General features: G+C 40.0%; 1 protein-coding gene and 1 long non-coding RNA gene across 3 annotated transcripts; one reads left to right on the top strand and one right to left on the bottom strand.

Annotated features, from left to right (window-relative positions):
• Positions 1-10,277: 10,277 nt before the first annotated feature.
• Positions 10,278-28,334, bottom strand: LOC131992675 (uncharacterized). The gene is made up of 2 exons (XR_009396235.1): positions 28,068-28,334; positions 10,278-11,289 (listed from the first exon to the last, which is right to left on the bottom strand). It is a non-coding gene; the product is annotated as an uncharacterized LOC131992675 (long non-coding RNA).
• olfm1b (olfactomedin 1b) lies at positions 22,842-50,804 on the top strand. Of its 2 annotated transcripts, none has more exons than XM_059358312.1 (6): positions 22,842-23,405; positions 30,338-30,487; positions 31,764-31,919; positions 34,812-35,031; positions 40,491-40,597; positions 48,627-50,804. In XM_059358312.1, exons 1-6 carry the CDS (start codon positions 23,340-23,342, stop codon positions 49,299-49,301), a joined length of 1,374 nt encoding a protein of 457 aa, XP_059214295.1. In that variant the 5' UTR covers positions 22,842-23,339; the 3' UTR covers positions 49,302-50,804. The 2 variants fall into 2 exon arrangements, with proteins under 2 accessions (XP_059214295.1, XP_059214294.1); XM_059358311.1 differs by lacking the exon at positions 22,842-23,405 and adding an exon at positions 28,419-28,926.
• Positions 50,805-70,715: the final 19,911 nt, after the last annotated feature.

The raw sequence follows: 70,715 nt of genomic DNA, 5'->3' as shown, positions 1-70,715 counted from the left end.
CCTTCTCTGGCTCCTATTCTGTCTTTCAGTGAACATTTATTGCTCTGCTGAATTTAAATCCCCCCTCTCCCCCTTGCACTGCATATTCTCCTCTTCCCTTGGGCTCTTTGTTTACCTTTCCTATCTAGTCTTTTACACCAACCGCCAATTTTCTTTTACTCCATCTTTTACTATTCCATCACTCCCTGTGATTTTCTTTCTCATCCTCTGTGGATATCATTGTTGTCCTTTCCTCTCCCTTTATGTAGGCAAGGAGCTGAGGTAGGTTTTTAATGTCTCAGGGGGGCTAGATGTTCATTATACTTTAATAAGTCATTACTGTACACATTTAGATTTAAAGAGATGGAGGGGAAAGAGTCATTGCAAGTTTGGTTTTTTATCTTCTTCTGAACTGACTGGACGATTGTTAGACATTTTAAATAAAAGGGGGAAACAGCTGAGTTACAATGAATTGCATTTCTGTGACCTGGAAAAGCATGGCTGCTACAAAAGAAGCTACTTTGTCAGTTTCAGAAGTTAACTTGCCCAAGCTGCTGATGTTGTGAGGAGACTTTGCTGAGCCCGGAGAATAGACTGGGGGATAGTAAATGGACTAATGAAGGCTTTTTGAGGTGTTACTTTAGCATCTCTCTCTCCGAACACGTGTCCTCTGTCTCTCCACGGGACAAATTGGAGCACACTCACTTCCGGACAAATCCTTTTCAAACCCTGGCTGATGCCCAGTGTCAAGAGTTATAAAAGTTTTATTGCACTATGAAGGGAGTGATCTCTAATTGGCTCGGCATGCTTTGCAGTAAAAGCACTCCCAATGACTTTTATGACTTATGGACTGCAACAGGAAACACAGATCAGGGATGTCAAAAGGTAAAAGTTTGGCGGGCGAAGAGGTGCTCTCAAGGCCGTATCCAATAAACCAAAAGGGTATTTTTCTATCATCTCTGTTTATTTCTTTCCCCATATCCTGGCTTTCACCTCACCCCCCAGTTCTCCAAGACTGACACCATTTGTTTATTATTTTTAGCTGTTGATGGAGTCGATGGAAAGCCAGACAGGCCCAGAGGGTGGTGTTGTCAGACTTATCATCCTCTACTGATACACTGCACCACGACTTTACCGACTGAAGGTTCAGCAGTTCAATAATATACACCAATTGGACGGAAAAGAGTGATCCAACATGTTTTTATTCATGAAGTATCTTCTAGATCACAGTTGTACCAATGGCAGGCAGCATTCTGTGTAAACTCTTTGCCAGTGTAATGTAGCATGCCTATATTAGCCAGCTGAGAGCAGCATTAGCAGACAATAGGCCTTAATGAATGCAACGTATCCTCCTGTGGGGGAACGTAGCTTCCCAGAGTACTTGGATGAAAGTTGCATCATCTACAGCAAAGGGAAAGTTATCCCGAGCCTGTCCACTCTCACTCCTCTCCTCCTCTCACCAAGTGCCCTATTCTCTGGCTGAAAAAGAAGTGTTAATGTCTCTTTTTCTCTCTCTCTCTCTCTCTGTGCGTGTGTGTGTGTGTGTGTGTGTGTGTGTGTGTGTGTGTGTGTGTATGTGTGTGTGATGGGGGAAGTGTTGTAAACTAGGGGGATGAATGGGAGGCGTGTTAAATATTTAGCATGAAACACTCCTGTTATTTTGTGTTTTTTAACAAGGGATTTTTGTCTGCATATACATAATAACATACAGCTGACCATTTGCAAAAGCCTGCTTTCAAAAAGCAATTGTCCAAACACAGCTTTACAACCATAACTAGGTACAGCAGGCCTGTCAAGCTTAGGACTTGTGGACATAATGATTTTTAGCTTTTCCAGAACACAAAAATGCAATTGTAAGGAAGGAATTAAACAACGGGTTTATGTTGCAGCTGTGTTCTCTCTCCTGCATTGTGAGATAAATGAGTCACAAACCAGCATTTTTGGCTTCAACCAGCCGTTTGTTCTGGTAACAACAAAATAATATAAGGTCTCCTGCGGCCTGCTTTGTGGTACAGTATCAAGCTCCAGAAAACACAAAGGGGGCAGGAACCAGCCAGGTTGTAAAGGCTGCCAAACAGGTGGAGCCAATCTTGCAATGTCAAATGGAAATAATGCTCAAAAAGTAGTTTGGCCATTCAATTTTTCTGACCATATGTATGATGTATGTCAAGTGTATGGAGTTGAAGAAACAGTAACCAATGCATGTCTCTGGTTACCATTCTGCACACTAAAGGGAAGTTAAAACCATATGAACAGATCAGTGCCCAGATCAAAGCCAGCGTGTCTTTCTTGTCACTATTCAACCTGAAACCTGATTTGGTTTAAAACCTTTCCTACCTAAAAAAATAAATAAATAAAATAATCCACTTATTTGCAGACATCTTTTTCCCAATGTAAGTCTATTGAAAAAACTCTTTTGGGGCTCGACAGCATTATGTGATGGACCTAGAAGTTGTAATTACACAATTTTGCCACTATGTCCGATTAATTGGCTTCAAAGCTTGGCACTGTATCTGTTGGCTTGGTTAGAGAAGAGCCCCAGCTAACTGCTAGCTGCTTGTCATTTCACCCGACAAAATCGGCAGTGGGCTACACGGTGGTGTCTTACAGTACAGTGAGGGGGTTTGAATATGGCTTCTGTGTGGAGTTTGAATGTTCTCCCGATGTCAGCGCGGGTTCTCTCTGGGTCCTCAGGCTTCCTCCAACAGTCCAAAGACATGAAGCTTAGGTTTAATTGGTTTAAATAGACTCTAAATTGCCCGTAAGAGTAAATGGCAGCTTGAAAGATCGTTTTTAGTCCCTATGTGTCTGCCCTGCAATAGCCTGGCACCTCCTGCCCAGTGTCAGCTGAGATCGGCTTCAGCCCCCAGTGAAACGAGTTTGGATAAGTGGTTAAGGATAATGAATGAATGAATGAAAATGGATGGTAGCTAGTTGAGGTATTTCTCTACCTCTGCCTGAAATCAGGGAACTATTATTTTGAAAAATGACTAAGAATTCCAAGTGGTAAATCTGATACGTACAATGTTGTCCAGTAGGCTGTTAGTCCCCCTCCAGATATGTTTTAAAGTATGTCAAAATACTTTTTGATTCATATTTTGTTAAAGATGGTTTTTCCACACATAAAAAAACATAAAAAGTATTTCAAAGCATATCTACTCCTTCATTTGGAAAATCTGGATCTGCCTTGTGGCCAACCAGCCACTGCTGCTTGTGCTAGGTTGACTTGTGAAACAGCAGTGCACATTTACATGGCTAGCATAGAGGAAACGTCAGAGGGATTCAGTCATACATGTTTGATCCTCCAGACTCAGATGAGGAGTCTGTTGTGCACCAAAATCAGCGACTAGCAGATGTATCAGAACACTAAGTGTAGGTAGCAACGTTTAGCATTACGTTAGCAACGTTTAAGTCATTACTAGCAGTGGCTGACACAGCATTAGTTGTCGGGAAATAAACAATATCTGCTGCAATGCCACAGTAGTCTATGTTTTTGCTCTCTGTACTTACAAGTCCACTCTGCAGTGGAGCACATTCCCACCCAAGTTTTTCCATATTAGACAGCAACTGGTTTTTGAGGTTGTGACATTTCAGATCTAGCTCCCCCAGAGCACATTTGAATCTCAGATTTATTGGAACTGCACATCAGCCCCTTCAGTACAGGACTGTGAAAACACCTCTCTAGTGACAAACTTTGCACAGATGCAAGTCAGTATAATTCAGACATCTTAGGGGACATAAACATAAGAAAAATAGCCTACATTTTTGAGTGGAGGCATAGCAACAGTAGCTAAGGGAGGTTTGACTGAGCTAATGGCCCATTACATCACTTAACATTAGTATTTACTGTATTTATGACCGTAATTAATTATTCAGACGCCGAAATTAGATCTTGAGAAAAGCCATCGTATTTGTCATAGAAGTTATTGCATCTTTTCCTGCCTTCAGAGTTTGAGGGTGAACGACAGTTTTTGTCATCAGAAAAAATGAGCAACACTCACTGTCTAAAGATTCGTAAGGGCTGCTAATGATGCCCAATGTGATGCAAATTACTCATTCATAGCTGCTGCCTGGCTTCGCCTAGAATAGATGGGGGGAAACTCAGACCTAATGATGTTTGGATGGAATCTCTGTTCTACATTAGGGCTCAAATTCATTTGCAAACACAATATCTTTTCTTATACCATTGCAACTAAATCAAACACCGAAAGAAATCCTGATGAAGCCTTGCAGATGCTTGTTCAAATTACATTAGAAATTCTATTTCAAAATGAGCAGTCTACAGTGCCCGACCTGCTCATCATCACACTGACAATTTGCCTCCTCTGCCTTTTTGAAGGAGCTGAAGAAGCTGAGCGTATGGTGTCAGATTCATTCAGAGAAGTGTTGGTGTGGTTTAATATTACATGCTTTGGGAATCAAGTTAGAGTTGGGTTGTGTACGCACATCAAAACTGCAATCAAAATCAATTCTTCATTGCCTTGTTCTCACACACATCAAATAAACAATCACAAGCGAAAGAGAATAGTGAGTGTTTTTGGCAAGATGGAGTAGAATGCATTTACTCAGTGTCCAGTTGGAGCAATGGATATTAAAATCATCTATCTGTTCCCTGCCAGCCGCACATCAACACACTCTTACATGATGTGGATCTGTCACTGCAAATCTGACTCAGGCAGGCACTCTGTTCACAGGCAGCACTGATATATGAAGATGTCAGTAAGAGACCCACAACTTCCTCCTGTAAAAATGAAAAAAATATGTCTTGTCAAAAGGCTTTGCAGGGTTATGTTGATTTACTCTGTTCACTGTGCAGCCTCCTGAAATAATAGAGAGGCGAGGGCTTTACAGAGTAATCGTAACAGTTTGACGCCTCAAGCTAGATGAGAGTATATCTGCTGGCATGCTGCATTAATGCTGAATATATTTTTTAAATTCATTTTTTCTTAACAAACAACCCCTACTGGTCTATGTAGCACTAACTGAGAAAGCATTTTGCAATCAACTGATTCACTTAAGTACAGGGTGATTCAGAGTTGGGGTATGTGTACCCCCGGGTGGAGGCTACTTCTGCAGTTGCCAGGGGGTATGTGGAAAGATTGTAGAGTAGCTCAACTAATTTTGAAAAAAAAAAAAAAAAAAAAAATATATATATATATATATATATATATATATATATATAATTTGATTGAACTTCTGTACTCGTTTGCTAAATTGTTTTCAAGCACTTAACATGTGGCCGTATTCTTCCAAACAGGTGAACTGTAGTTGTTGAAATAGTTTTCCTAAAAGCTAATTATTTAAACTGTTTAGACAAGTCATTTACAAACCATTGAAATAGTTACCTTGAAGTACTGACTAAACAGTTCAAACAACTAGATAAAAAGTAATAGAAGATGTTTGAAATAGTTAAAAGCAATGGATGACTAATGGTGAAGCCAATGGGTAACTACTTGAGATAGTTAGCATAAAGTAATGGGTAAACATTTGACATATAGCTAGCTAAAAGCAATGGACAAAACTGTTTAAATATTTAGCTTAAAGTAATGGATACACAGTTTTAATAGTTTACTTAGTTAGCTAAAAAGAAGCATAATGGAGTAACAGTTAAAATAGTTAGCTGAAAATAATTATTGATAGCTTGAAATTGTTAGCTAAAAGTAATGGAGTAAATAGATACTTCAAGTGGACTGTAGTAGCCTAGCACAATTACTGACCAAATCATATATTGAATTGTATGAAAAAAAAAACTTTCATGCAATGAATTGTGTGCACATTTGGATGATTCATTGGGAATCGATAAAGTGGTAATTACATGAGCTCATCAGGCTCTCAGGGCATCTCAGATCAAAAAGGTTGGTGCAGGATATTAGAAGTAGCTGTGCAACAAGCCGGAAAATGTGTTAGTAAAAGTTTATTAAGACTCAACAAATATCCATATTTGACTAAACAAATGTAAGACTGCTGGAAATCTCCATTGCTGTATTGATTGTATGGTATCGTTTTCAATGCCAATATAAATCCAACAATAATTTTAAATAAGATTACCTGCACAATGCAGAAATGTATCAATGAAATGAAACATTTCTGGAACAGTGTTGCTACAACATGTTCTAGGTTGCGTACTGTATACATACAGTGAATAAAAAGATTGCAGTGCCACTGTGGTCTTTATTAAACGTCACCTGTTTGTAATTCTGTAGAGGACAGCTGCAGGACTGTGGTCGCCCGCAGGACTGTGGGAGGGGTGGATGACACTGATTGTGTCTCAAGCACTGGGGTCTCTCCCTCTCTCCTCCATCACAGTGTTTGTGTTAGATTTTGTGAAGGGGTTAATGCTCCTGTGTGCATGCCAACAAGCAAGATGGATGCTCGCTGCTGCGCAGGTATAATTGGATCATGCACCTGCCTCTGGTGTGGTCATTGATCTCTTCCCCTGCAGGGCCCAATATTTAGGGAGGCAGAGCTGTGAGACTTAGCTCCTATTGATTTTACCCTCAAACTGATCATGAGTCTTTGGACACATGTGATCAACATTAATCTGCAGTGCTGCATGACGGACTGGGTAACAAGGGTTTAGCCATTCCTTTTCAATGTTGATACAACCGTTAATTCATAACTGCGATGACGCTGCTGCCCTGTTCAAATAAAATCGATGAAATTGTATGTTGACATTTTGCTTGATTAATGGAGCTACGACACGTCAAGGCTGATGATCGATGATGCAACACAAACACTGAGAAAAATGGGCCAGAATATGGAATCATGAGGGGTTATTACTTCAGAAATGTTGTTGTAGTCTTAATTTAACATTTAGAGAACCACCAAACCACAGTTTATTTAATTCACATTCAAAATTCCTCATTTAAGATATATGTAGGTGTGCCAGACGAAAGCACTCCACAAAGCATCACTTGACAGCCAGACAATTCATACTGATATATGATATCTTCTGAAATCTAATGTAACATGGTTTGTTTGATACCTAAGAAGTAACATTCACTGTTTTAAACACATTGATCGCTGTTTCAAATATGGTGTTTGTGACCAGGACTTACTCGGTTCGGATCAGGCTTATAATAAATTCATCCAAACAGAACTCATGGATACAGTTATGTCAGTTTATTGGATATTGTTTCGAAGCCTCAAGTATGACATTTTGCTCACCAGCACCTTAGTTTTTTGGAGCCAGAAGTGACTAGATTTGAACGATAGGATGGTTACATGCCTGGCGGTATGCGAGACAATTGAAAAGCGAGATGGTTCACTGGCGACTCAGTTCCTGTATCTGAGTTGTGACGTTGAACATGAGTAAAGAAGTTTCCCACAGGACACAAACCAGTCTCCTGTGCACTGGGTTTGCCATTCACCTCTCCTCCTGTCAGTCCCTAATTCCTCAACAGTGTGTATGCTACATAAATGGACACATTTTTATGGGATATCTAGGAAATTCGTAGTCATTCCTACAAAGGCAAAGCTCCAAACTATCTATGTGAACGACCTGAATTACAACAACACACAGAAAATACTGCTTTTCTCTAAGATATCATTCATAGTAGCTATAACATACCCTACTCTGTTTATATATAATGTTGCTACAAACCTCACACAGCACATAGGAAAATAAGGAAACTCCCAAGGATTTAATTTGCAATATCAGAGAACCAATTGCACATTCCACATTTTGACACAAAAAGAAGAAGAAAGAAACACAGTCGAGCAGCTTTTTGAAACCAAGGGTATTTTATCCCCCTAGATGACATTTACGTGGCTTTAATGGCACCCACACAAACCCATGGGACTGCATTGCTTGGGGGGGCATCGGCAAAGCAAACAGTTAAACAGCATCATTATCATCCATAGAGCCGGGGAAACTCATTCCATTTTTAATGCATATAGGTGTGTCTCTGTTTGTGTGTGGCACAAAGGCTATAAACAAGTCAAAGGAAATTAGATTTAGATAGGCAAGCTGCTGGCTTTTTATGCAACTGTGTGTGGCCGTATTCCATTTGTGTGCACAGTTGCATTATGTGCTTTGGAATTTGTGCGATGAAGATGTAGGTGGCGTGGTACAAAATTAATATGTAAGACATTCAATCTTGATCATAATATGAACACATGAATACATCTGTGGTACCCTGAAGAAATTAATTGTTTGCAGTAAGGTTGTGTGTTTTCTGACAGTAGATAAATGAACATTCATGCTTATGCATACACTCTATTTGAGTACAGTCTGTTCATAGTAGCTGGATAATTGCTGGAATCATTTTACCGCACATTGATTTAGTTGTAATGTGCCTGCATTAATTTTTTAAATGCTTGTAAAATGGTTAAAAAAATCTTCACACATTATATTCCTTGGCTGCTATGTGCATGTGTTGGATCTCTCCTCCAGCAAAAACAGTGTTCCTCAATAGCCATCTCTTTCATATCTGGGAGTTCCACCAGATATTGCTTGATTTCACTCTTTTCAATGATGCTCTTTGACCGGCTGCAGAAGTTGCCTTAGGCACCCAAAGCAGAAATATTACAACCGTGATGAATATCGAAAAAATGCAGTGTGGGGTTTTTAACAAGTGCTTATACACGGCGCATTAGGATGATGAATTCCCCTGCCTTGGCACCCTCCAGATACAGCACAAAAAGATGAAAATTGTGTCACACACAGAGAAAAGACAGAGGGGAGACATAGATATAGAAACCAGGGAAAATACCAGGGTGTCTGAACTTGATTGAAGACGTACTTTCAGGAGAGGTGGACAAAAATATTATTGGCAGTTTATAACACACTGAAATCCATTATTATACCACCAACTGCCTCAAAAATTACAATAGTCACATCAAATTCTCTTTAAACATCTTTAAACCATAGACTGTATAACAAAAGTGCAAGTAGCATCACCCATTGGTTTATGTACTATTGTTCTGAAGCCTCAAGTTTTGGACGTCACCATCTTTGTTTTTTGGAGCCAGAAGCGACCATATTTGGATGAGAGTGTGGTTACACGCCTGGCAGGACCCGAGACAGTTGAGAAGCGAGATGGTTCACTGTACCTTGATCTATTCACATGGGTTTTACCGCCACACAGCCTTTTAGGAGACTAGTGGCCTGTGTTGTGTCTATTAACTCCAATGGATAAGTGAAAATTAGCACAGATTATTACCAGGGTTACAAAATTCCTGGAATTTTCAAGGTTGGAAACTTTCCATGGGAATTTATGGGAATTAACCAAGAATTTACAAAATCCAAGGTTGGCCCCTAACAGGGAACTTAAATATAGTTGGGGAAAATATATTTCTTGAGCACAATCTTGACTAAAACAACCAGATTTCATGCAAGTACACTTGAATATCTCTGCTATACATGCACATAGCCCACTGCTTATTGTAGGTCTACTGAGGCCACGCCCCCTACATGCACTTTGCATTACTCCATCACATGTTCAATTCAACATTTACATGTTGAATGGGGCTTCTGGGGGATTTTTTGAGAGTGGGGATGAGTAATATTTAATTCAACATTCATGTTTTTGTTGTTCAATGAAATAATTTTTTGTATTATAAAATAATTAAAACTTGATAACATTCCACTTACAAATAAATCTGTTGAAATGTCATGGGGTTTTTTGTTTGTTTTTTTGTATTTCCAAAGTTCCCCAGCTTAACTTCCAGTGGAAAGTTTCTGGAAATTTACCTGAAATTTTCCAACCCTTTGCAACCCTAATTATTAGTGATTTCTTTGCTCCAGAGTCCCCAAAGAAAAAATTGGAACAATTTTAATTCAAAATTAACTTTGTTCATGACCTGTCTGTCCCAGCAACACACTCTTGCAAGATCTGGCAATAGAAAGCGTTTTTGCTAGCCAAACTCTTGGCAAAAGAAATTTCCTAGCAGTGGCGAAGCTTGTAATGAGGAATCTTCCTTTTATCTAGTATACTTGGCATTACCGCGTACCAAATGTTATGTCATGAGGTGCATCTGTAATTCATATTAACAGTTAGATTAAAGGAGATGCTAATTTTGGCTTGCCAAAATGAGGCTTAAAACAAAATGTACTTGCATGATTTAATTCTGAAAAACATGGATAACACACTGTGAATATTGTTCCCGATGCTGCGTTCATCGGTGTGTGAATAAATTCCCAATGGTGGCAGGTGGCACCAGTGTGCCCTGGTAGCCTCGGCCACCAGTATGAATGTATGTGTGAATGGGTGAATGAGCGTAGTGTGTAGTGTAAAGCGCTTTGGATAAAAGCGCTGTTGTAGAAGATCTTTAAAGAAAAACACTTGACGACCAGGTAGATTCGAATTACAGTCTTTGTGCGGGATTTATTTTGCAAGTATCAAAAACAGATACAGATTTCAAAGGTGACAGACAAATCCAAATGGTAGAACAACTCTGTGCGAGACAACACCCTGTGTCTCTTTTTATTTTGCAGGTTCGTGCCTCATTATTTCTGTGTCACTAAAGTTTAATGTCCTGTCATTTCCTGTTATGTTCCACTTTTGATATCAGAGCACACTTGGGATTTCCTAAATCAGAGCTGCTCTGACCTTAATCAAGCAGAAGTTTCCTGTAAAGAGACTGTGACTGTTGGTCAGATTTCTGTGTTTATCAAAACATGTTTGATGCATATTTAAACTGCTATATGTCAGATATTTTAATACATCTTCAAATTAATTCACAACATAATCCTTATCATGAGATACACAGGTGGATTATAAACAATGATAAAACACTTCTATATGTTCTGTTTGTAAGATGCGGCTCAGTGTACAGTTCGTGAAAACCTCATACAGGCTGTCATGTTTATGAGGAAAGTCGAACTGCGGTCCCACCCGCCTGGCGGCCATACACTGATACATGTCACCACATCACTGAACAGGATTACCAAACCAATACAATGTTACATGTAAGACACAACACAAGTCAAATTAATTGAGTATTCTAGACAAATCAAGTAACATAACTATGGAGGATATTAGATGTATAAAATGTGTACTGCTGAACATTACTGTGGAACTGTGTTACAATGTATTTAAGTTAAGTTAATCAAAGTTAATATACGGTAGTGTCCTGTAAACAAAAACAAAAAAAAACAGTTTGTGTGGTGCACTTCCGTTCCTTCAGGCGTCCCTCGATGTCCTCTGCTCAGTCCAAGTTCCTTCATTGTGATGCTGCTAAATGTCCCATTACTTTTTTCCTGGATTGTCCATTTGCCATGTTTTTAAAGCCCTTCACACTCTGCCATATAGTCTGAAATGTCTCTGTCATCATGTAGGCAGGCGGTGGAAACAGGTCCGTTTGTCTCTTCAGCATGGATACGATGCAACATGTCAAAGGAAACCAGAATTAAACTGATTAATGCCTTAGCCAAAACTGCTCTTCATTACTCTAAAATTTGGTTCACCCAATCCCATGACAGACTGCCCCCTATGCAAAATGTAAATGAATGTACAACAATATTTCTGAAACTACAGCTAACTACATACTAAACACCTGTCTGTTCTGTCATGCCATGGTAGCATGCAGCTGCTCACTGAACACCTTCAGGATTTCACTTGTGTGAAAGTTACCAGTTAACATTTTATTATTTATGATCAAAAGAAGTATGGACCTCAGCCCGGCCCTGGACTCATCCTCAGCCTTAAATGTAGTGGGGATAGTTTCAGGTTTAAGGATATTTTAGCATTTGGTGTGAGTGGTTGTTTCTCCAAAGCTCTCCACACATTCCTCTAATGTTGAGAGTCTCACTTCCTCCTTCATACACCACCACCCATCTCCTGAGAGCTCATTGTTTACTGTGTCATTCCTACACATCCTGTCTGTGCAGAATTATTAATTAATTTTCGCTGGTCATATTCAAATCATGGCAACTTTGATTTACTGTAATGTGATTTTCAAACCATACTAGTATATTTATGAAAGGTAAAGTCATTTGACATGTGAGAACTATGATCATAACTCAAGTCACTTTACAGTTTACAGTAATATCACATCCTTCAACATTCAGAAATCCAAGTGTTTTTCTTTGAAGATTTTCTACAACAGCGCTATATAAATGCACCCCATTTACTATTTACAAAACGCCCATTTAAAATGTACACAGTACCATGGATACCCTTTGCAATGCCTTTATCCTGATTGATAGGATGCCATTATATAAACGTGTAAATCAGAAGTTATCTACACCCGAAAACATACCCTGGTTGATCATCTATTTTACTCTTAATGGGACCATCATTTACAAAATGAATATCATACTGTATTGATAGAGACTTGAAACAAGTGATTGAGACAAAAAAAAGTTAGTAAAATGTTAATGGAGGTAATAAATCAAGTAAGAAGTAGGGTCGTTTTCTCATAGACTTACTATACAATCAGACTTCTTTCAGCAACCAGTGGAGTTGCTCACTACTGGCCCCCATGTTAAAAAAAACTCCCAAATCACACATTATAAGCCTCACAGAGGTGCGTTAAGATCAAACAGGTGTTCATGAGAATGTAACAAGGTACTACTGACTTCAAATGTCAAAACAGCCTGTAAATAGGAAAGAGTATTCTGATAAAAGCCAGAGCTCCTTTTGGATGTTAGAAAGGTTATCCTCATACAACACTTTAAAAGATGTTCAGCTCCATCTGATTCACGGGGCCGTCTTTCTTTCCACACAGAGGGATTTTTTTCTTCTGGTTTCTATGGCACCCTAGTGTTCGAGCCAATGGAACTTGCAGTCGCCACTTTGAAGTTGTAACACTCACACTGTGATGTCTCAGAGTAGCAAATACATCACTATAATCCGAATGCTCCCTTTGATGGGCTTTGAAATAGTGTTTAACTGAACTCCACAGTGCCAGTGTATAATGTTCATGTAGGAATCCTGAGACGCATTCAAATCGCTATTAAACTGAGAGGGCAGTTTTTTGCTCTCAAGAACAAATCACACATATTCAGCCTCATAAATCACTGCAAGCAGTTTGGCGAAGTTTCCCCTGGACCAACTTTGAATACTAAATAACTTTTCTTGTCTACTCATCTCGGCATTCATTTTCTTGTGGCGCGTGTGCTGTTCAACCAATTTGACTCGTGATGTATAATTGAACAATTTATGTATGAAACAGTTACACAGTGTCAGACTTGCAAATCCAATTTCCAGACAATTATAACTTGTGAGATATAATTTGCTGAGAGAGATCAACCAAATGTTGTGTACTGATTGAGGCTCCAGCAAAGAGAACAAATAACTCTTGTGTTCTATACTGTTGGGGATATATTACACGAACTGGCAAGAATAAATTCAGCTTTTTGGTACAACTGGTAGTACCTGATTTGTTGGAATAGTAAAACAAGCTGCACGGACACATTACCATCTTTTATCTTGGCTTGCATATTAGCAAACAGTTGCCTATTTACACATTCAATCCAGATATGAAGCTCATTTACATTTCTGGGCATCTGATAAATGCCGCAGTGGAATGTAACTAAAGTACTGCCCATTGGAGTACTGCTCATAGGTAAAAATGAGAGCTGCTTGTACTTTATTAGAGTATTTCTATTTTATGAAACTTAAAACTTCTACTCCATGACATCTCAGAGGCAAGTATGGTACCTTTTACTCAACTACAACTTTAAACCTTTTAATACCTTTTACAGGTGCATCTCAATAAATTAGAATATCATAGAAAAGTTTATTATGTCAGTAATTCAATTCGAAAAGTGGAAATAACACATTATATAGGCCCATTACACACATAATGAAACATTTCATGTCTTAATTTATTTATTTTTCTAATTATAATGATTATAATTACCTAAAATTCAGTGTCTCAAAAATGTTGAATGTTACGAAAGACCAATTTAAAAAAGTATGTTTATTATGGAAATGTTGGCCTTTGAAAAGTATGTCCATCCATGCACTCAATACTTGGGTACTGTTGGGGCTATTTGACTTGAACTACTGGAAATAGACTTTTCCATGATATTCTAATTTAATCCTTCCTAAGATGAATAAATTATTTAAATATTTATTTATTTATTTATTTATTTAAAATCCCTCTTGGATCAGATGGAAAATGCATCACCACAAAGTAAAAAACAGCTGTTTCTCCATAAAAAGTTGACATTTTTAGACGTTTATGGTTTTCTCCGGACATTGATGCTACAATCATATGATTATCTTGTAGAATTTGATGCATTGCTGCTAATAAAACTACCCAACAGTATAGAAAGGGGTCAAAAAATGTATTGTTTTTACCAACAAAATGCCACTCAAAGATACATACAAGCCAGGAAGTCTCAAAATGACCACAAATAATGTAATGACTACCCCCAAAAGACTACAAAGAGTTGCAAAATAGCTGCAAACACACACTATATGACTAACAAGAAATAAGACCACTAAAAAACAGGCCTAAAGTCTGTGTCTTGCTCCTATGTAGAAAGATGGTGCGGCCTTTTGCATGCATATATAATAGTCAAACACTGACAGGGACTATATTTCTGCATAATGATTACTTTAACTTTTCATGCTTTTATGTAAATTTTCTGCTGATAATACTTACTTACTCTTAAGTAAGGTTCTGAATGCAGGACTTTTACTTATAGTAGAGTATGCTCTTCTTTTACCCGAGTTTTGCTTTTCGCCAACTCCTGAAGGACATATCTCAATGTTTGGCTGCTAAATGTTTCACTATGTTCACCAGCTAAACACTAACTTGGACTGTCTGCTGTTTGGTGCAGCAGGCAGGTAGCATATAGTTTATCTGCCCATGAGTCAAGTAATGATCCTGATTAGAGCAGAAAAATAAACCAAAACAATGGAGTAAAAAATGCTTAAACAGTCAGTAGAAGAGAGGGGAAGTGCAGAGTCAGGGGATAATTATCTCTTAGTTTGACACTCCAAGCGACCTTTCAAATATATGTAATAATTTGATCCATTGTTGATCTAAAAATATTGATTAGAGCAATTATAATCACCACATCACTAGTCATGACATTTACAGTGATTGTAAACGACAGAGTGTTGATTGCACTGCTGTATTTTACACAACTACAGTAACAAGCCTTTAAATGACTGATAAAACATACTGCATTGACCTTCAAGGCAAACGTGCTGAAGAAATCTGTAGCCTAGCGACGCTATTATTCGAGGACACGCAGAAGGTGAGGCATTGCTGCGAGCTTATACGGCATAATTAAGACACTCACAAATCTGGCAACCCAGTAGGGTGGAAAGCACATTGCTGAGACGCAGCTCCGTCCTCTAACTACTGATCTGGCAACTGGCTGCATCGTCCTGTAATTAGCTCTGACATGAATACAAGAATCACGCAGAGATGCTGAGTGTGATGAGCAAACAAAGGATGGTACCGTATGACAGAAATACTAACATCAAGAACGACTGAGCTCTCCCCGTCCTTCTCCTCCAATCTAGTCGCCTCACTGTCTTGTTTTTCTCGCCCATCAGTCCGTCTCCTGCTGCATTTCCTCTGACTGTTTTTTTTTTTGTTGGTTTCTGTTTATCCATGATGGCCTCCAGGCTGTTCAGCTTCTCCCCGCGTCCTGTTGTCTGTCAGTGTCCCTCTGTGCATGTCTGCTGCATCATTCTGGCCTGACCTACATAACCTCTGGTCATCAATTTTGTATATAGCTGATGCATTATGATGCATGGACCTCTGTGGCAGAGAGGTCCCTCCAGGGTCTGTGAGCAGTGGCATGTCACTAAAACACATACGCGCACGCACACGCTCACACACGCTCACACACGCATAAATCAGAGCCATAGCAGTCGTTCTCTGACATGAGCCCCCCAGCAACAACAACAAACGAATTGCACTGCAGCCATTCAGGGGCAGACAAACATGGAGAAAGACAGTGCGGTCTGAGTGGAGATGATAATATCTCCGCACAGAACACTGGATGTAGTGAATAAAGAAATAAATGGAACGGATGATTAAGAAATGAAGGGAGAAATACACAAACCTCAGTTTAAATAGAGGATTGAATGAGCTGAATGGACACAGTGGAAAACAAATTGGCTAATATAGACACTTTGAAACCTTCTAAACCCAGACAGTCACTCAACTGTAAAGATGTTTGACTATGTGGTTGTGAGCAGCACATACCATCAGTTTACCAGACTGGAAGTGCTAAATAAAAGAGCAAGAGCGTCGCACATTGAGTGTGTCTGGATCTTATTGGAGTCGCTGCAATTATGGTTGAAGTTGTACACGTGATATGCATATTATTTGCCTCTACAGTTTTTATGCTGTTGTTGTAAATGTCTGCATTAGTCAAATCACAGTGCTTAGACAGTGAATCAAAGGCAGGGCCTGAGGGCTGGCCTGTAGGCTCCTCCACCCCAGGGCCTTGAGTTGCCTCTGTTTACCGCAGCAAACTGTGTGTGGGTTCAGCAACACTGACAGCAGCCTACGCCACCTACAGAATAATCAGCTCACGTAAATGTCTCCATTATTTGTACATCTGCATGCTTTTAAGCAGATGATGGAGTCAGGGGCAGGAGGAGGGGAAACTGACCTTTTCTACAAGACGCCTACCTTAATAACTGTCAAGTTTTCTGTTCTTGCATGACACATATGCAGTATATATTAATATAAGGCAGATTTACCACTCTTCTTTGTAATTTATGGAAGGATGATTTCACACAGAGGTAGGCATAAGCAGGCTGTTAATTCTGCTGTTCAGCAAATGTCAGTTTTGCCACCTGTCACTGGTATCGGGTCATTCCTATGTTTCCTATGCTCCCCAGATATATATGGCACATAACAAGAACATGACAAAGGGTCTAATCTTCCCAGGGTCTCCTGTTCTCCAAGGCTGCACTCACTTAATATGAGCTGATCTAGGGTTAGGATTAGGTTAAGAGACTAAAATTGCTTACAAATGGCTTAAAAAAAGAAGTAAATATGCTTTATTGTTTTTATTTTCATGTTGCAAGAGAAAACTATCTGAAGATTAGGACTAACTGATGTGTTATGTATTTAACATAAAACTATCTCAGCAAATGCCTGGGCTACAGATCAGTACAGAGATGTTAACATTACAGTGAACTCTGACCAGAGGCTCATAGTTTATATTGTCATAGCATCCAGAGCATACTGGATAGTAACCTTAAGTTTACTGCTGTGCTGCTAATTAACATGCTAATGTTTGCAGCTTACAGTGGGGCAGACAAACTCACTGGTTTATTCCAATTCTCACACTGTTTCTCTTGTATTTTTCTTTTGTAAAGACTAAGAAAAAGACACCAGACTCTTTGAATATCTCGTATCACTCTTGTGGAGGAGCATGCAAAGCGCTTCCTGTGCACCCGATTTGGATGTTTTCCAACGTTTGGATGGCCGTTTGTCATCCCATAGGTATGGGCAAGTAGGGGCCTGCTCCACCAGCTGGTAGGGCGAGTAGGGTGTTATCAGCCCATTGAATGGCCCATTCGAACAAACCCAGGTCTTCAACTCGGGACATCGGAGTTATTGTCCCAAGTGAAAACAAAAGTCAGTGTTGTTATTCAAAGTAACGTCACTAAACTTATGTGCATCACATCTTTAGGTGGCCTAAATTACTTCTGGTACTCACATCTTAACAACTTCACCTCCAGCATTTAAGTGCATTTATTTAACTATTCTAACCAACTTTCATAAAGCCAATTCCATAATAAGGCACTTTTTTTTACTCACCTTAGAGAAGTAGTTTTGTAGCCTAATCGTAATGAACCTGGAGCGAACCGCCAATTGCAGAAATGTCTAAAACTGTTTTGTGTTCTGTTAATAAAGTCTGCAGCTGTATTTAGTGTGTTATAAGTCCATCCTTACAGAAGGAAAGCCTCCAATTCTTTGATGAACGAGGTTAGGTCATGGACGTTAGATGTTAACGATGTAATTCATCTCTGTGATTCCGAACTTCCCATAAAGCTTTAATGATTTTTGGATGTGATGATTGGAGAGGCCGTTATAATGTGTTTGACTTCATCTCGACATCGATTTAAATCGCTCTTGAATTGCTCCAGCAGTGTGTCTAGTGACATTACCATCCAGCAGTATGGGAGCACCATGAGGGAGAGGTATTTGCCTCCGTGTGTGCACCTGATGCTATAAACACAGTCTAATATCCCTCAGCTGGTATACAATCGTGTAGAGCAATCATCTGAACTAATGTTTTGCAGTAGAGGGGCTGTCTCTATCACTCCAGACCGAAAACCATCCTTAACATCGGGCAACAAATCGGGTGTTTTTTGGATTCCACACAAATATGTCCGAGTGGAGATAAATGAATGAAAAATGATTAATCAGACCACTTTATTCAATAGGAGGAATTTAGAATTTGTGCTCTGTATGCCAGAATATTTGTGTTTGTCTGATGGCCTTAAATGTCTCCAGTTTCTGAAAGGCAGCGTGTCATAAATGCCAGATACATAAAACTCAATAACTGCAGAGGCGTTGGTTCTATTCAGAGGAAAAATGGTAATTGTTCATTCTTTTTTAAATGATAGATGGATGGATGGATAGATCTTTTTGTCCTTGTTCCTTTTACTTTACTTCACTTTTCTTTCACCTTCTTTTTTCCTTCCTCCTCCTCTCCTCTTTTCTTTCTTGTTCTCTGAACAGCTCTGGGGCATTTTTATCCTCCCAAGGTCTGAAGGCTGAATGCAGATAGTGCGATTATCCAATGCATTAATACTGATGCAAGATCAACACTTAGAGGGCTGTTAATTCATACCTATTTGCAGCTCCCTCTTTCAGTGCATAGCTGATCAAGGTCCTGGACCCATACAGACCTGGTCTGCCACACACTGAATGATCGCAGCATGACTGAGATACAATAGACGTGTGAAACATATCTTTGATAGCTATCTGTAGCATCAACCCTGCAGAGAGCAGAGGGAGAGAAAGTGATGAAAGGGGGAGGTAATGGCAGCGTGCCTGAGAGGAAAGACACAAATGCTACTGGGACCTAAATTTAAACTGGAGCTTTTTTACTCACTTTCTCTTGCTCCCTCTCTCTCGCTCTCTCTCTCACACACATACACACACACACACACACACACACACACACTCTCTGTACGCTCGCAAAAAAACAAACTGGGAAGGAGAAAAGAACTCAACTGGTAAAAAAGAACTGGGCCTCTTTCAAATGAGAAGACATTTTTGGAAGGTTAATCCATTTTTCTGTGAAACTTGGATGCGAAATCACAGCTTTTTAGTGAATTCTGGAAGCGCAAAATGAAGCAAAGAGAGTGAGAGAAAGTGTGAGAGAAAGTGTGTGTGGATGGGGGTGTTCAATCAGTCTCAATCACCTCACAAATTCAATGCAACTTCTCAGAGCGCTAATGCAGCACATGCATTTTACTCAGAGTGATTTCCCCTTCGATGCACCTGTAATGAAGACATTTTACATACATCTGCATGCAAACAAGACAATCTGGCAATTTGCATTTTCAGCTCAACCGGTTGGAAATAAATTTTGAGGAGAAATATCCATATAGGCGACCACATTAAATCAACATACCCATTCAGCATTTCTGTGTTTGAACAGCTTTTTCACTGATTTTTTTCCTATTCACAGTGGTGCTCAAACGTATTCTCAACAACAGGATTTTGAATGATTTCTTATGAAAACTTTTGCTGCATGATTTGTATGATATCATACAAAATATGATGCATGATGACCACTGTGCGAACACAAAACAGCTGCAACATGTTTTAAACATTTTGACTGCTGTTTTAAACACTTGGTTATAGTTCGGCACCAAAACCACTTGGTTAAGGTTAGGTTAAAAGAACAAGATTAGGCTTTAAAAACACTATTTCTGCCATAACTTCCAACAACAAAACACAAACAGGTTGAAAATCCCTGGTTGTTGTGCCATCCACCAGCACTCCTATCCGCCCTATGGGGGACCCTTGTGGCTCATATCGTCCCATTGCTTCGTTTGTTTCAAGCAAGTAATTCATGTGTATCTCTTTTTGTAGGAATAACTACAAACCATTCATGAGATGCTCGATCCGCTCCTATTGCCTGTTTTGATCACTTGTTCACCACTGTCTACTAGCATCAAAATACAAAGAAGTGTGGAGACACATTATCTTGTCCTCACTTCACACTAACTAGCAAAATAATCAAACCTGTCACCATAATTGGATTCTTATTTTTGCAAAAGGTAAAAAAATATGCCAGAGACGGCTATGTGTTAATTAACGGAGCCGGGTGTCTTCTCTCTGTAAACACCCGAAGACAAACAAACACGCATGCACAGTGCCGTTCCTGTTACTTCCTTGCGTCTCTTTTATACCCAAACATCTCATCAAGCATGATCAAAGGGTCGGCTGTGCTCGTTGGTGGTATCCACTGTGGCTTTATGCTACAGGGACAAACTTTAAAATTGGCCAAAGTGCCAGTGAGAGGTGTCTCCTGCTGTCCAGTGTGTGGGCTGTGTACCACCACGCTGGGAAGGACTCCTGCCGACAAACAAATGTTCCTCTTCGTGTCGGTAGCATTCCACTTTCATTACTCGCACTATCTCATTCCCCTGCCCCGTAATCAAATCCTCATTGAGTGAGCTCAAACTACTGCTCTGAGCACTGCCAGTAGCACGCAAACACACATGCATTAGTGCACGCATGCACACGCCTGATGGAAAGCATCATGGAAGTTGCAAGTGCAATCAGCTGCAAAAGAAGCAGGTGCACTGCACTTTAACTCACTATCCTGAGAATCATTATCCTATGCTTAGAGCTCTTCTCCTTCTGACCTTGTGCTTACTGTGTTCAGGTGCAGAGACCAGCCAAAATCTGCTAATAGACAAATGAGTGGCCACACTAGAGAATACAGATATGAACTTGCCCTGGTTCCATTACTGACGTGATTTATGCATCTTAGTGCCACCAAAAGAGAATTCTTTTCAGCTGAGAGTCTATCTACATGCCACTGAGCTATTAGTGTATAATGTGGTTCAGACAGTTGCAGACAGGCAGAAGCAGAGCAGCTTCAGACTCACATGACCACCCAATTAAGAGGCTATTGTTGACATTCACAATGGTCCTGGGCTGCACTCACAGCGAGTTTCAAAGTAGTATTCTGCATAGCTCCAGGCTTAAAGCATACTGATGACCTGACAAACACACACACAGTCTAGATCTCTGAAGGGGCCAGAAATTGATATGAACATATTTCCAATTATATTTAACATGAACAATTTGAATAAAAAGACCCCCAACATATTCTCATGAACAGGTTCCAACTCAGTCACCTGAATAAATGTTTGCATTTTTATATTTCTGCAAACCACAGATGCATTAAATGTCTACATTTTAAATAACAAACATGTTGAATTTGAACATTTCTCAACTGCTACAACCCATTGTCATTGTGATACTTGCCAGCAACATGTGGTGACCATAACATGTTGTGAACACATGACGATCGCCGTTTTAAACTTCAAGAGCAGGGTTAGGCTTAAAAAGCACTGAGCCCCTGCTTCAAAGTCCTCTGTTGGCTGGTGTCATTGCCCACCCAATAGCAGCCCCCAGTCAAAAAGAAAAAAAATGTTTCAGATACATGTTTCTGTGGTTTGCTGAAGATGCATACATTTTTGGCTGGCAGCATGAGCTGTGGGTTTAAATGACTTCTTACGAGAAAGTAAGTGATACATTTTTCCGATAATATCCTACAAAATAACGGAAAGATGTTGGTATACATATTGGTAACATTATGGCATGGCACTACTTGGTAAGGTTTAGGCAATAAACAACTTATTAAGGCATAAAATAACTACTACATAACTACTGGGCACAGTTACAGAACGTGAGTAAAGAGGTTTACAACAGGACACAAACACTGATCTGCTAAATTAAAGTCCTGGGTTTGTTCGTGCCATCCACTTCCAATCCCACTGCCCACCCTTATGGGTTTGTGATCTCTATGCTACATTAATACACATAATTTTGTGTCATAGCCTGGTTTTAAAGGTGCTGTTGTTTAAGATAACAACTCATACAAAAATAATTCCTCTTGTTCATCACATATGACCCACTAGAAGTGTGTAGCAGCGTCAGTATCTGCAGAGACCCTGCCCTCTGCCTGTATTTTCTTTCTGCCGTTTCTTCTCATTCTGCTTTCTGGGCGTGGTCATAAAGCTCTGAAAATAGCAATCACAGTGACCAAAAAAACTCCATGCTTATAGCAAGGCGTAACTGTAAATCGTGTTCAGAACAGGAGTGAATCCAGAGTTTGACTTATTGTTCACTGAGTCAGTGGAGGAGGGGCAAAGTTTGAATGTTGTGTTTACAAACAGTAAGCGAGAATTCCTGCATAACGTGCCTTTAAGTGAAAACATGAATGCAATACTCTTAGCTATCTGGAATGGAGTGTTTTTTAAAGTGTCAAATCGCTACTTTTACTTAAAGAAGTTCAACATACTTATTACACTGCTGCCCGATTTCAACACTAACTGTACTACATCCCTCAAAAGACATTGGACCCCCCAAAAAATGTCTTTTGCAGGGTTGTTACTGAAAACATTGCCTTTTTTAATGCATATTTTATTATTGAGAGCACTCCATAAATTCTTAAAGAAAATGTAACATGTAGCAGCATTGTTTATATAGGTCTACAGTAATTAAGATCTATGTTGGGTTTATGCATTGTTGCTTTATCTTGTATTTCCATGCAGCCAGGACTATAAAGTAGCCTTTTTTTTATTATGAAATAAGATAAAGAAAAAATATCACTTAAGACTTAAGAAATAACACTTAATCAAAATCAATGAAGAATAAAATGTTGATTGGGCAACCGTATTTTAATAATGCCATAACTAACAGTAAATGCCTTTCTAAAGTCATTTCCCTCTTGTTCGCTTGCCAATTTAAATCTCCCTCTCATAGCGATGCAACTTCCGTTTTCAGCACCATGTACAGCGCCGTCACTCTCATTTTTTCATCGACAGCTTATACGGCAGCTTGAGGCGGGGAGGTAAACTTTTGGCAATATCAGAGTGAAGGTTTATAGCCGTGTATAGCTACGACACTGTTTGCGCGTCTCCAGCCCAATGTTCATCACAGTCCGTCGCAGCGATAAATAAGTGCGGCCACGAAGAGCGAAGGGGAGAGGCTCCGGAGATAGGCTCCCGATATGAAATGAATATGCACAGAAACGATTCCGTGAAACAGATCTGTCGCTTTCTGCTACAGGGTTGCTGAGGGATAAATAAATAGTAAGAGCAAAAAGAGAGAATCGAGCGACTTGCAACGCGAAAGAGAGCCGGGAGGAAAGGACTGCTGTGCGGGGGGACGCAAAGGGACTCGATCTGCATGTGAGACCGCTGGTCCACACACACCGGAGGCAAGAGATGCAGCCTGCGAGCAAGCTCCTGACTCTGATTCTCCTCATCTTCATGGGCACAGAACTCACCCAAGTAGGTTTTTTTAACGCCATTTTCCACATCCTGTATCAAAAAGCTAAAACCGGCGGTTAATTGACTTCAGATCCACCGAGAGATTACCCGGTTACCTCGCATAAAGAGCCCCCGTGAATTAGCCCTCTACCCCCGCTTAAACAGATTAACGGGTGGGATTACATGATGTGAATACATTGTGCTTGACGGGCGCGGATAGATCCAGCAAAAGCCCAGCTCAGTCTCTCCACCGCCGGGGATGACACACCGGCCAGATAGAGAGGGGAATTATTGCATGATGTGTCCAATTTGCTCATTAGCAAATGGTCAGATTAATCAACTGCACGGCTGTTCTGAGACAATATGTTGCCTGTATCTGTCTCTTAAAAAGGCCATTGTTGAATTATGGGATGCTGCTCTTAAATCAGGGCTCCACAATCAAATGCAGTGTCTCAAAGAAGGTGTTTTGAGCATGCTCAATGACCACAATGTGACTTACTGAGAGGGGAGAAAAGAACATTCAGTCCAACAGTGTAAAGCCACCCAACTCAGCTGTAGTAAACAAATTTACCGGTCAATAAAATGCATCTCTGTGATCCTTTACTGGAACTAGTAATTACTTCCTCCTATCTGAAAAGCCAATTTGCAGCAATACACGTAATAGTTACTGTTGCATTAAAGTGTTGGCTTTATAAATTCTCACAGACAGTGTGGCTGGGGGAGAGAGTGAGGGAGTGGATGTATTTATTATCAGGCCCTGCCACCATTGGATTGGACAATTTGATGTTTTAATTGCCCTTGCTTGAACAGAGAGTCATATTTCATGGGCTTCACTCTTGTGTGAATCCAATTGTGGTTGGTAATTGGAGACTAAGGGGAAAAAAAAAAACGTGCCACAGAGGTACTATCAATAAATTAATCTCTGTTCCCAGTGTATCTGTAATATACTCCAAGTGACAAACTCAATAAAATGAGTTGGAAGTAGGTTGCTGCAGACCCTGCTGGCCCTGATAACCAATGTGTTGGAGCAATATTGATGTAATATTGCATTGACACAAATATGCCAGCGATTGATTTCAGCAAATTTATGAGAAATGACAGTGTGCTGTGCGTGGAACATTTTTTATCCACAGAGCAGCAGCATTCATGTCGGATTACACACAGTTATTACTGGTGCAATTTTATCTCCCTACCTTGTAATGTGAACTGGACATAGAGTGCAGCAGCAGAGTGCACACAAAATGCTGACACAATGGAACAATGGGGCTATTTGCACTGATTGATGAAAGCCATCAGTCAGACGAGGGAGGAAAAGAGAGCCTGTTTCACTTCAGGTTTAATGACAGTCGGGTTCTGGTCCTGTTCGGTGCGGGTCAGAGGCCCCGCGTTACAGTGACAGTGTTTCTGTGATGGCCTGAGAGTGCGTGTCATCTGTTTGAAGGTAAGTCGATATAAGTCCACACAGCCTCGCCTGTCCGCTCGCTTCCTGGAGAACAGAAGCACAAGAGACACTGACAGGCTCTATTTATACAGCCTCTGCTATAGAAACCTACATTCCACTGTAGGAAGGCCAGGCCTCTCCACATCTCTGTTTGAAGAAAAAAAAAGTGAGAGGTGTTTTCAGAGACGGAGAGATAGAGAGCCTTCTGATTGCTCATGAGAGAGAAATCAGTTCAGTATGGCCTCGACCTTTTGAAGCTGAACAATGCTGCTCTCTTAATGACCACATTAACCACCTTGCTTCAAAAGTCTCACACTGTTTCAGACAGTGTGGGGGCAGCTGTGGCTGCTTTCTTAACATCTGGCTGAGGGAGCAAGGAGGCGAGCTGATTAGTAGCACGCTTTCCTCTTTAATTCTGCCCGCGTTTATTCACCTCTATCCCCTCTCCGCTGAAGGATTTGGCTACTGCTTGGCGTTCACACAGAGAAGAATAGTAAGCAGCCAGAGCGGCATCTGTTCCTCACCTAGTGGCTCCCCCATGGCTTCAGGCCCACATCCTAAAGCATCTCACAGACACCTGACAACACAGATGGCACTCCTTTGACACCATGCAACCCACATACCAAAGCTCATCCTCCAAACAATCATTCAGCACAGGATTACTTTAAAACACCTGCACATGTTCAGATTTTAAATGGGCAGACACGATGAAGAATGAATAAAATTAAAAAAAAGAGCTAAAGACAACTCTCTCTACTCTGCCAGCACGTCCACATTTCAGGCTGAAAGTATAAGGGCGCCAGCAAGGGAACGTTTTCGAAACAGTTTAGGATTTTTAATGTGTGAAAGCAGAGGAATCAATCCGGTTTTATGTGAGAAACTGAGACGGAGTTGAGCTGAATTGCAATACGCGTGGTGTGATTGGCAGCTGGGGTTGAAGCTATTTATTATTCAGTATGGTTGGTGGAGCGACCGAGCGAGTGGGGAGAGAGAAAGAGAAGGCGAGCAGAAGAGGAGTAGGTGGAGATACGGTGCATTTTGTAGTTCACTTGCAGGCTGGAAATGTGATTTTTTGCTGCTTTATGAACATTTATTATAGTGGATAGTGAGTGTGTCAATGTGGTTAACCTACTGTATTTATACAGTGGAACACCTGCTCGTTCTGATGCAATATAGTACAATAACCCAGTCAGAATACTACACAAAGGAAGCTTTCTTTTTGATATTGGGTTATATTATAAGATGCTCCTGCTTGTTTGTCCTCCCAGGCACATCTACACCTATTTGTCCTATTTTGCAAAGTGAACATAACTGTGAAGGCATTCTCTTAAAGTTACCGTATAATTTGATCATCACCTCTCTTGCACAGTCTAATTTATGCAGACTGCATATCCAATCATTGTGCAAGTGTTTGTTTTTATTATGTTTGCACATCTGAGATGTTATGAATCAACCCTTTTGCAAAAAGTGTCATAGTTCAATGGTTTTAATTGACAAATCTCTCTACAAATCACTTTGGATTAATAGTCTCTGTTGATTGATTGCTATATTGATTTTTTTTTTTATTGAGTCTGTCTTTTTTAGTGAGGTGTCTTTTTTAGTGCAGCTGTAGCTTTCCACCTGATGCTGCTGTGTTTAATACTGACTTTATGCTTAACTTTCCATCATTTGTTTCACCTCTATTAAAACCGAATTTGATCCACACCTGTGAAGCTTTGAAAACTAACAGTACCCTTTTGAAAGCTATGCCATTAGAGGTCACTGCGCTGAACTGAACTGCACCGTCTTAGACAATTCCAGACTGGACTCAGGACAGCAGAGCACAGCGGTGAGCTGACCCCTGTCGATACTTCACAGTAATCTGTAGAGCCATCACTACAGAGCTCTCACCTCAAAGGTCATAAAGAAGTGGGGGAGATAAGAGAGGCAGTAGAGAGAGGGGGAGAGAGTTTTGGAGGGGCACTGAGTGCAAACTTTGACTCCATCTTTCAGTTTACCAGAAAAATGCATTATGGAGCTGACAGAAATAGCTGTGGACACAGAGCCACTCATGCTATTCTGGGGACCTCATGTATCATGCATCGCTGCAATTTAGGCCATCGTCTGGAGCATTAAGGCTATAGGTCTGCTAATGACTTTGAAATGAATTATTTGTCATTTCTGAGAGATATCATTCTAAACAAAGTCATGCACCATTTAACTGCACTTGCAAATGCACACACAGAGTTTTTAAATCCAAAAACGATATGATTGCAAAAAATAAAATACAATTTATATAATTTAAAGTAAATGTTCATTCATGCATTCATTCATTCATTATCCTTAAGTACTTATCCAAACTCGGGTCGTGGGGGGCTGGAGTCAACCCCAGCTGACGTTGGGCGAGAGGCAGGGTTAAAGTCAATGAGCTCTTAATAATTTATTTTTAGATTTTTTAAAATATAGACTTTTGCATATTCTGTACTGATCTTTGCATTTAACCTAGACTTTTTAAAAGTAAATATATTTTTTATTTTGTTCTGTTTCCTTGCATTTGAATATCACCCCTTTTTAAATTTGCTTTATATGTACACATATATTTTTGCATATTTTTTCTACTGTCTTATAATTTAATGTCAACCACCCACCCTTAAGATTTTATTAAATATATATATTTGCATATTCTGTGCTGTTTCCTTGCATTTTAATACCATCCCCTCTTTATCATTATTTTTTAAATATATTAATGTATACATATTTCTTGCTGCTCCCTTGCATTTTGATATCATACCTTCTTTTTTATTATTAAAACAAATCTATATATTGCATATTTTGTGCTGCTTCCTTGCACCCCCCCCCCCCCCCCCCCCCTTTTTTTTTTTTAAATTATTAAAAATATAAAAAAATGTTTTTCATATTTTACTTCCTTGTATTGTAATATCACGCCCAATCCATCGTTATCATTATATTTTAAGATATATATTGCATATTTCGTGCACCCTCTTCCCGTTTTAAAATCAATTCCCTTTTGGTTTCCGCAACGCCAAAATCAGCTGCACGATGGCGCCAGAGTCACACAAATTAAAAGCTCGCTCTGAGTTTGAGCTCAAGTCATCCAGCATCCCATCAATAAAACATACTCTGAGTCCTCACACCCCCTCTGTCATTGAAATGCGACATTCTGCACAAGAGTTTTATGTATATTTTGACATGTGGGCTGCCATGCAGCTGCAGTGATTGTTGTCAGTTTGAATGAGCTTTACCATGCGTGATCCGGGGCAGGTTCCCCTCTTTGATAGAGAGCCTCCTGTCCTTTTGGGGCGGTGAAGAAAGAAATGTCACTGTCCGCTATAAATAATCCCTCAGCATCAGTGTCGGCCGACCTCAGCCGCACTGCTCATTGTCATTCCCTCTGGGGACAGCCAGTGTCGGGCAGCTATGGGCGAATCAGGCGCAATCCCAGATATTACCATGAACGGACCCCAACCTGGCTGACATCATTGCGTCTGGCGATATAGATAGATCCGTAGTACCTCCTCCTTCCTCCTCTCATCCATTTGGAGCAGCCTGTGTGTGTAGTCAGTGGCACTTAATCACAGAGCGCACCAAGGCAGGAGGCGGACCGTCGGGCGTGAACGAAATAGTAACGGTGAACCGGAGAGGCAGCAGTGTGCGGGACAAGGAGCTATCCGGAGGACGCTTCCAGCAGCAGCTCTCTGTTTTTTCCCTTCTATCTCTTCCACTGGAGCAAGTGCTGCAGCTTTTATCACCGTCCCGTTCCTCCTTCGTTTTAGGTCGACACTCGTCCACCGCCAAGTCCTTCGTTGGAGATGTCCAAGAAAAGAGCAGCCGAGCCGGAGTCCCGGGTGAAACAGCAAGCCGCACTGGGCACCATGACTCGCCTGCCTTGTTTCTCACCGGAGTCTGTAGAATGAAGACGGCTTAAAAAAAAAGTCCAAGCAGCGCGCAAAGATGTCGGTGCCTTTGCTGAAGATCGGCGTCGTGCTCAGCACCATGGCGATGATCACCAACTGGATGTCGCAGACCCTCCCCTCTCTGGTGGGGCTTAATACTACCAAGCTCACGGCGGCACAGGGAGGGTATCCAGACCGGAGCACAGGAGTAAGTGCGCAAATTTCCTGCGGCTGGTTGGCTGTTTTCTCTGAATGAATATTGAAATTCAAAGATAGGCAACATATGTGCGCTTTGCTCCATAATTAAGAGGAGAAATTCTGTGATGCGCTTGCAAGGCGCATGCAAAAGTCAAAAAGACTTGGAGAGGCATCATAGATGTTCTTCCTCCTGCGTTTGATGCTGCTCCAGCTGCCACTGGGCTGCTTTCCCTGTCGAAATGAGTAGCCTGCACTAAGTGGAAAGTTATGGGTCGGGTTTTTTTCTCAGCTATTGATATAAATAAGAGATCCATGTTGGAGAAATAGGCAATTGACATGACAAATTTCAAGGCGGTCTTATTTTTTTCTACCCCTATCTGAAGCAGCGGGAGTCCTCATTCTTTCTTTCACAGTCTCTGTGAATGAGAGAGGCGTTCAAAGCCAAGGCACTGTTATGGAGTCAAGATGAAGCGTTTCTTTGTTTCTCTGTCGGGCTCCTGGCAGATTCTGAGCTGTCTCTGTGCCAGGATAATAATGTGAGCGCTCTGTCAACTGGAGGTTTGCACTGGAATTTAGAACAATGGATGTTGAAGGCAAATAAATAGATAAATAGTCAAATGCAGAGAACTGATATTTTCTCCTGAATGAGGCGTGTTTGTGCCATGATTTTGAAAAGGGATTTTTACATTATCTTTGAGATTCGATCATCTCTGTCAGTGGCCAGTGTGAGAGAATTGGCTGATATCAAGGCAGGTGCTTGATAGTGATTTTCTTTGTCTTGTCAGCACAACCTTTGGTGGAGAGCAGTGCAGCTGACTGGCAGCCGCTGTGGTTGCTCCTTTTGGATTTTGTGAAAGTCACTCCTTCTCACTAATTGACTCAATCAGCAGATCTGTCCAGTGATTTTTTTTATTTTTATCGCTGATGCGGTGATGAATATCTTTTTCAAAGTCACTCATTTAGTCTTATCTGATCAGCAGGTTACTCTCTCGGGAAAGAAAAAAACAGTTTCTGATGTACACGTCACACTTTACACTCAGAGCTTTCACACACCCAGCCCACTGAATAATGAGAGTAGATTCAGCTATCTTGATTGGCTGCATTTTCCCTTTGTGTGGCTTTAGAATATACTATGATGGTGCAAACGGGTGGAGCCTGGTGGTTTGTGGCATCCAGATGGTGATGAATGCAATGCAGCTTTAGCATCACACAGCAGGCTCAATACACTTAATGGGCAAATTGCAGCAATGTGACCTTTGCAATTTCATAGCCAAACAGAAAGGATGTGTTTTTGTGGTACCCTTTTGTTTTGTTTTTTCTGTTTTAGTCTCAGCTGTTTTTCTCTTCTTTTTTTCTCCTCTCTCCTCCACCAGCATGCTCTATTACCCTTCTTCTTTATTTAACTACTCCTTTGTCTTCAGGTGTTGCCAGCGAACCCAGAGGAGTCGTGGCAGGTGTACAGTTCAGCCCAGGATAGTGAGGGAAGGTGTGTCTGCACTGTGGTGGCGCCCCAGCAGTCCATGTGTTCACGGGATGCCCGCACCAAACAACTGAGGCAGCTGTTAGAGAAGGTAATTACCGCTTAACACCATAGCAGCTCATGACCATACCAATCAAAGTCATACAACACCCAGAGTGGCCACCTTTAAGCCATTAAACCTACAGTACGTGACACACGAAGACATGTGCGCGCACACATACGTAGGCTTACACATGTTTGTGGTTTGCCCGCTGGACAGGAATAGGAATCATGCTCTAATGAGCTCCCTGGAAACCAAAAAGGCATCATGGGAGGCAGCTATACACTCACTCTCTGTGAGTTTCTATTGTGCTGCACACATTCGAAGCAACACATCTAATGATGCAACCCGGCTCAATACAGCTGAGGCTGAGGCTACCCCATTTACACAAATGGGACATTTAACCACTTTGGGAAAATACTTTTTATCCAAAGATGGAGTTGATCCACAAATAATGCAGTAGCTGATTCATGCCAAAAACAGGCTGGGGATGCACAATATAGTTTTTTTTTCAGCCAATACCGATAATTACTTGCTTTTTTATGACAATACAAATACAATAATTAATAGTTTCATGTTTATATTAAAAAAATAAGTTCATTAAATGTAATATAGCACACTTGGGGGTAGGCAAGGCTGAGGTGTAGTGTAGCGAGCAAAGATGGATGATTTACCTAACAAATTCTAACTGATATCAATAGTGTTAACACAACAAAACCAAAGTTCAAATGTTCATTTACATCACAAACATACTTTGGCTTTTATAGAGCATTTTGCCAAAGAATTCAAATGAAATACTTTGACATAATCTGTCAAATCAAACATGTCAATACATCTTTACTGGTAAACTGCCACCTACTGCTACAGAGTTTAACTAGACAAAAGCAATTTGGCTTGGCAATATTACCTATAATAAATCAGCTATATTTGTTATTGGAATAATCTGGAATAACCTAAATTTCCCATTATTGGCTAATCATTTATTGGCCCACTATATATTGTGTATCCCTAATACAGACATCAACAGATCCCTCCTGAATGACAGTATATGAGCCAAGTTTATGGAGTTTCTTCATCACAACAGTTTTGGAGAAACCAAATGTCTTAACAGTATGTATTCTGCACTTCCACCATGTGTCTGAGGCCCCTGACTAGTTGGCTTGATGTCAGAGTTTGTGAGTCACGGCAAGAAGAAAACCAAGCCAAAACAACATATTGACAGTCTGTTGCGATTTCTCTGCATCTCTTGCTCAGTGCTCTGATTAGAACTGTAATAAAAAAAGACTTATTTCATGATTAAGTCCAATGTGTCCATATGGCGCCTCAGGTCCAGAACATGACCCAGTCCATCCAGGTCCTGGATCAGCGAACCCAGCGGGACCTGCAGTACGTGGAGAAGATGGAGGTCCAGCTCCGTGGTTTGGAGTCCAAGTTCAGGCAGGTGGAGGAGAACCACAAGCAGAACATCGCCAAGCAATACAAGGTACGGAGACAGATCTTCAGCCATTGACCCAACCGCCATTCTGTCATAGCTGCTCTCTAGCCCATTTTGTGTTTGTGTGTTCCCACTGTGGAGATGATTCAAAATTGACTAAACCACCATACCCCATACCAAAAGAAATCCATAATGCATGCATAATCAAGATGGTTCAATAATTGTATAGCCTTCATAAACTCAAGAATTCATATCCTTATTTCACACCAGCTCATTTTATAGAACCATGAGATGGAACCCTAAATCAACTTCAACATAATGTTTATTACACTGAGCGGATAACGGTGAAGATATCTGCACATGGGAAACACATGTTTAATCTGATTAGATAATAGACACTAAACCCTTTTTTTCTGAAAGGGTTTACTGTCTAATCCAAATCGAATAAAGCTATTTTAAATAAATGTTTTGCAGGTAGGGTGGGATATAATTTTAAATGTTTCCAAAGTACGACTGATTTGTCATAGTTTACTAAGTTTACAAAGTAGTTTACAAAATCAAAATTTTACTTTTTTTCTTTAATTTTGTTCCCATTCACCTTGGAATGCAAATAATGTTTTTATTTGGCCTATAAAATTGTGAAATTACAATTTCTTATAGCCCAAGGTGACATCACCAACTTACTTAGTTTATTCAACCAACTACGTCAAAGAAAGAGAAAAAAATATCCGCAATTAAGGAGCTGGAGTTTAGAGATTTCAAACTGTGTCCTGTATGCCAAAACAGTGACATGACATACACAAAACTGAATGTGAATGATGTTGATAGAATGCTGGAAAATCAATAATAATCATATTGGGGATATCTTTAATGATCCTACGTTTTATTTGGACCGTTGGCTCTATAATGCTAACTATCTTGCCATTTGTAAAATTACTTAATTAGCTAACGTTACAAACCAACCAAGAGTAGCTAGGTTACAGTTAGCTGGCTGACATTAGCTTAGCTGAGGTTACAGTTAGCTAGTTAGCCACTGCTGCCTGCCTCACTCTTGGCTAGTAGAAATGAATCGTTAATTATAGGCTTTTGCTTTGTGACATTACGTAATTTATTGTTGGCTAAAATCAATACCGTTTCACAGAAAACACATCATGCAGGGAGCTGTCTTGCAAGTCAATAGAAAGCTGACTGGCCGTAGTGAATTTTGCATCCAGCCACACTTCACCATTGCTTGGTGTGTTTTCCGGTGTTTGTTATCGTACATAAGTTTGTGTCATAGATCATATTAGTTGGTGAAGTAATTTTGCAAGCTAGCCAGCTGACATATCCACTTTTGTTTTGCTAACAATAAAATTAGTGAGCAAACAAGCTAGTGTTGCACACTGTTGGTTCTTCTAAAGAGAGGCAAGGTTCTTGGGAATGTGCAAAAATATCACATCCTTTAGAGTTTTCCAGCAAAAAGGTCCTGAATCCTTTATATCGAAATCAGTTCACAGGCAGTTATTAGCAAACAAAAAAGTCAGGGAAAGTCTCAATTGTTGAGTTACATTTAAATCTGTTCACACATTGGCAATAGAGAGTGATTAATATATGCAAATTGCTTCACTTTGTACCTTTTCAAATGATCAACCAATTTGCAAAACAGACAATTATGCTGCCACTTTTCATCTTTGCATTGAACAAAAGAAGCTCTCAAGCTGTACGAAGTTCTCATCGTACAATAACTTTCAAATTCAAGGAAAAAGTAAACAAGATTATACATTTGGCGAGACATTCAGTGCCACCTGAAGTACTTAAAACTTTTTGTTAGTCTGTGCTACAAAGACAGTTCAGATTGTACCAAAAAACATTGAGATTTGATACCCAACCCTATTTGCAGTTCCTCACACAAATGCATTGTTTCAGCTTACCTGTATTCTTACCTTTAACACGCTTCAATGTTGTCATCTGTCCTGCACCAATACATTTGTGTGATCCTGTCACAGATGCATGCTCAGAACCCTCACGCAACCAACATCACATTCAGTGCATGTGTGCAGTTTTCTGTCGAACATGTCTAAGTGCATATAACAAGTGTGTGCGTTTGTTTGTGTGCCTTGTTAGCTAGGTTAGCAAGCTGCAGCCCCTGTCAACAGTTTGTCATTTTCTGCTTGCAGGGCTAACTTTAAGACATGTAAAGAGAGCCACAGGGAAGAAGAGGCAGGTCTATTCCAGATTCCCCTGAACTGGGCCACAGTACTGAGAGCATTTGGGCGTCAAACAGTTATTTTACCTTTAGCACCATTAAGACTAAGAAACCCCACCCTTCTCCTAAACCAACCCACCACTGATCTCTTCCTGCATGTTACTGCTGTCAAAGTTTTCCATTTTAAAGCTTTTTTCAAACGTAAATACATTTATTATTATTATTATTATTATTATTATTATTATTGCTGTTATTCATTTTATTTTTATTTTGGCTTTTGTCTATGCATATTTGGTTACTCAACAAATCTATACGTAAAACTATAGACGTAAAATTCGAGACACTTTGTTGTGTGTGACATGTAAAAGCATGTAACCCTTAATACGATGTTGCATTTTAAACGATGATGACCAATAAAGAGCTTTCCCAATTGTTGTCGGTGTACCGAGGGCTTGCTTTTTTAACGGCTGGTCACTGCCGGGGAACGGAGCCACCTGCTCTGCTCGTCCAGCGGGCGGAGAATATTTTCTGGGTTTGTTTGCTCGTACACACACCTGCACAGACAAAACACAGCTGTTCACACACAAACACTGAACACGGACACAAACAGGGGGTCATCAAGTCAGTGAAGAGGCAGGATAGAGCTAGAGTAGTCAGGTTCAGACAGGTGTTTTTTTTTTCCTTTCTTTTTCTTTTATGGACAGTCTCCTTTTGTCGCGCATGACACTCAACCGAGCTTATTCTAATCCTTTCAGGCCATAAAAGCGAAAATGGAGGAGCTTAGACCGTTGATACCAGTGTTGGAGGAGTACAAGGCCGATGCCAAATTGGTATTGCAGTTTAAGGAGGAGGTCCAGAATCTGACGTCAGTTCTAAGCGAACTTCAGGAGGAGATGGGGGCCTATGACTACGAGGAGCTCCACAACAGAGTGTCAAATCTTGAGGAGAGACTCCGAGCATGCATGCAAAAATTAGGTAGGAACAGAAAGTCCCACTTTCAAACATGTGCATGCACAAACACTCCCACTGACATGTAGTATGTTGTGAGTGGCCAGAAAGAGGTCTTCAGGCATATTCACACGGTTCAGAACATCACAGGAACATTATGTGTGGCTGAGATACTCGAGATACTCAAATGCCTGTTCCACAGAGTTATAACACATCACCATTTACACTTTATGGTTATATATCGTGCATGCTGGCCCTTTAATGGACTATTAGTATACTCTTACATTGTCAAAGTAAACTGATAGTGGAGTCATTTACAGGGCTATGCATGTACTCATAGAACTGGGGTTAAATCCTTATAACGTCCACTACTTTTCCCTGCAAAGAAACCCAAAAACAACATCAATTTTAAATGATTTATCAGTAAAAAGCCAAACATTTGCAGGGTTTCAGCCCCTCAAATTGAGGATGTGCTGTTTTTCTGTTTTATACCACTGTAAATAGAATATTTGATGATTTTTGACTCAAAAGTCAGACTAAATATTTTTTTCAAAACTATGGGATCTGGAAATTTGTGATTAGGCAATGCCAGTACCCTTTAAGTGATACCGATACCAACAGACTACTATTTTCAATATCCATCATGTGAATAGAAGCATTCTGTTGCGTTACCCCAGCATTTGGCCCCATCTAAATGGTTTTTACACTTGGCATCTTGGCACACTGAACGGCCAACTCCGTCAAATACACTGGGCTTGACATCATCACAACACAGACTGTATGGGTTATAGCTGCTGCAGTAGTGGGCCAAGCACATCAAAGAATGCTTGCAGGGACTGCTGTAGGTAAAACTATACAAATAGTCATTTTTTTCTATATCTGGGTACAAAAAAGATCAAAAGCAGGTATTGTTTGACTGGAAATGTTTCAGTAATAGTACTACTGGGTTATTTTGGTTGATACATCATCGAAAACTGATATATAGCCCTAGCTGTGATACCTATTTTCACTATTTAATGATATTTAAGAGTTAATATTTAAACAATGATAAAAAAATAATCATAACTGGCAGTCCGACAAGGCCTAACTTTTAACTTTGTATTTGTTGTGACACGTGCAAATTAAATTGTAATGTAAAATTCTGCATTGCATGGATCTATGGTAGTGACACATAAAACTGTGATGAAATAGATGGGATGTTTAAAGGTGTGCTATGCAGGAATTACTGTTTGTAAACGCACATTTAAACCTCACTCCTCCTTCACGGCTCAGTGAAGGTGAAAAAACAAACCCAACTCTTGTTTTAGAACAAACTCTTTTCAGCTTGGCGGTTTGCCTCGCTATATTTGCAATTTTTTCGGTGTTGTGTCGGCTATTTTCATAGATTTATGCCCAAAAACGTTCCCAACACAGCAAAATGAAAATACAGACAGAGGGCAGAGGGCGGGGTCTCTGCTGATACAGACACCAACACACCGTATAGAGTCTATATGTTGTTGTTTTTTATTAGGAAAATCCTGCATAGTATACCTTTTTAAATGCATGGCTTCACAGGTCCACACAATAACAAACACCAATGGACAGCAGACAGAGAGAGAGCTGCTGAAAACAAGTTCCCATCACAGTCTTATCTTTGCTTTTAGCCCCTGTCTCAGTCTCTTCACACCTCTGTCACAGCCCACAGTGCTAATAGATGCACACCCACGCTACAGTGACTAAGATATATTACAAGAGCAGAGACACTTACGCGCCGCACATCACGGGTATATTGTGTCCCTGTTTCAAATTATTCACAGTGCATGATGACAGCAAGAAATTTGTAAAAAAAAAAAAAAAAACCTATTGGTTAAAAAGCCTACTGGTCTTTTTGGACAGCTAGTGGAGACATTGATTGTATTTAGATTGAACATGTAGAGCGGAAAAAAGCCGACACCTAATCTCAGCTTTCCAGTTACTTCATCTGTCATTGTTTTTCTTTATCTATGCACACAGTTCATTTTTTTCACTGCCCACATCTGCTGTTACTACTCACCAAACCGGAGTGTTGTCCACGCTTTCAAACTCAGTTCAATGCACATGCCGCTGCTCACATCTGTGGTCAGACTGCCAAAGATTGGAGAGCGGGGAACTGCGGGAGTTACTCCAGAGTGTGTGTGCGCCCGTGAGATCAGATGAGATAAAGGCGAGGTCACCCAGCGAGGGACTGGCTCAGGCAGAACAGAGGGTGGCAATTCCTTTCATCTTCACACGATTGCAGAGGCACTCATGCATAGTGCACACAAATACACCCCACTACACTCCCGTTATTAAGATTAAACTTGCGAAGGTCACTAGACAAATTTGCATCATCAGATCAACAACACGGGGGGAGAAAAAAAAGAAAAATAAAGAGGGCAGGAGAAATTTGAGTATTGAATAATAGATAGTGTGACAGGAGGATTTGATAGAAGGTGGCAAGGGGGAAGGAGAAAGAGTGATAAAGTGGAGGCGAGCAGAGAAAGTGAAAGAGAGTAACTAGGGTCCCTGCAGAGCTGTCCTTCAAACTGTTTTGTGCCGGAGAGACTAACCGACCGGCGGCTGCTGGGACACAATGGCCATCGATCAAGGGGACATGCCAGCTTGCTGGGCAATAATCAAATAAATAAATCACCCTGTGCCGTGCCCCAGCAGCCTGGAGGCACAGAGAGCTTCAAGCAAATCCAGTCCTTTCACACCAAAACACTGATGAATGGAGCAGTAGAAGTCATAGCAGCACATAAACCTCTCTGCTACCTGCTCTGCAGCCATTGTTCTCACCTTCCTTTTTCTCAGTGGAGAATAAAATTACAAGGCATAATGTTATAGCAAGGTTCACATGCCACAGATTAATGTCTCTCTGTACAAATCTCTTTTTAATTCATTTGACCTCTTCCTCATTTTGGTTTATTTTATTGAATATTTGCAGTTTTAGCTACTGTTTTTAATCTACCAAGATGGGGATCTTTCTACAAAAATATCACACATGTAGTTAGACGGTAAGACAGGTTTTAAACCCCTTGAAACTTTTTCTCTTTAACATTAAATATTAACAATATTAGACATGCTTATAATAAGTACACAAGAAGAGCACAGTGGAAAAACAGAAACCCCTCATGTGAAATAATCAAAATGTTGTAATTTTTTCAGTAAATAGAGTGCTCCCCATCTCCCATAGTAAGAAACTGATTGACAAAATACATTTTCAAAGTAGACTTTAATGAAGCAGAGGACTTTGTGTAAGCCCTCTGAGCTTCTTTCCTCTCCTGCACAATTAATATGACCTTTAGCTGTGTAATATTTTGATCCTTAACCTCTGTGCAAAACAAACTAAACTCATCTAAACTAAACTAAGATGTAGGCAAACTTCTTTGGAAGGCAAACTGTACTATGTTAGTGAGGATATTGGAGTGCACCCTTACTGTTTTCTTTACAATGAGAGATTGCTGTTGACTAGAGCTGCAATCTGTTAGTCGAAAAAGTGATTAATTGCTCTAAAAAGCGGCATAGTTGACAAATAACTATTTTCGTCATCTTTAACATTCAATGTTAAAATTGTCGTACAAGGAAACTGAATATGTTTGTGTTTTTTTTTTTCAAACCAAATGAGACACTTGAAGATGTCTCCTTGGGCCGTTTGTCCTTTTTGGGAAAATTATGTTTGATTAATCAAGAGCATTATCGACAGATGAAGCAATTGAAAATCTGAATTGCAAATGAAATCTAGAATTGCACTCAGCACAGTCCTCCGCCAAGTCCAGTGTCCCTGAAATGTTCCCATTTCCAGAGTTGGGAAGTTGTTTTTCCAACTTCTGTGTGTTCAGTTACAATAAATTGTGTGTCCGCCTCCTGATTCAAATCCACTTGAAAATATAATGGGTTCTTCCTCAGCCCATGGTACATCCTTGCCCCAAGTTCCATGAAAATTGAGCAACTAGTTTTTCCTTTTTCTGTTGACAAACTGACAAAGAAATAAAAAAGTGGGTAAAACACACCAAAAACATGACTTCTCTGTGGAGGTAATAATTGTTTGTTGCACCCTACATTTAATATGTTGGGTGCACTCACTTCTTTATTTACCTCCAAATAAAGTGGTTCAGATAATTAGGTTTACAAGCTGTCAGATGATCTAATCACTGGTGAGCACAATGTTATCAAAATGGGTAAGAAAAAACAATCAAAACCACAATACTAAGCCCCATGTTGAAAATGATCCTTTAAAACAAATATTCCTGCTCCTCAGGACTTGAGCATTCATTCCATATCTAAATCCTGACATTTCAGGGGAAAAGACTGATGGGGTTTTTGTTATATCAGCTCCAGCTCCCATTAGATTTTTCCATTTCTCTGCCCTCTGCAGCTTCCACCGAGGGAAATTCAGGCCAAAAGGGGATTAGACCCTGTGTGCATCTCCAGACTGCAGACCCATCAGCAGCCAACAATAGTAGTGTCATCTGAAGTCAGAGGGCATGATTAGAGGAAATAAATAAATAAATAAATGGTCAATGTATTATTGCGGTCTCTAATCCCACTGAGGGTTACGTAACGGACTCAACCCCCACTGGAGATAGTGGATGCTGCTCATGTGACCATGTGTTTGTCTCTCAGCTGAGGTGTGATGCCCACACATACTCACGGGCACAACATATGTTGCACACACGAACATTTGCAAAAATTTCATTATGTAAGAGAAAGAAAGAGACTAGCAAAGGAAATGTAAATCAAATCTGTATTCTGTGACTACAAAGTAAAAATTACATTTCATAACAATTAAGAGCGACGGAGAAAGAGAGATGATGATGAGTGTTATAGTTAAGGGTTAATGGATGCAACGCCTCACAGAGAAAGATGTTAATGAAAAGCTAAAATGAGCCATCGTCACAGTCTCACTCTTTAAATTAGCATAGCAAAACGACTCATTACATTTACGGGACAAAATTAACTTATCAAAATCTTCTAATTGACTTTTGTCTTGAAACACCGCCGGGGTCTGAGAGAATGGATGTGCCGCAGTGCTGTTGTGAGGTATTGTTATGTGGTAAAGTCATGTCTCTCGTTTCTGCCCGGCCTCATTAGGAAGGGTACATCAGTCAGGGAGGGACACAGAACCCAGTGTTAGTTTTGTCAAATTCACATTAACACCTCAATCAACACTAATTAACACTGCAGCAGCTTACAAGCAGCACACTGGAGCAGAATACACAGAGGCTTCCTCTCACTTTCTCACACATCCACACAGAGAGAGTAAAACAGGCATTAGCATGTGTGAAATGAATAATAAGCACCTCGTGTACAGCGCATCATGCAGAGAGAAGGGCAACAAGCTGGACATCCACTCCCTCAGTCTGCAGGCAAACTCATTTGGGTTTAAAGTAAATGAAAATGAATCCCTTGTTATAGATTTTGAACTAGTCTATATACCTGAATGGGTGTTTCTCTGGATGTTCCCATCTCACTCTGTTCCTTTGCAGCATGTGGCAAGCTGACGGGCATCAGTGATCCCATCACCATAAAGACGTCTGGATCCAGGTTCGGCTCCTGGATGACCGACCCCCTGGCACCTGAGGGAGATACACGGGTATGTACCACTGCACACAGTCACACAGTGTGGCTGGGAGTCATCTCCTAACATGATGCTGAATGAACAGCTGGGCATGAATTTTTGCAGAGGTTTGTACTTTTCTTCAAGACCCACACCCAAAAGAAAAAACTTACTGGCCAAACCTGCCTGATCGGATGATCTGAATTTGGAATTCCTCATAGAGTTCCCATGTATATACAGAAACACACATCTTCCAAATGAAATGCTGCATGTTTATTAATGGTTATCTCCATTAATGGTGGGGATTATGTTGTATAGTTCATTGAAAGATGTATTAAAATATCAGACATATAGCAATTAAAAATGCATCACATATGACAAACACAGAATTTGACCAACAGTCACAGACTCTCTGTGCAGGAAAGCTGATTTAGGAAAGCTGATTTAGGAAATCCCAATGCACCAGATGGGAAGAAAACAGGAAATCATGACACTTTACGCATGAATCTAAGGCAGGGGTGGGCATTGGGCCTCTAATTTGAGGTTACCCAGAAATTAGAAATCAATATAATCGCAGTGCTTTTATTTTGAAGGTGGATATACGTAAAGTTTATCTGCCTGCATGCATACCCACCTGCAAAGAAACACGTTCCCACGACTACACTGAGTTACCTCGGTACCTTGTCAAAAACACGTATTGCTTTTTGCATAAAGTTAATACATTACTGGTTTACTGCATAACATACATGCTCTATATTGTTTTTGTGGTTTGAATGTATGTTTAGTAGCATTCCTGGCTGAATGACGCTCTAACTGATAGCTCACAAGATTTATTTAAAATTGTAGCTCCATGAAAATAAAAATAAGACATTCCTTGGTCACCTTGTGAATCCACCGTAAGAAAACAATAACAAACATTAGCATTAGCACTTGAGCAAACAAGCACTTTTACTATAGTTAAGACAACAAATATAGTCACTAATATATACGACAGAATAAATAAACTTTAACAAACCTTGTTCCTGTCAGCCAGCCACTATAGAAGCCTTTTTGATACTTTATATCAACTTTATATGAATTACGACGCACTCGTTATTATTTATTGTTCGTTTTTCATGTTACCGTTCCACCTGTTATTTCCTGTCAGCACCTTTCAAAATGAAAGCACCTGTTTCACACTGGACGGCACCTTTTCAAAATAAACCTTCGCAATCGTGATATTGGTCATGTGGCCCCTTGCAAAAATTAATTGCCCACCTCTGATCTAGGGTTAGTTCCAGCGGCTGTGGCTCAATTGGTAGAGCGGGTTGCCCACCGATCAGATGGTTGGTGGTTCGATCCCTGACCATGGCAGACTACATGTCGAAGTATCCTAGAGCAACTTTCTGAACCCCAAATTGCCCCCGATGCTGCGTTCATCGGTGTGAGAATGAATTCCCAATGGTGGCAGGTGGCACCATTTCGGGTAGCGTCTGCCAACGGGTGAACGGGTGAATGAGTCTGTAGTGTAAAGCGATTTGAGTGGTCACAAATAGGAATAGCAGGAATAGAAAATGAACTGCGCAGTTGTTGTTTGGATCAAGTATCCATTTGTGTATCTTGCCTATTGTTTCTGTTTTTGATACTTGTCAATAAATCCCGCACAGGGCTGTCTCTTTAACATAAATGGCTCCGCCTCCAAAGGTTGTGTGTATTCGCAATACACAACCAATATTTATGTTCATTGGAAGGTGGTGACCTCTAGTGTACGTAGTGATTATGACGAAGGAGGAGGAAGGAAGGAAGTCAGGTGATGTAGTATTCTTAGTTTGAACGTGATGTTACGGCCCGATGGGAAGTCGTTCTTCCGACTTTTGTGTGTTCAGTTAAATTAAATTGTGTATTCGCCCCCTGTTTCGGACCCGCTTGAGAAAATGATGGGTTCTTCCTAGGCTCATGGTACACTCTTTAACTAAGTTTCAAGTAAATCAGGCCAGTAGTTTTTTAGTTTTAAAAAAATGACAAAAAGCAACAAAAACACAACCTTCTCTGTGGAGTTAATAATTGTTTGTTGCACCCTACATTTGATATTTTGGGCCGTAGTAATTATGACGGGACGGAAGAATGTAGTCAGGTGATGAAGTATTCTTAGTTTAAACTGTGATGTCATGGCCCTATGGGAACTCCCACCTGGATGGCAAAACAAAGCCACTTTCCACTGTTCGTGAACGGAAGCTCAGCTTTTACCTCACTGTTGGTCAAAAAGTCAGTTAGTTGTTCTGCAGTTGGATAACACAACAAAGAGAGACACGCCTGAGGTGTGTTTCTACAGAATCTTGTCTCTAGACAAAAACCCAGAGGAAGAAATTGTTGATTTGTGCAGTTAGAGGTGTTGTTCCTGGTGAGAGGCATACAAATGTTAGCTTATACTCTGACAATGAAACTGACAAAACAACTACAGTAAAGCTGGTTTTCCCTCATAGCTTTATGGTCAAACCTGTCATTTAAACAATTTGCAGACTTGCTCTGCTTCTCAAGACTACCTGTGTCTGCCTCCAACTTTTACGGTGGCTGGTTTTGCCCATAGATTGTCAAATAATAGTCGTATAAGTTTGGCATATTGGCCATCACCACCTTGGCAATGTGGTCACTTGTGTAACTACGTCACCTATTTATGTATAGAAGTGACAAACACTTATTTTAACCTGAACCACGATCTTTTTCTAAACCTAACCAAGTAGTTTTGTTGCCTAAACCTGAACAAAATTCTGACTGTTTTACAATATAAACATCTTAAAAATGCAACCATTATAATATATTATGATCTCCTTTCCTATTTAATAGTTCATATGGCTTGTATTAGAGGCTAGAAACGAACACCAACATGGTTGGTACACCTTATCATCTTCATTTATTTTATTTCAGAACGTTTCTGATTTTAATTATAATTTTTCCTGTTCTTTTACTTTGTCCAGGTGTTGTTCAAGGTTTTGCATGACTGCTTGTGTTTAGACACCATTTAGCATTTGTGGTTTAGTACCTTTTGCAAAAGAAAAAAAAAAGTTTTTTAGAACAATATGTTGATTGCTAAAGAGTGGTTGAAAATTAATTTCTGTGTACCAAACAGTGGATCAAATGAGAAGCTAGAAGGCCTTTTTCACAGCACACATTTTGATTGTCATAGTGGGGAACACAGGTGAAACTAGTTCCAGTAAGTCATGACAGTGATCCAGCATGCCATGAAAAATGTCATAAGAATACCAGGACCCTGAAACCAGCTCACAAGAATGCAGTGCAGTTTTTTTAGTGTCATCAGTGACATCTGTGCTTTTCCTGCTATGACGAGCAAAAATGTCTAATAAAAAAAAGAAGGTCAAAGTAACAAACACCTCTGAAGTTCCCCTCAGCTGCATGGGGCATTTTACTGTCTTTTCATCTCATTATATTTGCATTTTCAGCCCACTACTTACCCTTCATCAAACAGTACACAAAGTCAGTGACTGTAGCTGGTGAACATTTTGCTGCTAAAGAATCAGATATTTCAGTAGACCAGGTCTGAGCCACAGGTAGGAGAGTGAAATTTACAGCCGTCAGGCAGCCGTAAACATGATTTAAAATGAACACTAGTGTTGCTGTAGGTCTGCTGGATGTATAAATAGGAACCTGTTTGCCCTATCAGATTAGTAGAGTGATATATTATATGTCAATGTTTCTCCAAGCGGCCGAAAAAATCTATTATTGCAGGTTCAGGTGCCCACATGTTAAATGATCCTCAAGGTTGTATAACAATTGACTATTCAGATCAGATATATCTTTGTTTGTGATTTATGATTCAGTTGTTTTGTTTATGCTTTTTAAATTTTGAAAATCTAAAAGCAGGCAGCAACCTAATCTTGTGTATAGTCATCCTGTATATTTTGCTTTCCAAAGAAACAGATTTTTTTGTTGCACCTTCAGTTTGTTTTACAAATGTTCATCTTAGTTAAAATAATTGGTTAGATAAACACATAAAAAAAAAAAACATCAGTATTTTCAGCTGAAATGATTTGTTGATTGACTGAAAGGTAATCTGCAACAATTTTGATTGATTGATTCATTTTAGAAGCAAAATGTCCGCTTGTTTTAGATTCTTCAACATAAATATCTTTTTAGATTTTCTTGTAAATGATAGTAAACTAAATATAATTTATTAACTGTTGGTTAAAGAAAATGTGAATAATAATCTAGAGACCAATCTTTCAAGGTCCCATATTAACCGATTATTAATTGTTAACCGACAAGATTATAATTAACTATAGAATCTTGTAGTCATATTTTTCAGAACTCAGATAGCCCTAAAATACAAGATCAGGCCAGGCCTCAGTGCAGCGAACAGCTTGTCTGCTGTTTATTATTCGGAAATAGCAAGAGTACGATATGCTGTGAAACAGCAGGCATGTTTACTGTTTAACTGAATTTTTAAGTATTAATGAGTTAAAATTCTTATTGTCGGTTAGCGGTTACACTGTTAATCCTTGTCCCATATTGTAAAGCAATGAGATTTCCATGTTTCTTTGGGTTGTTTTTTTTTAACATAAAGCAGATCTATATAAATACTGTGAATGTATCAAATGCACACAGCCCATATTCAGAAACTGTGCTCTTAAACAAGCCATTCGGACTTTGGTTGTGATGTCACAACTATACTATATATAAGTAGAAAGAGCTGCGACAGTCATTCCCCGGCTGCAATGATGGTGCAGAGAAGCTGCAGAGAGTGAGAGAGATGTGGAATGTGGAATACCCTGAAACACTTTTCAGGATAGAGTCTTAAAGAGACAGGCGCTAAAATGGAGCATTACAGACAGACAGTGAATACAGGTATATTCAGTCAGACAGTGAAAGAAAAATAATGGGTCTTTTGAACATTAAAGCATGTAAACATGTTCTAGTAAAAACCCAAAAGACAATTACGAACCTGAAAAGGACCATATCATGTCCCCTTTAATGAATATCAAGTTGCAGTCTCACAATAATTGGCAGTAAACACTGAAAAATAATAATAAAATCCCACTGGCTCTAAACATTTATTGCTGATGTCTCTTTGTTTAAAAGACAAGTCCCTGAAGATCTGCCACACGCAGTTTTCCTGACACTGAAGTAAGAGTTAGCTTGATCGTAGGTGAAGGTCAACTCTCGCTGTGAGATTTAATAACAGTCCGTGTTAATTGGTCGCTGTCCTTTCATCAGCTGATTGCATCTGATTTCCCTCTGACTGCGGAGTGCGGCTCCGTTTGGCTCAATAAACGGGTCTGCTGTCATTACGAAAACACATTAAAACGAAATGCCAGGGATAAATCTATATGGTCTTAACGGGAAGCTGCCCAGCGGACAAGGAAGGGAGGGAGCTGGGAATAAAGATGTTTATTTGTGCTCTCTGTGCACCGGCTTTATGAGACACATTAATAAGAGACGGGATTCTCAATGTCACATAAGGGGGGAAACAAACTTGAGAAGAACCAGCAGAATGCAGTACAGTAGCTGTGTAGATTTGCAGTTTGTTGCCTGAAGGCTAATTGTCATGACAACACGGGCTGTATAATGTGTATATTTTAAAAAGATTCTCGGCAGCAAGGGTGAAGCTTACTGCTGACTAAGATTATATTTAGCATACTGTAAAGGCAACTTTTTTTGTAGAAACTAATACATTTTGAACAGTACACATGAAAGATGTGCTGCGTTATCAAAGGGCAGGAAAAAGAAGACTGAGTGTAATTGACGGAGGCAGACAGTTCTGCTCCATTTCTTTTTATCTCTTGGTTTCCATACCTTGGTTTTTTTCTTCTTCTGGGCCCTTGGAGACCTGCTTCCTTGATATGAATCATTTTTTAAGTCAATCACAGCAGCTCATGGAAGCAGGTAGTGGAAGGGCTTCAGGTGTCTCATTCCCACCGAGACTTAGGAAGCGTTTGAGCCTCTAGCAGCTCCGGAGTAAGAGCTCTCTGCCCACCACCGCAGGGGCCAGCAGGAAGCCGGGTCCAAGCAGCTGAGACATGCCTTTTATCGGGAATGATGGGCATTATCCCTGCGGGGCCCAGCTCATGCCACCCCGCGGTTGTCACGCTGACTGTTTGTATTCAGAAGCCGGCGGATCTCAGCTTTGTCTGCTCCTTGAGGAAGTCTCCGCGCTAACTTAATTGGGATGCTTGTTGAGGGTGTGATTTGATTTATTCTGTGTGTGATCTGAATAGAAGATTCAGGCGCTCTGATGAATGATGAGGATAGGGGTTTTTAGCTCCGAGGTGTTGCTGTGTTCAGTGAACGCACTAAAAGAGAGCGGTAATTTAATGTGCTCATGTTTTCGGCGGACTAAGAACTGAATGTATCCGTCGGCAGCTCTTGAGACAGTTACAACACTCACAATGAGTTTTATAGGAACTGACCTGCTGGTGTTGTTATACAGTCTGCTCCCTCGTCAAAAATAGTGTTTCCCTCCTGTTTCCCATAGTGCATCCCCTCCAGGGTTCGTGATGATTTGATATGATCAGATTTACATCAAGGGAAACACATATCACCAGGGGAATGGTGTTGGATTTATGAATAATTAAAGGAGTTTTTTTTTTTTTAAATCTGCACAGATTCTAGAGAAAAAAATCTGATTTTTATGCAAATTTGGTTCTGAAAAAATGAAAATCAGTCACACTGGCAATTCATATGAGATGACACATTGAGCTGAATTTTTTTTTAAAATAATATAAATGACCTTGACTGCAAACTTAGTTCAAAATGATTAACTATGATTCACTTTAATCTGTGCGAAGTGAACTTTTTACTAGCTAAGGCAGCCAGATTAGTTGGCATATTCAAAGAATATTTTGAACCGACACATTGTTTTTGAATTTATTGAAAAAAATGTTGTCATCCGGCTCGTCTGGCTGTGACATTACCAGCTGGTGAGTGAGGGAGCTCGGTGCACTGTGGCATGGAGGGAAATCGGGCTCTGTTTATCTGCATGCACTGGAAGCACTGCTTGTTTAAATGTTATCGTGGTGTGTGTACAGTTTAGGCTTTTTGTCGTTGACTTAGGGCTGGGCGATATATCGATATATCAATATATTTTTTTAATGTGGTATGGAATTAGACCATATCGCAAATATCGATATAGTTAAAAAAAAGTTCTTTCTTTATATATAAATGCTTCCCATAATAGGGTTTGTCATAGTTAGTTCTTTTGTAATGTTCATCATTATTTTCTCATATAAATACATTTATTTCAGAAAAAGATTGGCCTATTTTATTTAATCGGCTATTCTTATGGGAGATAATTTTTATTTAAATGTCACTTTATGGAGCTTTGAATTTTTTTTAAAAAGGTACTCCTGTTGTTATTTATGTTCACTTAAATAAACATTTTCAATAAAATTACTTGTGACATGTCATATTTGACTTTGACTGAACATTTGCTCTCACTTTGCGATAAAAATATCGGGATATATATCGTATATCGATATTCAGCCTAAATATATATGGATATGACTTGTGGTCCATATCGCCCAGCCCTACGTTGACTTAAACGCTACAATTCCAAGATTCCTGCCAAGTTTCCGTGTCATGCTGTTTACCACCAGCTGATTAAAGTGAAGGGAGACGTTTTAAAGTAAGCAACAAATGCCTATGTCACTTGAGGTGACCCAACCTTTATGAACTTCAATGAAATTATCTATTTGATAGGTCCATCCATGATTGGATAAATGGTAAAAACTGTGGCAGTCCTGGAACTATCTCTTGTGAAGTTTGAACTTGCACAACAACACAATGTGGTTTTATGAAGGAGGAGAGCAAATCTGGCATGCTTCAAAATTAATGAAAAGTTACAGAGACTGAAAGTTCTTAAATACTTGTTGTGGCACAGTGGTTGCTTAACATTGTGCTTATATGGTCAGCCTGTCATCGACACAAGTCTTGTTCCTCAAATACACGCATACCTAAGTATAAAGTTTCTACTGAGATTACAGTAACATGCTGGGCAGAATAACAAGGCATGTATCCTAACAACTGGCTATGTTTGATCCTAACCCTTCTGTCTCTCTCTTATCACGATGTTCAGGTCTGGTACATGGATGGATACCACAACAACCGCTTCGTGCGGGAGTACAAGTCGATGCAGGACTTTATGACGTCGGACAACTTCACGTCCCACCGGCTGCCCCACCCGTGGTCAGGAACAGGTCAGGTGGTCTACAACGGCTCCATCTACTTCAACAAATTCCAGAGCCACGTCATCATCAAGTTCGACTTCCGCACCTCCTCCATCAGCAAGTCCCGGCAGCTCGACTACGCCGGCTTCAACAACGCATATCACTACGCCTGGGGCGGCCACTCCGACATCGACCTGATGGTGGACGAGGGAGGCCTGTGGGCCGTCTACGCCACCAACCAGAATGCTGGCAACATTGTCATCAGTAAGCTGAACCCCAACACGCTGCAGATCGTCAAGAGCTGGACCACCAACCACCCTAAAAGGAGTGCCGGAGAGTCTTTTATGATCTGCGGCACGCTCTACGTCACTAACGGCTACTCAGGTGGCACCAAGGTGTACTACGCCTACTCCACCAACTCCTCTACCTACGAGTACATCGACATTGCCTTCCAGAATAAGTACTCACATATCTCCATGCTGGACTACAACCCGCGTGACCGAGCCCTCTATGCCTGGAACAATGGCCACCAGGTCCTCTACAATGTCACACTGTTCCACGTTATCCGCTCGGAAGAACTGTAACCGCGGAAAAATGGATTACATACATTAATACATATTGTCTGTGTAGAGATCTCCCTATATACAAAATATATCTGCGAAAGAAAAAGACTCCATGGCAAGACCATTTATAATATCAAATAACTTTTACTGAAAGACTGCATCAACCGTGAATGCAAAGTGGATTGAATGTGCATATACATGACACTGAAAAAAATAAATTGAAAATTGAAGGGTTTCATTCCAAAATGTGATATATTTGTTACAGGAAAAAAAGCTTTATCAGTTAATATCACAAATACAGATAATAAAACAGAACCGTTTTGTATATAAAGGTCTTAGTATAACTTTATTCATAGTAGATTTTATTTTGATAGCTGCCATGGTTTTGTTAGAGGTCTTTTATTTTGGAATGAAACTCTTTAATTTGTTTGCAGCATAGAAAATGATTGTAAAAGTAGACTAATATATCAGATTTAAAAAGAATAAGAACAGATGCCAAAAAATAATCATCACGCCTTTTTTTTATATTATGGAGTATCAAACCTAAGCTCATTCCTGTGGCTCCGGTTCTTCTGTAGAAATCCTCCCGGCTGAACTTTTCTTTTGGTCAATGGGGGTCCTGAAACTGAAGACTGTTGGTAATAAACTGTTGGATCCCCAGGCCCCATGGACAGACAGAAAAGTGGGAGGTCAGTCTAGTCAGAAGACTTGATAGCCTAATGGGTGCGGTGTGTCATATCGTTTTTATCAAGTACAGTAGCAAATCAAAAGTCTGTAGAGAAACAGCAAACAACAATAACAACATCCACTAAAAGACCTGAAGGCACTGACTGTTGACAGCGCTGTTGTTTGAGATGATTTTCCCGTGTTAGTGACTATGTGTGAAAAAGGCTTTCTTTGCATGAGTGTTTTCTATCACTCTGGTCTGCTCTTCTGAATGTCTTTTGCTGTATGATACTATAAAAAAAAAAGAAGGGAGGGAGGGTGGGAGAGGGAATAAGGTAGAATACCTTTGGGATTTGAGGATTTGCAAAGATATTTACTTTTTTCCTGCTTCTTTCTGTTTAGTTCTTGTTTTGTTCATTTTCTGTTTCTTTGCAATCATTTTATTTTTCAAATGTTCTTGTATCACTGTAACTGTTGGCACCGGGTTTGCCTCTCTGTATTTGTTTATTTGGACTGCGTGGGATGAATCTATCTAGCTCACATCTCTCTCTGAAGAAAAAAAAAAAAACAGAATGTATCGAGTATTGTATCCTGGGAACCTGGTCCTCCTATCTTCAATTCACATCATGCGCCTGTAGTAAGGAGAGATTGTTTTTTTTTTTTTTCTTTTTCCTTTTTATAGTGGATAATCCTGTCTCATGTCATGTTTCCCCCCACTGCTAGTGAAGGATAATGCTGTTTAAATGTATACCCCTGCAGAGGACAAAAGCTTTTCACTCTTTTTGCGCTTTGCTGGACATGTGTTGTATCTGAGATGAGATAGTTAATGATTCGTGTCAATAAAACAGAGAAATCTGACACTCGGATTGTTGCCTTAAAGAGCCACAAGCTGCCACGTGACACCGCGCTGAGTGCATGGCTGTTCATAAAACTAATGCTCTTATTTCCTTTTGGGTTATCTTCCATAAAGATAACACAGAGTGGTCACATTGTTCTTTTGTTGACTTAATGGAAAAAAATATTTAGCATTTTAAATCTTAAGGCAATTAATTCACACGTCAACATATTTTAAGTGCTTTTACACAGCAGAACACAAGTATTACGCAGCGATTGTTTATTAATTTGGAACAGAGTTGATTTTTCTGTTGTTTTGATTATTTGTTGATTTGCCACTTGATTCGGTCATTATCAGACTGTTGAATGGGCATTTATCAGTGGCTATTGTCTCATGAAGAATGGCCAGGTAGGAGCCTGCTCTACCATCTAGTAGGTACATTAGATTGTTCTTAGCTCATTCATTGGGCTGCTATATTAATGTGTATTGGTGGATGGGTCAAACAAACCCAGGACTTAGAAGACCACTGTTCATGTCCCATGTGAAACCAAAAGTAAGTTTTTTGAGGTCACTTAACTTTAGTGTATCATGTTTTTACGTAAAATAAGATAAGATTGAACTTTATTAATCCCGAAGGAAATTCTGGTTTCAGATTGCTCCAAAGCTTCCAAAACAATTACAAAAGCAATCACAATATAGGATAATATACAAAATGAACAAAATAGATAACAATAACAATATATAATTTAAATATAACGCTTGCGGCTCTTCTGTGTGGAGTTTGCATGTTCTCCCCGTGTCAGCGTGGGTTCTCACCAGGTTCTCCGGCTTCCTCCCACAGTCCAAAAACATGCACTTAGGTTTAATTGGTGACTCTAAAATGCCCGTAGGTGTGAATGAGAGTGTGATTGTCTGTCTCTATGTGTTAGCCCTGCGATAGTGTGGCAACCTGTCCAGGGTGTACCCCGCCTCTCGCCCAATGACAGCTGGGATCGGCTCCAGCCCCCCGCGACCCAATTGCGGATAAGTGGTTAATGGTAATGAATGAATGAATATAAAAATTAAAAATAAAGTGTCTGCAGCTTATGCTTCAAAAAAAGGAAAAAAAATGTCTAAGGAAACCGACGTCACCAACATACCTGTCCATTCCTGTGTCAATGTCGTCCTCATAACTACTTTACTTTGGGCATTTATGTGCATTTATTTTACTTTTTCAACTATGTGCTATAAAACATAACCAGGAACCTATCCCTAACTTTAGAGAAGTAGTTTTGGAGCCTAAACTGAACAACACTGTGACCTCTATCATTGCCTAAACTGACACTGGATGTGAAATGTAATAAAACAGGGACTAGCCATCGAATGGGCTGATAGGAACCTCTTGGATCTGCTACAAGGTAGAGCAGGCCATTGCCTTTACTTATGGGCTTTACTTGATCTGTATGACCTATAGTTTACAGTGGCTAACATTAGCAACCTTTAGCTTAATTGCCATCTGGGCCACAGTGGCTGCTGTCCAGACCACACAGCCTTGAAAAAGTTTTACAAATACGTAATAGTCAGACCTCGTACAGTTTTGGAACCATTTCATCTATTTTTCTCAATTGTCCAATCGGATGAATAGAAGAGTGGGCCTTCTGTTGTAATAGAAAAAATATGCGTTGATTTTCCTTTTTAAAATTGTAGACTTCAACACAAAAAGCAGGAGACGACGGACCAAAAGTGCAAAAGCACTCTGTCTGACTCTAACGGTGTCATAACTGGAAAAATCTCTTCTTGCATTTCCATCACTTGACATTTCTTGTGTCTGCTGTGATTTCCTCTTATGAAGGCAAAACTGTCCACTTTTTGTTCACTCAACAATTTTGTCTTTGTTCTCCACTCCACTTCACTTACCCCCACCACCGCCCTTTTTTTTTCCTCCAGCCGGTCTATCTTTCCCGCTCTTTGTTGCTCCCACTCCCTCACTGCCTCTTAGTCCTCTGATGTTTCAATCGATGAATAAATGATTGCTTCTATTTTCACTCCGAGTGCTTGGCCAACACAAGCTGCTTTGCTCCCCAGAAAGAGTTAGGGATAGGATTTGGGAAAAAGACAGACAGAAAGAGAAAAACACAGAGAGAAACATGTTCAGCGGAAGGTCTCGCAGCGCATGACACGACGGGCTGTCAGTCAGGGGCTGAATATATTTGCATCTTTAAGTGGTGATTGGCGCGTCAAGAGACATAGCAGCACTCCCTCTAATCCCAGCCTCCCCCCAACCCTGACACACACACTAACACACACACACACACACACGCCTGTGAACCTGACAGTTGCATTTCATTTCATCATTTTGAACGTTTGCTCTCTCATTTCATTTCTGCACCAATGTCTTGTTTACTCCAGATTTAAATAGGTGCAGTAAGCTAATTATCTTGTGCAAACTTGTCCTCTAAATGCAACGCGTACTGCAGCAGCAGTTCTGGGACTAAAGGACGGACACAGTGAGAGGTTTGACCTTGCTTTGGCCAGCTGTAAGGTGCATCATTCCCCCAAGGACAAAACCACTTATCAGTGATAGAAAGCTAAGTGCGTTTGTGCCAACAAGGGGGTTGCAGAAATGTTGCATAGCAACGCAGTTTACACTTTATTTTGCTGCAAAAAAATATAATGGCATGGTGTCACGATTGTAGACTTTTCCTGACGTCATATTACATAATTTACCTTTGAAACTGACTCTCTGTGGCCTCTGTGTCTCAAGGTTGAGTTATGTAACCTTGAGGACTCTGGCTGTCGAGACTGCTGACACAAACTGCTAATTGATATTCAACTTAAAGAGACAAAATAGAAAATGCATGTTTTTCCTCCTGCCTGTAGTTCTATTTATCAGTCTTGATTTTTTTTTGGCGTGAGGTGCAGAGTGTTTGAGATCTTGGCTATAGGAATATCTGCTCTTTTGAATATTATGAAACTAGATAACACTTTGTTGTGCCCAAAGCTCCAAAAATACATTTGAAAAACTCAACAACAAAGTTTCTTTCCAGAAGTTTTGATAGGTTTGATAAAGCCAAGCTTTCTTTGCATTAGCTGGTTGGACTAAGCCTGAATCCCCAACTCAAGAGAATACTGGTACAACAAAGGGTTGTTATCAACTTGCTCTGTTAAGCCAGAATTTCTTCCTCAGGCTCTGTGCACGCTCCCATAAAAGGGGACATTTGTCTCTACTACCGGACAAACTGTTCCGCCTACTTATGTGAAGAATATTTAAAAAAATTACAGCAAAAAAGCAACACTTTTGCTGCAAAAAAAAAGGCTGGAGAGGGTTGTTGGCAGAAATTTACAAGTGTGAATTCATAAGTTAATATATTTATTTTACCACTCAATGTGCTGTCAATGCCCGCTGTTTATGTGACTGCTGCATATTTTACAGCTCTAAAACTTTAAACTTGATGCAGAAGATTTGTACTGAACAACTAAATTTACTGTCCATAATGAAGGATATGTGGAATTTTTTTGGTCAAATCAAATCAAAAATATTTTTTAATGATTGAATATTAAGTCATAAATACCAAGAACAGTAAAACAGACTTTAGCAAATCAGGACCAAACACAAAAACATAATCCAAAATGGTCACATTATGATTTAAAAGAATAATATCACATTTCATATGAAAGTACACACCATGTTAAGCAATAATGCCCTGAATTATTAATGTACCTGTGATTTTATAGCTTTTGTTTTAGAGCCAGCGTGAACAAATGTCCAGAGAGCAAGGAAACCTGGCAAATGAAATAAAAGAATATTCTTGCTCAGATTTTCCAAATCATAAACTGAATGCATGTAGGTTCCCATGGCAACGCAATGTAATTGCACAGCTTTGTTCGGTGGCATTACATCTGATTAATAAGATAATCCTTGTTGTGAGCAGTTTTATGGAGGAACTATTTTCTTTCTGGTACAGGTCCTCCATGAATCAGCTCACAAAAGATTTGGGGGATTATCCTGTGTAACGGGGTCATGATTTTTAGAAAAAGACATTGCTGTTGAGTTTTTCAAATGTATTAGTTTTCTGCCGCTTTGAGCATCTTCTAGTTCCCCCTACACTCTGCAACTCACACTGACTTTGCAAACATTTTACTCCCATGACTGATCAGCTGTTTCCGCTCTGACGGTCAAGACGAGCTGACATGAAATAACAATTCTTAGTTGCCCAATTGAATCCAATTCCTGAAAGACTTCTGTCCATTTTCTCTTATGGGTGGCCAAAATTATCCGATTAACAACCTCTTTTTTGCTGTTTTTCCTCTCTTGTGATCTGATCGCCCAAGATGCATTCAAAACCAAATGTGAACAGACTCATGGAGGACACTTTGGTAACACTTTACAATAACCATCATTTATAAACGGTTAACAGATAGTTTATTAATGTTTAATCATCACTTATAAACTGTATATAGGCCATTTAGAATGGTAAATACATACTTGTATTAATGTCTAACTAACTAAATAATTTAGGAATGGCAAATAGATGGTATATTAATGTAAGTTTATAGTTACTTTACCATTAACAAACCAATAAATTATAATTAATAGTTTATTCATATTTTTAGTTGCACTCATTATACATTTTTTAACACCATATTAAGTATGTTAATGATTTTGAAATGATTCATATACCTTTAAGAAATTGGCTGAAAACATTTAAAGATTAAATATGTATAGCACTTTGTAAATGGTTAATAATTGTCTATAAACCATCTATAAACATCACTTAGATGGTTATTGTAAAGTGTTACCGACACTTTTCCAATATTTTTGTAAGACAATGTGTAAGGATGCCAGTGTTTATTTAGCATTTAAGACACAATGGGGAGAAGGAGGGCTAATCCCATATATCTCCTGTGATCCCTGCACCCAATTATGCAGCTGCTTTTGACAAGTGAAAGAAGCTGCAACAAATCTATGTAAAATTGTAGGCAAGTCTAAAAAAATGTGACAATATAACACCAAAAACAAGAGGAACAGCAATTGTAATACACTTGACAGGGTATTTGATGGACAACATGGAGCAGGACGTTAGTTCAAGCTGAGCAATGAACTTGATGACTGATCGGCATCAGCTGCTTTGTCCATGCTTCACAATCAATGACTCATACAGCAGCTGGTGACGATCAGCCAGCTAGTAACAATCATAGCAATCATACAGGTGTGTAATCTGATTTAACAAGTCTTTCAGTTTCTGCTCAGGGCCTTTGTTGCTCCGTTGAACTGTCTCCGACTGAATTATTGCCCAAAACATGGCCGAGGTATTGAACCAACATCTTTGACAGTCCAATAAAAAGATACTAACCCTTCATCAGATTGGTTACACACATGCATACAAATACCTGCATGTTTTTTTGCAGGGTCAGGTTAAGCAAAGATTTAATTCATGAGAATTCAGAGTTTGAACCAGCTGTCTGTGCCCTGAATGATTTATTCAGAGATGCAGCTGTAATCACTACAGATCACAACCTGCATTTAGATGTTGGTGCCAAGTACTTTACTTGAAAAGGTCAAACCAATCCACAAATTGCAGAATTTCAATGATAGGACTGCAGTATTAAAACTATCCTTGGCTTTCAGTTTGGATTTTTCCAATAAAAGTATTTCATTTCTGTCATTTTGAAGCATAAGCTGCAGACACATTGAGTTTGGTTTCCCCTTTAAATTCCACCAAATAGTTAAAGTTTCATTTATGATATAAAAACGTGATTAATCCCGAACTGTCAAGAGAACCAAAGCAGTAATAACCTTTCCACGGCCTAGGACCTGCCCTGCACTCAAGCAATTACTGTGAGCCCTTTCAAATTTAATGCAAGGTGACACACACCGACAGTTTCTCAAACACACTCCTTCTTTTTACTGTTCCATTACGAACTTTTCCATTCAGATTCATCACACTGACAGGGGAACAAAACAGAAATAAAGCCCAGGTCTCACGTTTTCATTGTAGCTGGGAGCAATATCCTAGATAAAACTATTACAAGCCCAGTGTGGGTTGGAATAACAGCCAATGATAAATCAATAGAACCATAAAGAATAGGACTGAGGGAGAAAAACAACAGCAATAAAGACAATTCATTTTAATTATGGTGCAATAAAAAGGCAAAGTAAAGCGAACTCAGATGTCCCGTTTGCAATGCTCAGTGTGCTGGTTTCATTTACAATTGTGTCTTTGTCAGCAATTCAACACCTGCTCTCTGTAACAAAATTTCCCCTTAATTAGCATTTTCTTTAATGCATTGTTATCGCAAGGGTGCGTGCATGTACACCCATACGGTGTGTAACACACATATATACACAAAGCTTAACTCAGTAGTTTTACTGTTGCACACTGATGTCATAATATCTGTGTCCTGGAAAACACAGTTCCTGTTAGCTTTGCCAAAACATTTCTAGGAAAACATAAATACCATCTGGGTCATGTTCACTGGCAAAATGTTTGTCCAATACAGGAATTGTGACATGCGTACACAGTACAGAGTCATAGGAGGCTGTCAGAGTGGATCGTTGGTCATACAAATCTGAATTTACCACCAGACATTGAGGTTTGCTTCCTTATATGTCCCCATATTAAAGTTTGGTTTATATTATTGAAGCACTTGGTTGGAGAAAGGTTATGGTCAAATCGAATTTTGAAGCGAAATTTTGAAATGTCTCATTAAAGAAAATGCAAATCAGGATTTTCATCATCTGGTTTAGAGCGAATAAACAAAGCTGCATAAACGTTCTTTGGTCAGAAGATGGCAGTGTAATGTGTCGCTGTAGGCTAATCCATCAGTAAACAGTATAAAACGAGATTGAGTAAGAGAGAAAAACTAACAAAAAATAGGATGCTCATCGGACAACTTTGGTCACCCATGAGAGAAAATATGTCTCCAGGAATTGGTTCAATTGGGCAACTTATTGTTCTGTCATGTCAGAGGAAACAGCTGATCAATCATGTGAGTTAAATGTTGGATATGTCAGAACCTATTTCAAAAAAGTGTTTCCAACTCCTGTTTAGTGCATTAACTATTTTTCAAAAGAGACAAAAACACCCCAAGAGAAGTTTCTTTTATCGATTTTTGGTGTTTCTATCAAGTTTTTCTCATGAGAATCTTCAAAATAGCATATAGACATTTGTTGATGGAAATATGACTATTTACAAAAAAATCCATCAGCATTAACTGTCTTTTTCCCCCACTAGGGGGCAGTGTAAATCATCTGCAAACACAACAATGATCATTTTATCGGGTTCATATGACGAGCTTAGCAAACAGTTGCTTGTTAGCACATCCAGCAGATGTGCAGCAACATTAATATTAATAAGTAGTCATGTTCTGGCTACATATTAATGTAGCTAAAGGCGAGACATGTTATGTTGTGTGCTGTATAAAAATTTGAATAGATGCACTGTTGTACTGGTTGCAGCTTTCACTACACAGCAGCAGGAGTTGGATGTGCTGAGACAGCTTCTATACAACCCCAAGTCTGTTTGGTCCCATGTTGTATTAGGGTGACCAAGCGTCCTCTTTTGCCCGGACATGTCCACTTTTTACTTCCTGTCCGGGGCGTCCGGCCGGGTTTTATAAATTCACGAAAATGTCCGGTGTTCACTGTTTTTCATAGGACCAGTACACGTGCACGTAAATTGACCGGCGCTTTGCACACAATTTTGCGAGACGTAATTACCAAGAGGCTGCCTAGTGGGCGGGTCAGCGCCGCGCACACACACACACAGAGACAGAGAGCAGAGCAGACAGAGGGCAGATCGAACAGCGGAGCAACATTGCACGGGAAATGCCGAAGCGTAAGTGCAGCTTCACAGATGAACTGCAAAAAAAAATTCCGACATACCGTCCCGGTCGGGACAGGTGGGAGGCGGAGTGCACCATGTGCAATGCTGGCACATATGTCTCAGTGTCTAATAAAGATGCTGGAGATCTCAAAGCTCAAAGCTCAAAGACAACTAAAGATGAAAAGTATAGATCCTTTTTGTTTGTTAAGTCAGTATCTTTGTGAGACTCTTCTATTATTTATCTTATTGCAGTTATTAAGAGATATATTGTTGAAGCTAGATGAAGAGTTCATATTAAGAACATTATTTCATATTATTTATTCATTTATTTGAAAAGAGTCTACGAGAGCTATTATTTTGTTACAAGTTTTTACAGATTTCATTTTATTTTATTACAGAAGTTTATTTTGCACCATTGAAGCATAATAAAGCATGTTCATCAACCTCCGAGAAGCCTGTCTGAATTTGTGTCTCGAGGCCGTGCCGATTGTCCTCTTTTTTGGAAATCAAAATATGGTCACCCTATGTTGTATGAGCCTGTAATCCATTACCTGGAGGACAATAGGCTAGTGGAGGAAACATTAACGGAAACCAAGAATCAAAGATGAGATGTTCTAGCCAACGTGACAAATGAAATTTAAATCTTTACAGAATTTTTGCTCCTTTTTTTGGTACCCACCATCTTCTGTGTGAAAAATCTGCTTCTTTAGCTTCTAAAAACATCAATGTTGCTATTGCCGTGCATGTAGCATTCAGTGAGGTTTTTTCAGAGCTTTATTGCTGAAACCAGTTGCCTGCTGATACAGAGAAAAGCTAAAGAGAACTGTGACAGTAAACCAAAACAATAAGCTTAAAGATGCCACAACACACACACGAGTCACGTAATGATTTATAGGTCCATTATTAAGTGTTATGGGTCCATTATTAAGTGTTATGGGTCCATTATTAAGTGCCACTTTATATATACAGTAGTAGTTATATGATCCATTTTTAATATACAAAAATATCGATCATAGCTGTTTTATTCAAGACCTCAGGCTGTACCTAATGCTTTAAATTATTCTAACATAGCCATCAAAATGCTAATCATGGAACAATTGCCAGAAGCTGTTTGTAGGGAAAAAGTTAAATATGTTCACAGGGAATATTTTGCAATACATTCGGATATGTTCCCATTATGTTGACAAAATATGTAATCTGTGCAGCATTATAGTTATTACAAAACAGATTTGCTCTTGCAAATTTGCATTTTTTTTTTGAGGAAACAAGGATAAATTCTCTAACTGATTATTAAGAAGTACTAGAGCTTGCAGCATTTAAAGTTTGACCTGTTGTCATTTTTTTTTTTTTTTTTTTTTTACTAAAAATGAATCTTTCCTCATCAATTCACTCGAATTGATTAAAAAGAGAAACTTAAAACATCACATTGTACTCAGACCCTTTGTTATGACATTTGAGATGTAGCTCAGGCCTCCCACTTCTCTTGATCCTCTCTCCTTGATTGGAGCCCACCTGTCGCCAGTTCCACTGATTGGACATGATGTGAAGAGGCACACACCTGTCTATAAAGGGTCTCACAGATGACAATGAATTCCAGAGCAAAACAACAAGCCTTGAGGTTGAAGGAGCTTCCTGCAGAGCTCAGAGAGAGGATTGTGTTAGATCTGGCACCAACAGGGGGGGAAGAGGAAGACACATGAAAGGTTGGAGTTTGCAAAAAGCACCTAAAGGACTCTCACAGTGAGAAACAGGATTCTCTGGTCTGATGAAACCAAGAGTGAACTGTTGGCTTCAGATGTAAGCGTCGTGTCTGAAGGAAACCAGACACTGCTTTACGCCTGCATGATGACAATGGAGGAGGCAGCATCATCCTGTGGGGCTGTTTCTCAGCAGCAGGGATACAGGACTGGTCAGAGTGGAGGGATAGCTGAACAGAGCAAAAGTACAGAGATGTCCAAAATTAAATCCTGGTCCAGAACACTAAGGCTGCGTTCAGACTGCAGGCGAATCTGATTCAAATCAGATTCCTACTCAAATCCGATTTTTAGGGCTGACTGTCCACACTGTTTTTAGCAAGTGTCCAAATTGGATATGGCTGGGTCACATTATTGACTGATCTGACAGGTTGCTATAGTAACGGCGTAACAAACATGATGGAGGCAGGTCACCTCAGTATATTGGCCTTATCACTGTCCAGTAGAGGTGCAGAACATCTCAGACGCACCAGGGGAGAAACCGGGCGGATGGACGCCCCCGTCGGGCCCGTATGAGTCGGGCGCGGCTGCCGGTGGACACCTCGTCTACACGCTACCCGCGCCGCGTAGAGTGATGTCACGGACAGTCAAAACCGATCTGAGTGTTTGGAGCGGTTCAGACTGTCCAAATGCGATCTGAAACTACCTCCCAAAGGTGGTTTCGATCCGGTTTGCAAAAATCGAATTTCATGTGATTTCTGACTGTTCATACTTCTAAAGAGCCATCCAGTTCCAATCTGGATGGGCTAAAAATCGGATTTTGGCTGGCAGTCTGAACGCGGCCTAAGGATCTCAGACTAGGGCCTCAATCAGACGATGCATTTGCACAAATCTGTTTTTAAACTGTGCAAATATTACACACAAATCCAGGATTCCTCAATATTTTTGTACTTGAAGTTGCAAGTACTCAAAATTTGAAATGTTTCAGACCATAATGCACAGGTGATAAAGGCATGGGTGTTTGAGAAAATGGAAACATACATGTATTAAATAAATGCAGAGCATATCAAAAACTGCATTCATTAAAAAGGCTTTAATATTCAGCAATGTGAATGCATTATGGGGGCTAAAGGTGCACACAGTTATGAAGCTTAGATAGCTTAGATTGAGCCTAGGAGCCAGGACACGGGCACTTACACGCAGGGGCTCCAATCGGAGCCCACAGCATTGGAGTAGTGTTTGCAGTAGTGATCAATAGGGAGAAGATGGAGCAGGAACGTCAGGCAGAGACTTACCGGTGCGGGCCCAGAACTGGGCCCGCTGCGGAGATCAGGCTTCGTTGTGTGGAGTTCTTTGGTGTGAGGTTCTTTACGAAATCGGAGATCAGCTTGTTTTGGAGGGAAGCGCTCCTTTTTGGAGGGAAGCACTCCTGTTTTGGAGGGAAAGCACTCCTGCTTCCTCCAGATAGTGTTGAGTAAAGAACTGTAGGTTAAACTGTTGGCTGTTCGGGATTTGATGTTTACTAGCCTACTTGTTTCAGTCGTCCAGCTGCTGCTGCTCTCTGTGCGACTGACTGCTGCTCTCTGTGCGACTGACTGCTGCTCTCTGTGCTGCTGCTCATTAGTCAGCAACATTAGTCAAATGTATGAAATAAGTGGAGTAGAAGCCTGGTCAACCTCATTCATTATTGAAGTTTTCTTTGCATTGCTATTTATTTGAATAAAAATTGAAATGTTCTATTGATTTTGCTCATTAAAGACGCAGGCAATTTCAAATATTATCTTACAATTATTAACTTAATTACCTTTGGGTCAAAGTTCTTTCTTGAAGTCATCACTTTCCCCCTCATTTCTTTTTCTTGTCATTTATTTTATTTTGATTTTACTTTATTTGTATTTAATACAGTTCTTTAGTTACCACATCAGATTTAATGTCATGCAATTTTGTTGTTACCTGAGCCACAGCATTAAGTGAGGCCCAAGTTTATTTTATTTTCTTCTGTTTTTTTTATTTATTTTTATACCATTATCACTCCTGAGGAAACACTACCAAATAGTGTTTTCTGGCTTCCAGCTCGGACTCTTTTGTTTCAATCTCTTCAGTTGTGAAATTCCTTTAGTTTTTTTGCTGTGGGGGTGATCCTTCACTCTACTCTACCACAACACTATTTTCTCAATAATACCCCTCCAGGCAGACATACTTGCTTATATTGAGAAATGTGGGGCCTGGCAGTATGCTGATTGAAAAAAAAAACAACCAGGCATTAAATTGTCCGATGTGCATGTATCATGAATCTGACAGTAAATAAGAACATTTCGAATGCATTCAGATTAGTGAATGAGGTCCATTGACCCTGAACAGAAGCCAAGACAGTGCAGGAGTGTTTTAGAAACAACTCTCAATGTCGTTGAGTGGCACAGCCAGAGCCTGGACTTGAACACAATCGGATAATTGGATTAACTTGAAAATGGCTGTCCACCAAGGGCCCCCATCCAACCTGACAGAGGTTGATCCAGGTGTGCAAAGACCAAGAAAACTCAAGGTTGTAATCGATGCCAAAGGTCCTTCACCTAAGTACGGATTCAAGGTTCTGTTTCAGTTTTTTCTTTTTAATGGATTTGCAAAATATTTTCAAACCAAATCTCTAAATGCCATAGATACTGTTGCACCATGGAAGGGTTAAAATAATTTCTGGCAAACAACAAGCTGCCTGAAGAAATGCTGCAGCTGTCAAGATCCAGAAAAAAAAGGCGCAGAGAAGCTGAGCTTGAATAGTGAAAATTAAACTCCAGATCCTCTGTGTTAACTACAAAAATGCTTCATATTAAAGCCTTTAATGCACTCATTTCTCATTCCTGTGTTTTCATTCTTTTAATAATCAGAATCATTTTTATTGCCAAATCGGTTTTCACATACAATTACTTTTCTCTCATGCACCAATACACCACAGACAGTACTACAATATAAATGTAGATGAAGGAAAGTAAGTACTTCAAGTTGCAATATAAATATGTGGAAGCATTTTTGGGCAAGATACTGAACCCCAAATCACTCCTGATTGCTGTACCATCGGTGTGTGTGAATTTATGTTGTGAATGTGTTCCTGATGAGCAGGTGGCACCTTGTAGTGTAGCCTCAGACTACTGTGGCTGAACGACTGTGTGTGTGTGCATGCTGAGTAAAAGTGCATTGAGTGGTCGCCATCACTAGAAAAGCGTGTACAAAGAGTCCATTTACAACGGTGACTGCTCTTGTGGCTCACTGATCAAAATATTATTTTGCATGTTATAAACTGTCTGTCTGTGGTGACACCCTTGGAAAACCTGCTGTATTAAGTTACTTGCATACAAACCGAACACTTCTACTGCTGCAGCTTCACATCAGAAGCATTAAAGTGGAAAAACATGACTAGACTTTCAATAAAAGTCACAAGAAATGTGTTGTGAGCTTGACACAGATCGTTTTCTACAAAACAAGGCAACGGTCATTTTAGGCATATTTTTGACAGTGGATCAGTTTGAAATGTTGCAGAGAATAATGGAACAGGAGAGTGCACCCACAGTGAGCAGTTAGATGAGGAGCTGCAGGCGACAGGATACACACCTCCAACTTCTCAGCAAGCTTACCAACTACAGTCGCCACCAGCCAAATTCATGACTTGTGAACATAAAATCTGATCACGATTATTCACAGAATGATGGAAAAAGCCACTTATTGCCTGCTATCTTGATTAAAACTGCAATAGATGTTTTGCCATCCCTTCTACCATGGGACTTTTAGTATTAAACCACATTTTCTGTTACCACCAGAAAATAGAGGTTCGGTAAAAGCGAACCAAGACTGAAAGCTTAAGAATTGATAGTTTGAACAATTTCTGCATACGGATGCAAAATAACAAAATGTGAATGAATTAGTAAATGCACTGTGTGCTCAGAAGTGTTGGCGACTAGAGCACTATCAAACTACTAGTTTCACTACATTTTGCAGTAGCTTACTGGTCAGCTACTCCAGTAATTAAATTACTATTACCAGAACTATACTGTTATGGGCCATGAAAGTAAATAAATAAATCGATTATTTTTAACATTGCTTCTGTACAATAATTGAAACCCCTTTGACCGACACTGTTTTTTGCCACACACCTTACCTTTGACCTTTTGTGTTGTGTTGCAAAACGTGCTCAGCACAGTGCTTACTACAACATGGTGGATAGCTAAAGCTGCCAAAAAAACATTCTTTTCCTTTTCTTAGCCTGTATAAATCAGTGGGTGTGGTTTAATGCTTCGAGTCAACTATGTCCAGGGACTCATGGCATTATTTTGGGCCTTACACACTGATTAATAAGTCTAAATTATATTTTGAAAAATGATGCAGGGCAATATTTCACCAAGATCGACTGGCTTTCCTGGAAACCAGGGTAAAGTAATGACAACCTTCCCAGAACCCTCCATTAATATTAAAATGATTAGTTGTGGCTAGGAATAAAATACAAATTAGACAATTTTCTTTCTTTTAAAGTAGTTTTCTCAATAGCTTTAGCCAACAAAACTCCATTTCTCCCTGCTGTGCTTTTCTGTAGTTCAGTGTGAAGTAACTTGTATCTTGCAGAGCTCTGCTCTTAAAACAGCTTCCCCAACACTGACTCTCAGCACATGAACAGAAGCTACTCTATTACACATTAAGCTTGTTTGGATCTAATTCTTCTCAACCTATAACATCACCTGCTTTGAACCTTTAAACCCCTGATTTCCTGAGGGCTTACTGAGGACTAACGAGCTGTTCGTATTTCCCACCATTTCTATACCCCTTTGCTTGGTGCAAATGTGTTTGTGTAATTATGGGTGTAAAACTTGTGTGTGTGTATATTGTCTTACGCTACACTCTGGTGTGTAACTACTCATAACCGTGCCCCACCGAGCGTACACTTGCTTTCACACTTAAGTGGCCACATGCAGCTATGACAGCTTTGCTGCGTACAGCATTTCAGTATGGGTGGTCTATTGCGAGGGGTCAAGTCTTATACACTGTGTGCGTATTCATGTGCACATACATGTGTATTTCTGTGTGGTTATGTATTACTAACAAGCTGTGGCGACAAAACGTGTGCCATCTGTGCACACAGGAGATTTCACACTCTTGTCCGTGTTTGAGTTGTGCCAGTATTCTCATCGGGGACACTGGCCAATCATCACAGGGAAGCAAAGAGCAACAAGCTCCAGCCTGTGAGCCAGTCACGTCTTCGCTATACGGTTTTTTAATAATATATGGTCTCTACATGGAGAGAAAGTGTTTGTGCCTAATACTTTTTTGTGTTTAAAAAAGAAAAAGCCCCTCACACATTGATTTTCAAGCTTGAAAATGTTCCATCAGCTTAACAATAGGTGTTTTTTTTATCTTCGGAAGTGTAGTTTCTCTTTTTTTTTTGGCATGAAAGTGAAGAAAAGTGTATAAACATCTTGCGTAAGTAGATAAGGCATGTCATTCAGACGCCTCTTTTGTCACAAAATCTGAGCAGTGACTGAAATTTTTAGAGATTAGGATCCTCACTGACTTTAAATTAGTCTTTCGGTGACTCATGATTCACTACAGGCATTTCTAATCCCTGCTTCCAGATGATTTGAGGACCGGCTGTGACAGAACAATGAATTATTCAGTATCGGCTGTTCACCTGGAATGAAACCAAGGGGACGAAATCAAAATGATGTGGGTGATTGAAATTAAAGAGTGGCGCTGACAAAGAACAATCTCCCTTCCTAACTTGTTTCGGACTATCACAGAGACTTGCATATTTCCCAAATCACCACCTGCCACTGATAAGAGACTTCAGATGGAGCCACACAGATTCATAACCTGTGGGGAGACTCATTTAAGCGGTGCAGGTTTTTTATGTCTTCCTGTCTGTGACTGTCTGGGGACTCCACCGTACGATGTCAATATCACAATTACTTTAATACCGCGCGGGCCCCGTTCACATAGAAAGCCGAGCTGTTTTCAAATATCTTCAATTTGGAAACTAATTTAGGCGCTGTGGTCATCCATTTTACTCAGCTGCCGTTCTGCAGGAGTCCTGTCAGTGCTGCCTGATTACTCAGTTTCACCTGACACCACGAGTTTTCGACAGAAGCGGCGAGAACAGCATTTGATGTAACTGGATCAATACCTCCAGGCAATTTGCCCCCTTTTTGCACCATCAACGCATAATTATGTGCTCAACCCCTCCACCTCAATCACACGTACAGTCTCTGACCTGCACTCGAAAGGTTACATCACATGCATAAACACCACGCACGCCGTACTCTCTCTCACCCCTCGTGGAATCCTAATTGTGTTGCTTGTCGCCGATTCCCCGCCACATTTTTATCCCCCCGCTGTCTCTGCCTCAGTCATCAAGAATGCAAATTGGGAGTGACAGAGCAATCGTGAATTCCATCACAGAGAGACGGAGTGAAAGAGCTCGGCCGAGATGTGCGGAGAGGAAGTCAACCGAGTGTTCGAGATTGAACTCTTTGGTTTCTTTGTGTGTATGCTCGGTGATGGATGTCATCTATAAATCTCTATAAACTCTGGGGTATAAATCTAGGATTAGCCTCAAAATCATGACAAACATCAATCCTTATTCTAACATTATGATACATGATGCACAGTAAATCAACTTGAAATTAGACAGTGCAGGTTAATACTGGTCTACTGATGCCTGAACACCAATCAGCATTGACCGATTACTAATCCTAAACCAATTTCACATTCTGATCTAAATCCCGCTGATCCCTGTACGTCTGTCTGTGCAAATGCAATGCATAAATCGGGGGCATCCACATGTAGCCTATATATGTGATGCGTTTAGAGATACTGTTATGCAGTTTCAGCCCCATGCAGCTCTCCCCCGCCCCCCATCTCTCTGCCCCCAGGTGCACTGAGGCAGAGAGCAGAATGGAGCAGAGCCGTGTGCGGTGACAGTGACATCCATCGCATGCAATGAATAATCAATGAACACCATCTGGTGCATACAACAGGGGAGCACAGCTCCAATCGCTTACTCCAGGATGGCTCTCTCTCTGTCCAACACACTGTCTCTCACTTTTTCACCCTCCCTTTTCCCACTTTTCCCACACATATTACCTTCTACACAGCCAGTGTCTGGTGTTCTCTCATCATCTCTCTGTCTTTTTCCTCCCTCTACGTCTCTGTGCCCCCACCACCGCTCCCCATGCTCCTCAGTGGCCTCTGTGACAGGCTGGTCATGGTATCCCTCATTCTAATTCAGTGGTACAATTCCCCAGCAGCTAATAAGGTGACCTGTTGCCCTTTAAAGGACATTCACCTTTATGATTTATAGTAACTGAATGACTTATTAAAGTGGTTAAAAAGTACTGTAAAAGCACTCCAATTATATAATCTAAAGGACAACCGGTTTAGGAAAACTATTTCTTACACAGAACTTACAAAGGTCTGACTACAGGAGTTATCTTTTTATCCTCCAGTCCCCTTTTCTTCGTTTTATTGCCGTTTTTATGGCTCCAAAAATTAAGCAATATTACAGGCACTACCAGCCTACAGTGACCAGGTAGATTTGCATTTTACATTTGCATCAGATTCTGTCTGACCTCAGACTTATGTGCAGCCGTGGATCCAGAGTAGCTGCCTGAGCAGGTCTATAACTTCTTTCCGGCTTGGCTTGGCACTCTGTTTAGCCCCCCTGTATTTCATCCAAAACTGCTGTCTTGACTTGCCGTCAGCTTCCCTAAATGCTTCAATGTCACCCATCACTTCCATTTCCTCTCTGTGGAAGTGTCTTTCAGGCTGGGGGAAAAAAAGAAAAATCCTGGCAGGACCTCAGAATCTGGCACATACAGCCCATATCGTCAGGCCCACAGATGTCTGGAGAATTTAAAGCACAAAAGTAAGTTTGACAAAGGCACAATGTGCTGTCATTATAACAATGAAACAACAGTGGGGATAATTTGATTTACCTGGAACATTTAAAAGTGTCCCTCCAGACACATTTCAAAGTATGTAGAAAAACTCTGCTATGATTAATTGTGTTTTTCCCACATCAAAACAAACCAAGAGGAAAAAACTTTGAAAAAAGACAACTATCTTTCTCCCTCATTGAGAAATTCAGGTTTAGCCTTGCATCACGCCCATCACCGCTGCTCACGCTAGGTTGACCGGTGAAAGAGCAGTGTGCGTCAACAAAGCTAGCATTACAGGAAACATCTGAGAGATTTAGCTTGAGACTCAGATAACCAGATGTACAACCCTGATTCCCAAAAAGATGGGACGTGGTCTAACATGTAAATAAAACATAATACTCCATCTTCAGTACAGAAATGTGAAAAAACCTTCCTACAGTTAAACTTTGCATGATACAAATCAGTATAGTCAAGGTAAGATATTTTAGGGGACATAAGAAAGACATAAGGGAACTTTAACTTGTCTAGTTATACCAATACCAGTAACAAATGTCAGGCGGGGAGTAAAAAAATTATCAACTGATTTTGTATTGCCAACATAGACCATCCCTAAAGTTTCTTTTTTCAATAAAGAAGCCTTCACATTGCAGAAAATCCTCTCAGTTCTCTGGTGTGTGACCAGACTGTCAATACCATCTTGCAGAAAATATAGCAGCGAATGTCATTTCTGTCAATTTCATTAAGTTCAATATCATCTCTGAAATGCTGAGCAAGCCTGAACAAGTGGCTGGAAGAATCACTTGATTGTCCCTTTTTGGCTTTAGTAGAGATCCAATAAAGTGTTCAAACATCAAACTGATTGTTTGGACTAAAACATATCTGCTAATGCGAAGCGTGTTATGAATGTTAGATTGCTGACTGACAAGTGTTTTGTAGGTATTGATCTAATTTCCTCTGCAGCATTTCATCAATTTGGGTTAGTGCTGCAAACATACAGAGGCTGTTTTGATTAAAGCTACAAGTGTTCTCTTATGCTGGTGAGTGTTTTTGTATGATAATAACCAATAATAAACACTTGAGCTACTTTGGAAAGCGATATATCCTCACCCTCAGCTGTAGCTGCGGGCACCTCAAGGTTTCATCTCCTCATTTTGTTGCACAAGGTGTTCTACAAGGAGCTATTTAAATTTGTTAAGGCTTCGCTCGTTCAAGAAAAGCTACAAAGCAGGAGATAGAAGACCACTTAGGAAAAGGTGCATATGCATACAAATAAGAAAAGAGAATTAGGGTTGGACAGAGATATCAGACCAGTTGGAATGATCAGTCTCCCTAAATTGAAAGATGTACAATATGTGGGAAGGCAAGCAAAGGCTTCATTAGCCCCAGGGCTGGAGGGAGAACTCTGCCAGCTACAGGAAAGTGGTCTGGGGATTGTGTGAAAGCTCATCAAGTCAGCATGCATAGAAAAGGCTTTCATTTCATCCTGGTACAGAACAGGTGTAAATTTAATCTGCATTATAAAAAAATCTCTGTTTTTGCTGTGATAATGAAGAGAGGGGAGACTTTGGGGTGGAAACTGTAGCACAAGTTCGATCTGCCATTTAGGCTGTTTTAATGTAAATGCATTTAAATTGTAGCCCTTTTCATTTTCATGTAGAAATATAACTCTCATTAAGATGCAGCTCCTGTTGCAATGTTTTCTGCTTTATGAACAGCAACAACCATGGGCGCAATAACAAGTGCATATGGACTGACAGAAAGAGATCTGCACGCACAAGTTTAGGATGAGAAAGTGTGCAAGCTGCTGCTATACCCTTGAAAAAGTTGACATTTCCTAGGAATAGTCATAATAAAAAATAATTAAATTGACTATTAGGCACCCATTTAGTAATGGCAAACAAATCCAATCACATTTACTTCAGGCGGAACATTTTCTTCAATACATCTAGAAAAACTTTTAATGGAAGCATGGGATTTCTTTTTTTTTTTTTTTAACAAACTCACCCTCTACTCCTTCTAAATGAAATTGCCTTTTCCTATATTTTCTATTAGTTCTTACTTCACCAGTACATGCATCAGATAAAGGAAGCAAAATGCTATTAAAATGTCATTTGTTGCTCTGGGCGTGTCCCATTATCCAAGACATGTTTCCTTCATTTTTCATTGCCTTCTTCTTTCTTCCCTGACCCCAGGCACTGACGTAACCATCTTGCATCTTACATTGTTATCTCTTACAGCAGGATTAGAGTTGATGTCATTCATTCATTAATTCATTCATTATCCTTAACCTCTTATCTGCACTCGGGTCGCGGGGGGCTGGAGCTGATCCCAGCTGACATTGGGGGAGAGGTGGGGTACACCCTGAACAGGTCGCCAGACTATCACAGGGCTGACACATTGAGAAAGACAAGCATGCTCTCATTCACTCCTACAGGCAATTTAGCGTCACCAATTAAACTTATGCTTCATGTTTTTGGACTGTAAGAGGAGGCCAGAGTACCCGGTGAGAATCCACGGGGATG

This window comes from Centropristis striata, chromosome 19 (assembly GCF_030273125.1).
Source record: "Centropristis striata isolate RG_2023a ecotype Rhode Island chromosome 19, C.striata_1.0, whole genome shotgun sequence".
NCBI classification, from domain to species: Eukaryota; Metazoa; Chordata; class Actinopteri; order Perciformes; family Serranidae; genus Centropristis; species Centropristis striata.
This window is presented reverse-complemented; position numbering and strand designations above follow the sequence as displayed.

What these genes read in the sequence shown, in the direction of transcription:
- olfm1b (XM_059358311.1), top strand. Translation starts at nt 28,777, where the DNA reads ATGTCGGTGCCTTTGCTGAAGATCGGCGTCGTGCTCAGCACCATGGCG. An exon ending in ATCCAGACCGGAGCACAGGA is followed by an intron (nt 28,927 to 30,337) that starts GTAAGTGCGCAA and finishes CTTTGTCTTCAG; the next exon opens with GTGTTGCCAGCGAACCCAGA. An exon ending in ACATCGCCAAGCAATACAAG is followed by an intron (nt 31,920 to 34,811) that starts GTACGGAGACAG and finishes TAATCCTTTCAG; the next exon opens with GCCATAAAAGCGAAAATGGA.